General features: G+C 32.3%; 1 protein-coding gene across 1 annotated transcript; it reads right to left on the reverse strand.

Annotated features, from left to right (window-relative positions):
- Positions 1–8,261: 8,261 nt before the first annotated feature.
- On the reverse strand, positions 8,262–46,848 carry LOC129219786 (deoxynucleoside triphosphate triphosphohydrolase SAMHD1-like). Its single transcript, XM_054854089.1, has 11 exons — positions 46,816–46,848; positions 39,166–39,326; positions 33,668–33,863; positions 31,175–31,303; positions 31,032–31,064; positions 22,859–23,023; positions 20,316–20,407; positions 19,385–19,435; positions 16,851–17,097; positions 8,713–8,841; positions 8,262–8,519 (listed from the first exon to the last, which is right to left on the reverse strand). Exons 1-11 carry the CDS (start codon positions 46,846–46,848, stop codon positions 8,262–8,264), a joined length of 1,494 nt encoding a protein of 497 aa, XP_054710064.1.
- Between the last annotated feature and the right edge of the window lie 25,241 nt (positions 46,849–72,089).

Below are 72,089 nucleotides of genomic sequence, written 5' to 3' on the forward strand. Positions count from 1 at the left end.
CTTAATTTTCCGAGTGAAGTTCCCATTTTATCGAATGATAAAATATGAGCATTCACGCATATCATACATAACATCTAATGAGAAGGAACACTAGGCATAATTTAAAAACTATTTTCAAAAATTAAAAAAAAAGAATCTCAATGTTGTAACATTATTTTCTAATATTGCAACATTGATATTCTTTTATTTGCCGTAGTGTGGACAAAATTTGCCAAATAAGGAATTTTATGGGAGGTCATACAGACCTCTCATGACCTTCCATCACAACATCCCTGAATACAATGCAGTAATAACCTGAAAATTGCCATTTTTGGACTTAAATTAGTCTGACCCTGAGGTACATATATATTATAATCTGATGATTGGCTTGTAAATTCATAAATTTTATATATATATATATATATATATATATATATATATATATATATATATATATATATATATATATATATATATATATATATATAAGGGAGTTTTTCTTTAAAAATCTAATCCACTTTGAGAAGCCTAATTAAATAATAAATAACTTACAATAACTCCTGCTTCTAAATAATTGTTTTTTATACATTTATCTTATGTTTTTGCCATACTAAAATTGTGCAAAAACCTTTAGTTGTTAAAAAGTTTCTTTCAATAACAGAAATAGATTTGCAATATTGCTTTGGTGTTTCTTTGTGCGCTTCACAAGCCACCAATTTTTCAACATGCATTCTTAAGAAATAAATATTGAGTATTTGGTTTTGGGAACATAACTTGACTTCTGAAACACAAATAAAATGAGAAAGAAAGAAAAAAATCTCAATAAGTAAAAGCAGAAAAAGGAGCTGTTTGCTAAATGCTAAAACAAATAAAATATTACATGGTTAAAAAAATAATAAATAAATAAATAAATTTTGATCTTGACTAACATATATAACATTAAAGGACAGTATAGAAAGACAAATTGCAAACATCCCAGCGTAATCACAAACATTAAATAAGCAAACTGTACATACCAATCCAAATGCTTTATAGACCTTAGCAAAGGCACATTCCAACTTCAAACAAACTGTGATTTCGAAAAGGTGTTAGCATGATTAAAATGAGCATTCAATAATGAAGTTACAAGTATAAATGTTCTTAATAAATTATACCAAGAACAATATATTTAAGAATTATTATACGCTTGAAAGATTGACATTTAAGTGATTCCTAACTATCTCACATGTCTGTATAGGAAAAAAAAAATCTTATGATTACTAGAAAATACCAGAACTACAAGAAAAATTGCTTAAAATTTAATACCTTCCAACTAATCCAATTTTTACTTAGTTTGACTGTTGTTCCATGTGAGAAAGGAAGAATTCTCAATAAATTAAGAAAGTTAACTACAGCAGAAAAGTAAGTTATATTAAAATTGAAAGTAAAAAAAATCATACAGAATCCTCCATTTAAACTGAAAAATTTAATTTCTAAATAATTTTGCATTTGAATTAACAGTTACATAGAATCAAAAATTCTTATGTTTCTTGCACAGGTATCATGAAAGAAATATTTGAAAAAAAAAAAAAAGGCTTAAAAAGTAAACTAGAAATTAGAAGCAATGCTATTGCAGGAAAAAACATTATTTGAGGAACTCTTATTTCTATTTAGTAGATTTCAGAATTGACAATTTTCGTTAGGTCATTAAAGGTCAGTTTATATTAATTAGCCAACTTTAATTGCAAATAGCAGTCATTTTGTTTTGAAACCAACTAATGTGATTTTTACAATGACAAACTACAATAGACCCTCATTTTACAGATTTGGTTAATCACAGTTTACCATTTGACGCCTTTTATTTTACACTAGTGGTACCCGTACAGCTTTGCCCATAGTAGAAAACTAAAAGGTGTTTTGGTTCGCCTGTATATTTACAAAAAATGTATGATGAATATCTCGCCAATTGGCTTGCCCATGTTACGGTTACACATTATAATAACTTAGTAATTTACTCGTCCATCTTATGACAATTTTGCTCGGGAAAATGTTCTTAAAATTGGAATAGAAAAAGAAGAAAATCGAATTTTCGAAAAATTGCTTCGAGGTGCACACTCCCATACTACTAACTAATTCTGCGCCAAATTTCATGAAAAACGGCCGACCGTCTAGGCGCGATGCGCGTCACAGAGATCCAGACATACAGACATCCTGACAGAGAGAAACTTTGAGCTTTATTATCTTTACAAATAATAAAGCTGAAAGTCTCTCTGTCTGGATCTCTGTAACGCGCATAGCCCCTAGACCGTTTGGCTACTTTTCTTGAAATTTGGCACAATGTTAGTTTGTAGCATGAGGGTGTGCACCTCAAAGCGATTTTTTGAAAATTCGATTTTTTTCTTTTTCTATTCCAATTTTAAGAACATTTCCCTGAGCAAAATTGTCATAAGATGGACCAGTAAACTACCAAGTTATTATAACGTGGAACCGTCACATGGGCAAGCCAACTGGCAAGACATTCATCATACATTATTTGTAAATATACAGGCGAACCCAAAAGACCTTTTAATTTTCTTCTATGGGCAAAGTCGTGTGGGTACCACTAGTTGGTAAAAATAAAGATGTATGAGTTTTTGTTATGTGCAGAAGTGCAATAGCAAACAAAAAATGATTCCTCCTTCAAATTTTAAGCTCCTCTGATTGCTGATAACAAAGAATGAACTGCATTTTGGCATGCTAATAAGTAAGCTTGGATCACTGGAGACATTTTCTATAATTGGTTCCAGAATTCTCTTTCCAGAAGTTAAGTTTATTTTGCTGGCAATTCAGAGCTCATCGAAGAAAAGCTTTTAGATGTGATAAAGGGAATGAAGACACAGACATCAATGACATAACCAAAAATTTTCACACTGAAAATTCCTTGACCACTGAGACATTCCTTGAATATGGCAAATGATTTTTCTGAATCGTTAGTGAAGGAAGCTCTTGCCATGGAAAGGACGGGAGAAATCATGAATGCCTTAATGCCCTACAAAGAACTACAGAGAAAAATAATTAATGACTGCCAACAGAGTCCCATAACATAACAGACTATCGCTATCAGATCATTTTTTATGTTTTCTTAATACACGCTGTGCATAAGTGCCGAAATAACTACACATTAAGTTTCTTATACATTTATCTATTTCTCTGTCACTAAAATGAAATATAATTTTATCTGTAGAACCTAACCCCTATTTTAACACCATCATTTAGTCTTAATTTATATGGCATTTCGTAGAACGTAATCCTTGTATAAAATGAGGATCTACCGCAGTTATTTCAGGAAACAGCATCAGATCTCAAAAAATACTAATTAAACATATTTTTAAAATCACAGGCTTACATAATTGAAACCATTTGATACAGACGTATTTAAATTCATGAATTTCAATCAAGATGTTATTATCCATGAAAGAAACGTTTGGGTAAATTATTATCACAAACTTTTATTGCAAGAAAATCTTTTATATCTTAGCATCAATATTAAATGCAGATCCAAGAAAGAATTTAATCATTCCACATTTAAAATATCCATTTAATTCAAGAACATCAAGGGGTATAGCACAAATCTAGAATCTGTTTTACAATACTCCTTCAGTTGGTTTTCTTTCATAACCTCAAGAATGTAAATAACAAATCAATAACAATAATTGATTTGAAAAAGAAAATAAATAAAAATAAATAAAACTAAAAAGAATTCATGAAGATTAAAAACAATTCTTGTATTGAAAAAAGAATCGTCTATGAACAAGCTCTTTTTTGACATTGTTTTCAAAATACAGTAAACTCTTGATTACTCGCGGAATAGGGTAGCAGGGTTATTGCCACTGTGTGTAGAGGGCGCTCAACTAGCTCCTACCAAAAAAGAACTCTCGTAACCAGAGACTTAGCGAACTATAAACAAAACCGAACTGTGAGCGTCGGACGAAGTGTATATGTATATGTTTTGTAAATATATGTGTATGTTTTGAAATATTTTTGTAGAAAGGTGTACATAGTTATGTGTGTGTGGTCATTAAAATAAATGTGCTGTCTAGATAGGAGTATTTCTGTTCGTCCATGTAATTCAACACTCACAGAATTTAGTTATTTTACTGCGAAGAACACCAGCAAACGAGCCTAGATGGGTAAGCAACTTATTCTTACCTAGTTTCAAATTAGAATTGTTTTAACAATATGTTTAGAAGAAGGTTGTGTTTGCTGAAATGGTAACTGCATATAAGCAAATACAGAATAGATAAAAAACGATACTACTACAAAGCTTTAAAAAATCAATAACACTTGCATGCATTTAAACTACAGCTGAAAACGATAACGGTGCATATAAAAAATGTATGTATACAGTCAAGGGCACCCATATGCAAAATTTTAAGGGGGGGGCTCAAAAATTTTCCCCAAGGTTTAGCAGAATATTTTCCCTATGGAAACCAATTTTAGTACAGATTAGAAATATTAAAATTTGATATTTTTAATAACTTATTCATTAATGGGTGGAAAAGAAATTTTTATACATTTTTGCAATGAAAAAAGCATTAAAAGCAAGGAAATTCTCATTTCAAAGGGGGGGGGGGGCTTGAACTCCCTTTCCCCCCTGAATGGGCGCACTTGTATACAATTAAACAAGGGTTGTTTATTATTGCAACGGATTGCACACAGCCCGCAAATACTGCAAACAGATGAACTAATACACATTAAGGTAGATTATACCAAAAAGGGGGACGGTTTTTGTTAGAACACAACTGGCTTGATCACTCATTTTGCATGTAAGGGGCCATTCATTACTTATGTAAGGGTCCAGAGGGGGAGGGGGTTGGAAAAATCTCTACATACCCTTACTTCGGGGGAGGGGTGTCAAACCCATTCTTAAGTAATACTTTCCAAGTCGATATTTTACATTGGAAAGAGTGTAATCAAGTGGTTTGACACAGGAATCATATTTCATTTACGTCTGGAAGGTAATACACGTATTAGGGTGAGCAGTTTTTTTATTTGTAAAGAATGAATCGAGTAAAATACAGTGAAATCCCATTACAACAAACTTCAATGGACCGCAAATTTTATTCATTGTAACGGGAATTTTGTTGTAATGTAATTCAAATAATGCAATGGCAATTATATAGGGAGTGAAAATGTATTTCGTTAAAACGGAAAGTTTGTTGTATTGGTATTCGTTGTAACAGAATTTCACTGTGTAGTAAAAGAATCGCACTATGTATGGCAAATTTTATTAACACTCTTTTATTAGCTTCACCTGTATGTATGTATGTATGTATCTTGTAACGGAATTTTGCAGCTCAAATTTCGCCCACTTCCTTCGATCGAATTCTTTTGAAATTTGGCACGCGACCTCAGACCCGATGACAATGCAATATTCTACATTCAAATTAATTAATTAACTGTTTTAATTGTTAGTTTCCTCCAATTTCAACCAATATTTTGGCATAAGTCCAAAAATCTGAAAATGGAAAAATTTTAAAAAATACATTAAAAAAATTTCGCAAAAATTATTTAAAAAATCTACAAAAACCTTTAACTTTTCTGCATCAGACAAAATTTGTTCCAATGTTCCAAGGTAATTAGAACATGAAATATAATTGTTTTTAACTAATTTCATGCCGAAATTTAGGTGAGCCTTCAATTGGAAATTCCTTGCTGATCAGACCATTGTTGAACAAAACTTTTATTCAAATGCATCTCAAATTTTCAAAGTTATGAAGATATGATTTCCGTACACATACATCGATGATTGAGATGGATTAGCTTTTTTGGGCAAATTTTATGAACATAAAAGATTTTGAACAATGTTGAAATGAATATTTTTTCGTAAAACAAGTTAAACTAAAAAACAGAAAAATAAAATAATAGTTTAAAAAACTAAAAAAACACGCTTTCGTAGCAAAATGAACTAAAAATTGAAAAATAATCTTTGGATGATAGCAGTTGACCAATCACTTAATTTTAATGTAATATAAAAAAGCGTGGGGGGCTTCTTATCAGTTGTCTTGAATTTCTTCCATTTGTTGTCCAAGCAAAAATGTAAATAGACAGCACCCCACGCTTTTTTGTATTATATTAAAATTAAGTGATGTTCAACTACTATCTTCCAAAGATTATTTTTCACTTTTTAGTTCATTTTGCTACGAAAGCGTGTTTTTTTAGTTTTTTAAACTATTATTTTATAATTTTTAATTAGTATTGTATTATATACAAAAAAACTGTCGAAAAATCATTCAGCCTAGATTCCAATTTTTTAGTGAATATTTTTATAACACAAAATGTTAAATTTATTAATAGTGAATTTAATTTCGATTCGAATGATGTAAGATTCGTTATTTTATTATTTTGAGCAATCATGATTGCTTTTTGCTTTCATTTGACTGTTTTGAATTCCTATGATTTTATTTTCTCACCAACACCCTCTGCCGCACCACCGTCGGCTGGTAGCCTTACGATGCTGCTCCTCTAGCAAAAACCGTCTCCAGGTTGCCCCAGTATCCTACACTTACACGCATACATACACGTACGTACACACAAACACATACACCTACACACACAAACACATACACATTCAAACAAATACACACAACTACCCACACACTCATACCTGCACATAGACACAAACACACATGCCTACACACATATATACATAACATACCCCCCTACAAACAAACACACATACTCCCCACACACACACATAAACACACACGCCTACTGTCTGACCACGGATTGTATGGAAAGACAAACATCCGTTTTACAGCCAGAAATGCACAAATCTATTATTTTTCAGCAACGCCAGTTTTTACAGAAAGAGTCTCTTTCAAATGAGCGGAATACCGGCATCAAATTTTTACTTTCCCCCCTCATTCAGATAGATTCGTCTTATCTGGACGTTTGAAAATTCCATACAATCCGTGGTCGGACAGTACATACACACACACACACACACTCGTGATTGGGAAAAACATAAATTGAATTCAAGAGGACAAAATTCAAATTTTTTTTTTTTTTTTTTTTTTTGAAAGTGTGAAGCACTGCAGAGAAGTCGCTAGCGGATAATCAAGAGTTTACTGTACTAATATATTTTTTAATACACTTCTATTTATTTTGGCTACTGTTCAAAAATAATGCTCAATTATTCATCATCAAATATTTGCTATAAGGATTTTATATATTACCAAAAAATATTACTAAGTATTAACAAAGCAAGTATAGTATTTTAACAACGTATAAGAACATAAATATGTATCAAATGCGCAACAAATGCAATAACTAAAGAAATAATTTTCAACAAAACAAAAGCATTAAAACTTACTTCAAAGGTACAAAACAAAATAAACTTTTAAAACCAAAATTTGGAACTAATTGTAATAAATCAACAAAAAATACACATATGAATTTACAATAAATAAGGACGCACACACCCAAATATTATAATCTTTTTCATAAATAAATATATCTATTCTGCCCTTATAAAAAAGAAAGCCCTATCTCCAAACACAAAATCTTCATGAAAAATTTAAATAATAATAATAACTAATAATAAATAAATAAATTTATATATATATATATATATATATATATATATATATATATATATATATATATATATATATATATATATATATATATATATATATATATATATATATATATTGCTAACATAAAAACTGTCACTTAAAACTCTTCTATACATTAAATGGAAATAATTTTATGTACAGGTCTACCACGTACAACACGGTACTTCTGCAACACGGTTTCGATATTACATAATATGAAACTCGAATTTAATACTACAAGGTTTTAATATATCTCGAATGTTAGATTTATAAAAGATGGAATTTCATTTTTTTCTCAATACATTCTGCTAATGGTTGATAACTCTAAGAAGTTTTACTTTGTTTATATGAAACTTGGTTTCGATATATTACGGTACACATCTCTTGATTTACGTCTAGTATAACACGGTTTCGATATAACACCGAACACGGTTTTAATATAACACAATAAATCTTAACCTGATTTTTCTCATGCACATACATAATTAGTTTTAAAAATAAGTAAAATTGTTATTGTTAAAAAAGTCTCGTATAACACGGTTTCGATACTACACGGAACAAATTAACCGTGTTATACAAGGCACGCCTGTAGATAATTTTAATTTCTGTAGTAGTATTTTAGAATGACAAATCAGAGAAACTGCAAAAATAAATAACAATAAAATTTGGAGTTAAGGCTTTTTAGATTTATGATGGCAGATCGTTCTATTCAAGCTCATAAGTATTTGAATTGACTGGTTGCTGCCAGAACATTTCAAAGCACTTTTTTGTAACTTCTGCAGCATATAAATCACTACGAAAACACATCACATGAACTTGTACTTCTTCAAAAGATTTAGGCAACATTACGGGAACTTCCTTCACATCTTTCAATGGGCTATCATTCATCGCAGGACATTTTGAATAAAAATGCACAAAATCAACAGGATTAAGAGGTCCTTTACCCCAATTTATTGATAATACCTGAAATGAAATTTTGAAAAAAGAAAAATAATATGGCATAAAAATTGCATCTATGTTATGAAAAAATATTCACATACATATTTTCAATGAAAATGCGAATTTTCATAGCAAAAGTTTTGAGAAACGTATTTACGATTAGAGAATGTAAAAAACAACAAAATTATATGTAAGAAAACATGAGTGTTATACTTACATGGACATAAATGTCATCTATTGTCACTGGCTTAAATGTTTTTTCATCAGATTTATCATTCGTTTTAGAAATTGCTACGACTTTATTGGCCACTGGCAAAAACTTGTTCAAACCAATCAAAATTTCATTCTAAAACAAGAATATAAAACAGATACACTGAATAATATCAAATAGAATAAATTAAATTCTTTAGATTAAAAAGAGTTGAATCATGCATTTCATTTCAAAAATGAGTAAATGGCATTTTATTAATGCATTAGAGGTACCTAAAAACTTTTAATAATGTAAACTTTTACCAAGTTTAAAGATGTGGTTGTTAAGCAGAATTCATTGAAATGTTGACAGAACTACATGTTGTTGTTGTTGTGTCTGATGACATGCAGAGTGAGAAAGGTTTAGATGTCTCCAAAAGTCTTGATAACAAGATCTGCTAATTCTGGTGCCCGATGGCTGCACTATTCATCAGAAAGGGGGTGCCATTGCCTCCGAAGAGGTTGGACTTCTGCCTGTTTGGACCGCAGGAGGCAAGGCCAGATTTAGGGGAGGGCAGGCGGGGCTACTGCCCCGGGGCCTCCACAACAAAGGGCCCCCACAATAAAAATTTTACAAAATATCCTAACTTTCACGGATTAGCAAATGTTACGTTTTTTTCTCCCCTATAAATAATAATAATATAAAAAAATAAATAGTAGTAATTTCAGGATGTATTATTTACTATTAAAGTGCTGATCGAAAATATCGGATATATACAAATATATCAAAATATTGGGATATAGATCAAAGTATCGGATATTTTCGAAAATATGATGATCTTTTCGAACCCTGATTGGAGGCCCCCACTCCTTCGTTGCCCCGGGACCTCCACACTTCCAAATCTGGCCCTGGCGGGAGGTATTTTACAGAACTACATGAAAAACATTATAAGTAAAAATGTAAGAACTAAGGCTTTCACGGCCGGCGTCAATGATGTTGAGAGATTCCGGGCTGTTGTGCCGGGGTTTCAGTGTTGTTACCCCAAACGTTTTAACTGCATCTGCGGCGGTCATCATCGCATTACACTTCGAAATCTGCATCAGTTGCTAGGAAGTCGCTTCCCTGGAAGCTTTGACCATGTAAACACTGAAGATGACCTCCACAGATGTGGTAGAAAGGTTCGTGGTTACAACAACACTCAGACCACGGCACAACAGCACGGAATCTCTCAACATCATTAGGGGTCATTCATTAATTACGTAAGGATGATTTTGGCAATATTTGATCCCCCTTTCTCATGTAAGGGTAAGTAAGATTTTTCAGCCCCCCCCCCCTACGTAAGATTTCATCTTGTTTTTCAAAATAATAAAATAACGAATTTTACATCACTGGAATTGTAAAAAAAAAATTCCCCATTATTAATATTTTTAAAAACCTTTAAGTGGAAAGAAATATTTACTAAAACAAATCCAGACTGAATGTTTCTTCGACAAGTATTTTTTTGTTTTTGATGAGATACTAAATAAAAATAAGACATTCTATACACAGTGCGATTCCTTTCTTATATTTTACACAATTCATTCTTAGAAAAACAAGCAAAAAACAGCTCATCTAAAAAGTTTTTTATCTTCCAGAAGCAAATGCAATATTATCTCTGCCAAACCATTTGTCCGCGCGATTTCTGATGTAAAATATCGACTTGGAAAACATTACATAAGATTGGGTCTGACCCCCCCTCAAATCAGGGTATGTAGAGATTTTTCCAACTCACCTCCCCCTTGAGACCCTTACATAATTAATGAATGGCCCCTTATTAGTAATAAAAAGTCCCAGATATAGCAGTTGCAGTAAACTCCTGATTATCAGCGGCGCGGCCTTTCACACTTCCAAAGAAAAAAAAATTCGGCGAACTGAATGTAGATAAATGAACCAACCCATTTTAACTAAACAATTGAAATATCTTTTCTTAGACATTCATATTTATTTATTCCCCTTCCCTTGCAATGACATCAAATCTTCCAAAGTCACCAAAAGCTTATTTTTAGATCCACACTAATAACTGATTTTGAAATCTACACTACTAGTCGAAATCTGATTTTCAATTGTGCACAACTTACTACTTTAGATCTGCGTTATTTATTGAAATTTAGATCTACACCACCTACTTATGTAAACAAATGGCCAGACTTATGGCACAACCTAGCTTGATCCTTTTTCAGTTAATCTGTTTGAACAATTTGCTCGTGTATGTGTGTAATCTCTTTGCAGTACCAAATAATCCTTTCTTTAGCATTCACATACATTTTTCGCATACACCATTATCGTTTGCTGCAAAATTTTAAATGTATGTAAATGTTATTAAGTTTTAAAAGCTATCACATGCACTTTGTAATGTTTTTTTTACCTATTTTGTGGATTATCAGCAAATTTGCTTACAGACTGTTACAATTTTATAACTTTGTGATCTCAAAACTCTTTCAACAAAAATTGCTAATGGCAAAAAAAAAAAAAAAAAAAAAAAAAAAAAAAAAAAAAAAAAAAAAAATTGAATTCTTATAATATAGCATCATAACATAAATCTTAAAACAATTTACTAAATGCCTTTATTAGGTCACATTAATACATATATAGTAAGGTTTTGGTTACAATGACAAGCCGGTAATGACTTCAAGAACTTTAGTCCAAGCAATCGTAAAGTCATTGACTTCATTATTGAAAGCTTACAGCAAAATTTAAAAATAGTAACAAAAAAAAAATATTGACTTAAGTACACAAGTTAACTCTATTTAAATTTATTTCAGTATGTAACGAAAAAAATCTTAGATTGCTTTTGTAACAAACAACTTTGAAATGCAAGAAAAAAAAGCAATTAGTTAATTTCAAAACATATAAAAGAATACAACTTGGTTATAAAATTAAAGAATCACTTAAGTCTGAAGAAAAGAAAACCTTTATATTCTGCGGTGACAACAAATAGTATGATGGTAAAAAACAAAGTTTTTTTAATTCAAAGTTCAATTTTAACAATTAAATTGAAAATGCAAAGTGATAACTTTTAAGTTTTTATAGTATTAATTGAAAAACCAAAGATTTTTTCTTGAGATCGCGATTACAGTACGCTAATTACTTCAAGACAATGGAATAAAGGCAAAGAAGCTAATGCATTAATGAAGGCTTCCTCTTTGCATGTATGGTTGTTTATTTTACGTAGCATTGAAAGCGTAAAAGGAAATTTCAAGCTAGGGAAAATAAACCTAACAGACACAGAACCAATCTTAGGAAGTCCATCCTGTGGTTAATAAGTAAGATTCAATACTTTGACGTTGAGGAAAAAAGATGCACAAATAATGCGGCAGTGTATAATCACACGTCATTAATTTTACTTTTTTTTTTTTGAACAGATAATTGGCGGAAAATGCGTAGGGAATTAGAGTACTTAATTTTGTAAAGCAAAAAAAAAAATTTTTTTTCTTCATAAAATAAATTTTCCCTGATTTTTTGTTATTTTTTCAAAATTCCCTGACTTTTCCCTGATTAATAAAGTTCCCTGACTTTTCCCTGATCTCCCTGATTTCCCTAATCTGTCGCCACCCTGATATTCTTCTGTTAGAAAAAAAATACAAATGGATAAGAGAGGTTATGGAGAAAATTCAAAATGGAACTAAAACTTTAAATAAAAAAGAAAAAAAAAAGACCAGATTTGAAAAAATGGATTTAAAGGAACTTATAAAGAAAAAAGGAACTAGTTTAGAGCAAATGCCAAATTTCAATATAATATTAGAGGCAAATGTTTTCTGCATCATATTATCATAAATCGATCAGTAAGCGAGCACCCAGTTGGCGAAAGGGCTAGAGCACTGGACTGGGAATCTGAAGATTGTGGGTTCAGGCCTCAGGTGTGCTTTCTCCTTCATTCCTCTTTTACTTTCTTTCCTTTCTCTAAGTTTGTAGAAATATGTAAATACATGTAAATAGCCTTAATTTGCATTGTTCTTGAATGTTCTTACGTTTCTGTATATAAACCTTCTCTCAAGCTGAGAGTTGGTAGTTGCGACCTTGTAGCCTGATAGCTCGCTTGTTTAGAATAAACCAGCTTTCACCTCTACAGTGTAGTGTGTACTCAATCTACGTGACAATATTTCATCAATTTTGCTATTAATTTATTACTTAAAAGCTGTCTGTTTTCCAGGGCCAGATTTAAGAGAGGGCAGGCGGGGCTTAGCCCCGAAGCCTCCACAACAAAGGGGCCCCCCACAATAAAATTTTTACAAAATATCCTAACTTTCAAAGGATCGGATATATACATAATCAAAATATTTGGATATATATCAAAGTATCGGATATTTTCAAAAATATGATGATCTTTTCGAACCCTGATTAGGGCCTCCATACTTCCAAATCTGGCCCTGCTGGTTTCATCAAATGTAAACAAAAATTTACACATATAGGCACAAAAGAATCTCGCAAAAAATATTGGATACATTACTCAATCAATACAGCCATGGAAATGTTAAGCACAATATCTGCTTCTTTTTGCAATTTTATAATCTATTGCACGTTAGCTGTATTGTACCAGCTTATTTGGCTTCCGCTGAAAATAAAACACCCAAAAAAAGGTGAAATTTCAACATTTCATTATTTTAGTATGGAATCCAAAATGCGTTTCTTCAAATATGTCTAAAACTCATTTTTTTAGAGGTTTATGACGAGATAATTAACCTTCCAAGCGGCGGCCATTTTTTTCTAGAATTTCTGATTCGTGTCACCACCGAAATACCAGGTGAACCCATAAAGAGTCAGTCTTTTCTCAAACGAATTTTACCCCCCTCGTAATCCGCAGTGGGTGGGGAGTTCCTTCTGCTTCATTAGGGACGCGTGACACTGAGCGACAGCCTACCTGCTCATCAAAGCTAGTACAAAAGAGAATCTGTGGAATGTAGTTTCCTGCCTAGTTGCAACTTAAAACCTGTTAGTTCAACAAAAAAGGGGACATAATATGGATCGTATTTGAAAGCATAAGGATAATTCGTTTTTCTTCTAAATTAGAAAGTATATCTCCTAAATAATGAGACAAGGGTTTTGACGCAACATTTTATTGAACTGATCGTTCATATATTTATGTATTGAGAACAAATTCAAACATGACTTTAATTTCTGTCCATTAGGTTTATTTATACGATATAAGTGACTTTTTTTTAACTTTAATATCTTTAACTAGACTTAAACTGGCTTAAATTAAAAACATTTGATGACTAACTTCTCTGAAATACCTCAAACAATTGACAAAAGAATAATATTCAATAGTTATTTTTAATAAATCAAGGTTTTTTTTTTTTTTTTTTTTTTTTTTTTGTTCCATTTAGAAAGTTTCCAATTTTCGACTGTTTTGAGTAACTTTTTGTCTAATAGTCTCTTTGAAAAGATCAGAAATGTCTTTTTATACTGTCCTGTCCTGGATAATACTCTTATCTTAATACCGGCACTCTTTTAACTTTATTCCATACACTTCACTAGTATCTTCAAAATGATCAGAAAATTGGTCTAAAAAATTGTGTGAGGAACCACACTACATACTCACATAATATGTAATGTCTCGGCAGCTTTGTTATGAGCTAGCGCGATTAATTTTTAAGGCCTTCAAATGCCTTTTTACACCATACGTTTTTAAAAACTTAATTTTGACAACAAAAAATAAATAAAATGTAAAAAAGGGTACGTAACCTTATATATATATATATATATATATATATATATATATATATAGTCTTAATATATAAGCTTAATTCAAACGTTGTGAAACTTCGTTTTTTTTACGCAGCTAGAAGTTTTTAGAAAAATATTCATGTTAGTTTTCAATCGTAAACAAGCTAAATTGCAGAAAACAAAAACCATCACATTATAAACAAAATGTTTTCATTCGGGCGATAAGTGAAATAATATTGCGATAAGTGATGTTAAAAATGAAAAAATAGTAATAAGAGCAGCAGGCACGTGTTTCGGCATTCTAAAGAGCCTATTCTTTAATCAAGTAAACAGAGCCAGAGACCGAATAATGCGTATGAAAATTTTAGTGCTTTATAATCAAACATCGGTTCAATGACATATAAAGGATAATTGTTTGATTTTGTTTTCTAAGTATGGTTTCTTCCAAGCATGCCTTCTTTCTACACATAGAATGTCTTCATTCAATACTTTAGTTAGACCATTTCAAATTTAAATGAATGCTTCTGCTACAATGAAATGGATGCTTGGGGAAAGTTGTTCCCTATCAAATTATTGTAAGCAAATCAATAAGTGACAGAGCAGGTCCTTGCGATTCTTTTAAATGCACCAGAATACAGGAAAAAATTGACAGGAAACGGGGCATTGTGATCAGTTCAATAGAAAATGTGCATGTGGTTCAGGCTTACAACTTGAGTGCTGATAAGTTACTATTGATGGATTAGGTTCTATGCATCTACTTTTGTCATGGGTTGTAGAAACATTCAACTGATAACAAACTATGCATTCGGGTAACTATAAGTAGGAGAGGAGGCAAGATTTAATTTCGTTCACCGATTATCAGCGTTGACTAAGTTTCTTTCTGCCTATTCTTCTGTGATATGTTTCGATATTTTTTCAAAAAAAAAAAAAAAGTCTTTTTCAAGATTAAGTGCTTCTTAATTGCACTTTATTAGTGGAATACACTGCTAATAATATTCCACTCTGCTGGTTTGAGCAAACAACTCTGCTGCTATCGAAATTCGTGATTACGAAAAATGTCTCGTGCATTCAAGACACCAAAATTCAAATGAATGTTGGATGCTGTGTGGTTTTGAATATTTTATTATTAACGTCGCTCATTCTTTACTGCATATAAATAATTTATTTCTTGATGCTAATAATAATATGGTGCAACATTTTACGATTCAATAGTGTTCTTTTCATGAATAAATGGAAATTCGAAAAACATAGATTGAAATGTTTATAAAAGTATAATTTCTCAAACGCAGAATTTTTCAAACGCCCTCACTTCAATCATTGATTAGGAAAATATTACTTTATCAGAAACCAGTTTTAGTTCATTTTTAGCTCTCTTTTTTTTTTTTTTTTTTTGTCTTTAAAATTGATACTTGACATGTAAAGTAATATACGCCTCTTGTAAACATTTCGATTTTTAAGTCAGTAACATTTTAAATTTTTTTCTAAACATCATTTTTTTCACGTCTGACCCATGCTGTTGAAAAAAAAAAAAAAATAAACTGACTCGCATCGAAAAGAAATGATTAGTCTTTAGGTACCAATTAGGTCCAGAAATCATTCTAAAATGATTAAGAAAAATTCCATCGAATCTTTAACTATATGATGTTTTCAATATATGCATAAGATATGTATCTTTCGTATATTTAAGGCCTTTGTTTTTAATCTGCTTAAATTTCCAGTTTTAGTTTTTCATTATTATTAATATTGTTATTATTTCAGAACTACTAGTTATAGAATTAGATTCTAATTATAGACTGAAAATGTAAGTTGTTTATCGCAAAATGATACATAGCCAAGCCCAGTTACCCCCAAAACTTCGGTTAAAGAAATAAACTGAGAGAATATTATATGTGACGGAAGAGTTGTACCTGACACCTAAGATTGTATAATTGTGTATGTATATATATTCCTCTCCCCTCCCCCACCCTCTTTAATACACATTCAAGTTTTATGATGCCTATTTTCCTAATTGAATAACGTTTTATTTAAACACACTTGCGTATGTTTCAAATAAAATAACAAAATAACGTTAAAAATACTTAAAAGAGTCATTCATTGTAGTGATATTTTGATAGAAGCTACATTGGGTCCCATCAACGCCAGACAGCAACACGCCTCCCATTCAAATTGAAGGAGAGTCTACCACACCTCCTATTACACGGTAGAGTGACTTAAGGGGGAAGCGAAAAATGCCGCTACGAATATATTCGTAGCTTGCCGTTTTCAGTACGAAAATGTTTCCGAACATATTCGTAGCCTGCCGCTTTTAATATAAAAATAATTCCGAATATATTCGGGCTCGCCGCCAGGAGGGTTAAAGATTGCATCTGGGCATGAACTGTTAATTGAATAAATAAAATTCATCCTTTAGGTACATAAAATAGTAAATGTTAAGAATGCAATGAGAAATAATTAAAACTTACTTCATCACAAGAATGTGAATGTAGTTTCAAACTAATGTGTCGATAAAAACTGCTATTTTCACAAGATCTCCTCTCTATACCCTTAATCAAGGCGGATGAACGCTGAAGATCTGGATTGGATGTAAACTTCAAACATGTATAAACAATAGCATCTGTCAACATACAGTACTTTTCTAAAGCAGCCTCAAGATCCTTTCCTGTCTTAAACGCTGCATCCATACTCCAGTTCCAATATTGAAGAACCTCTCTAGAAAAAAGCAAAAGTTTCTTATTAACTGTGCTTTCCTTATGTCTATTATAACTGCTCTTTTTTTTAAGGGATTTATTTAATACAAACAAAAAATCAACAATGAACAACAGGTTCTTGGCATGACTAAAGCTGCTCCTAGTTATGGAGTCAAAGCAGAGAAATGTATTCTGACGTAGTTAGGTCAAAATACAAAAATAAGTTTATGAGATATTTAAAGAAACACATTTCTGATTCCCCACAAACATTAGCAAACTGTTGGAATTTGACATTCGTCTAGCATTGTTTTCAGAGGAAAACAAATAAACAGGTTCATATATTAAATAAAGTCAAAATAAAATAGATGACAGAAGTGTAAAAAAATTATAAGCGAAAAATTTGAAGATATTACTTTTGCCTGCCTACGGCAGAATTGTGTTCCACTATTCTTTTCTTTTTTTTTTTTTTTTTTTGGAGAAATCAAGACTTGATTGAGCTCAAAACCTTTATTAAACATTATTCATGGAGAATAATTATGTGTGTAAAAGCATTATGCAAATAGTGCTAATAAAATCAAAATTTGCCATAAGGGAAGTCCACCCATTCGGACGACATGTCTCTTCAAATCTTCAGAGATAACATCCATTTATTCTCAGTTATGAAGTTCAATAGCAACTATTCTGAATTTTGCAGAAAAATAATGTATAAAGTAAGGTAGAGAGATCTTGCAGAAGAGATAAAATATCCTTTTATCAGTCTTGAAGTAAAAAAAGGTAGTTTATATATCAGTCTTGGAGAAGAGAAAAATATCAAGGTACAATTTTTGGAGCAACTTTTTTTTTTCTTTTGGAGCAAGTATTTTTTTTAAATAGCTCATTATAAAAATTCTTGTATCTTGAGACATAAGGGCAAGGAGCAGTTAGAGCAAGGGGCACAGCCTTAAAAAAATTATCATTATTACACAATGTAACTGGAAAAACAACACAGTTCTGTTATCTTAAGACACAATTGGATCAAGTATTCTTCATGGTTAAACAGTGTTGCATAATTGAAGCGGGCTGAAAAAAGCCATTCATTTAAAACCATAAGTGTCATTAAACTTTTTTTTAAAGGCTCCTTATTACAACTCATTAATCAGCACAGTTCGAAAGATTTTAAATATTTTAAACATCAGGATTTTTTTTTTTTTTAATGTGAAAAGTTTTTTGAATTTTTTGAGCCAGAATCCAATTTGACTTTCAATCAGCGTGACAACAGTAAGAGTAAATTTTGATTAAATAAAATCGAATTTTAATGCTTTATCAAATACAAATACAAAAGTGACGACCAGCAACAGGCTCTGAGCTAAGCTAGGCTATTTGTGGCCAATTTATCAATCCCCAATGGAGATCAAGAGCTTTCGTAAAACTATTCACCCCATTGCAAGTAAAAGCTGCTTCTAATAAATTACTCCAAATGCCTATAATTCTGTTCAAGTAGTAATTTCTTCTGATTTAAAAGTATATGGATGGGACAAGCTCATTAAAAATATTCATTCTAAAACTACTGTGTTAATGCTTTATTTTTGAAATAAATTCAATTAGTACATTAATAAAAAATGCTTTTAAATTTGAACCATAAATACACACTGATATTTTTATAAGTTTTAATACCAAATTTCAAAATTGAAATAGTTAATTTTCACAGCTTTTTAGAAAGAAAACTCAAGAAATATATTTTACAGCTCCAGCTCTACAAAATATATATATCATTAGATGTTAAAGAGTTCAATGGTGGGAAATAGCCCATCTTTATTTACCAACAATATATAATTACATTTTTCGAAAATTGTACACAATATTCACAATTTTCAATTCCAAAAGAAATTCTAATTTACAAATCTGAAATGTAGTGTTTTCTGAAAATACCTTAAAAGCTTCTACTATAACAGAAAACTGGCTGTTGAAAGAATTATATTTAAAAAAAAACATATAATGTAATCATCTATAATCATAGAAATTTTCTTTCAAAATAAAACCAATTCAATTAAAAACAAATCAGGGGAGGTTAAAGCTTTAATTGAGAACCATTTTCAATACTTTTATTTTATTTGATTTTTATTGTTGATCTTCATTCACACAAAAAAACTTTCTATTTCTTCAAAAATATTACAAAACACGTTCGTTCATTCACAAAAGAATCGAGGTTTAAAAGTTTTGTTTCGGGACTTATTTAAAATTTACTGTAATCGTTCCTATTTTTGATCTGGTAAGAGTATAGAAATAGGCAAGAGTCTAGTATAATTGGCAAGAGTAGAAATGTGACTTACCCATTTAACCCTGTAAGCTTCCCCTCTGCTAATAGCAAAGCATCCACAAACCTAATAAATAAATAAATAAAAACATAAAACATTTTAAAATTTTATTTCAAGCATGCAAAGTTATTGTGATATTTTAAAAATTGTTTTTTTGTAGGAGCAAAATTGTGCAGTTGTTTCCTTTCCTTCGACTTTTGTAGAACGACCGTGTAAAACTTTTACAAAACTTTCAGGAAGAACCATAAAAGAAAAAGAGTACACCAAACGATTTGTAACCATAATGACAAAAATTAACCTCCCTAAATAAATATTAAAAACAACGAGCTACTTATTATCATCATCATGGTAATCTGAAAAATCAAAGGAACATCAAAGAGGTCAAGTGAGGATAAATAACAATTTGTCAATTCGTCATTGCTCAAAAAAAAACTGACATACTGGAATTTTAAAAGTAATTTGAATCATAACAATCATTTTCCACTTAAAAAAAACATTGAAAGAATTATAACATTTCTATGAAGCAAAATTTTCAACTTTTCACCAAATAAAGTTACAGCAAATGATATTTTATCAAAGACCTAACTTAAAAATAATACACAGATGTAGCATATTCAGAGACTCTTAATTCAGTACTTGTCAAAGTGACTGTATGAAGATATGCATGCAACAGTAAGATTCTATTCTTTCTATGGTGTTGCTTTAGAATTAACTGTATACTTACAACTACACAATTGATTCACCAAATGCAACAGCAAAAAGTTTTGAAATATATATTCAGACTTTGACAATATTTCCACTTCAATTTATTTCAAACTTTTTTTTTTTTTTGAACGCCTGCATATTTTTAACGAAACATAATTTATGTGAAAAATGAAAAACAGTTAACACTTCCTTATACTTTGATAAAATTTAGTTTCAATACTAAATTACAAATGTCACTTACATTGAGTCAGTGATAATGACAACTTTGTGCTGATAAGCCAATCGATGCAAATTACTTCGAGTACGGAAAACATTATAAACAGAATCCAAAACCTAGGAAGAAAGAGGCAAATAAATATATGTTGAAGCATGGAAGAAATAACATATATAGGTTAAAAATAGGAACTTAGAATAATAAATACAATTACAAAGAAAATGGTTAAAAAACACATCCATAGGCATAATCAAGCTATAAATAAATGTTAATTAATTAGTTATATAATGACATCAAATTTCAATTAGTAGTTCATTCTCAATTTTAATTTATCATTTCACAAATTTTAGTTCAACTACATAGAAGAGAGGTTAAATAACATTAACTCACAAAGAGGATAAATTGCTTTCTTTCCACTTCAATTGTTTTCTAAATTTAATACTTACAATAATAAAATAATAATAATTACATCTATTAACTTCTAATCTATTTATAACTGATGAACTACTAACTAATATTATCCTTAACAGAAGTTAAAACAATAAGCAATCACAAAAATTTTACAAAAAATGTAATGAACAACACATTTTAAATGATGGTAAATTGCATTGAACAAATATGTATGGGTTACTATTATTAGAAGGCCTTGAGGTCGTTCAGGGTGTCGACAGGAACTGTGAAAAAAAGTTCCCTGACTTTTCCCTGATTTCCCTGATTAAGTTCACCAAATTTCCCTGATTTACGTTACCAATGATAATGGTTTTCTTTCTTTGCTCTACTTGAAATTCATTGTATATTTGTATAAAATGCAGTATTTTTAACGTTTTAAGTTGTGTAAAGTTGTTGAACTAAAGATATATTTTCAAAAGATGTTACTTTTTTAATAAAATGGTTAAAAAAAATGTATCAAGTCAATTTTGGGGGGGGGGGGGCTACAAAACAGTATATTAAATTTTTCTAAAATGGAAAGATTATAGAAAATTAAAAAAAAAATTACTTCACTTCCAGAAACCACTTAGCATAAGAATTTTAAGAAACTATTAAAATTACTCTTAAAAACATATGTGTATTTAAGAACTAAAAAGTAATTAAAATTATTTTGAACTAAGTTTTCAAACAGTATAATAATTGTTGTAAGAATCACAAGTAATAGTAAAACAATAGAAGTAATGTAGTTATTCTTATATAAGTAATTAACACATTTATGCAAAACAGATGAAACCATTTGACATCCATTCATAGGGAGCTTTTCTTTAATCAAGAACATAGGTTTTAATGAATGAATACAGCATTTTAACAAAAAAAAAAATATTTACTTAAGTACACAAGTTAACTCTATTTAAAATTATTTCAGTATGTAACAAAAAAAAAATCTTAGATTGCTTTTGTAACAAACAGCTTTGAAATGCAAGAAAAAAAAGCAATTAGTTAATTTCAAAACATATAAAAGAATACAACTTTGTTATAGAATTAAAGAATCACTTAAGTCTGAAGAAAAGAAAACCTTTATATTCTGCGGTGACAGCAAATAGTATGATGGCAAAAAACAAAGTTTTTTTAATTCAAAGTTCAATTTTAGCAATTAAATTGAAAATGCAAAGAAGTGATAACTTTTAAGCTTTTATAGTATTAATTGAAAAACCAAAGATTTCTTCTTGAGATCGTGATTACAGTACGCTAATTACTTCAAGACAATGGAATAAAGGCAAAGAAGCTAATGCATTAATGAAGGCTTCCTCTTTGCATGTATGGTTGTTTATTTTACGTAGCATTGAAAGCGTAAAAGGAAATTTCAAGCTAGGAAAAATTAACCTAACAGACACAGAACCAATCTTAGGAAGTCCATCCTGTGGTTAATAAGTAAGATTCAATACTTTGACGTTGAGGAAAAAAGATGCACAAATAATGCGACAGTGTATAATCACACGTCATTAATTTTACTTTTTTTTTTGAACAGATAATTGGCGGAAAATGCGTAGGGAATTAGAGTACTTAATTTTGTAAAGCAAAAAAAAAAAAAAAAATTTTTTTCTTCATAAAATAAATTTTTCCTGATTTTTTGTTATTTTTTCAAAATTCCCTGATATTTCCCTGACTTTTCCCTGATTAATAAAGTTCCCTGACTTTTCCCTGATCTCCCTGATCTGTCGCCACCCTGTCGTTTTCAACAATTAAATCTATAAAATATTTATTTACAAAGAATAAACATTGTTATACAATAGACAGTAAATAAAAGACCAATTCTAAACTTACCACCAAAAAATGTTACATACACATAAAAAGATTGTACAGAACCAAAAGAGTATTTTCATTTTCTTCTTTCCTTGATTTTTTCAAAAGATTTTTTTTTTTTTTTTTACTTCACATTCGTAAAAAGTATTCCTTAAAATAAAACAATTTGCTACATTGTTAAACAATGGACAAGAACTTTTTTTTTTCAACAGAGGCTACTTTCATAAAAATTACTAACAAATTTATTAAAACTGAAATCATCAAAAATATCACTTTGAATTCTGCAGTAGAGACAATACACATCTAATTAAATATTTAAAACAAAATCTCCGGCTTACTTTATCACGAAAGCAAATTTGCAGTCGTCCATCCACCTTTAAAACTTTAGCAAACTGCATTATTCGTTCATATTCGAAGTTGCAGGGCAAGCCTAAGTACAAGGAATCTCGCAGGAAATAATCCCACTTGTCAACATCTAAGCCCGAGTCATCATTGTTCACAATCTAGCAAACATTCATACTGAAATTACATTTTAAACATCCAAATAAAAATTATTTAAAAGTATGTTATTATTTAATTATGATGTTACGCATTTAACAAATTATTCTTTAAAATTAAAAGTAAATCAGACCTATTACATTTTATACAAATTTAGCACTATCAGCAGAATGTAAAAAGGAAAAAAAAATCAACAAAATGCGATGACATAACAAGTAGACCTCCAATACATAAAAAAAGTCTTTAAATTCTTTGCACTTAATAAGAAGTCCACTAATATGGAAAAAAAAATTTAACAATATGAAGTGCTAAATCTATTTGTTACTTCCTTGGGTACAACAAAAATAAATATAAAAGAATATCATATATCTCCACATAAGTTTACCTTTATCAACATATGAAAACATGCTGGTTTTTGTCATACATGTGAGCTACTGTGTTATTGCTACTATATTTGGTAGCAGTTATCTGTTTCAACCTCATTGAAGTTGAAGTAATTTTAATTGAATATGCAAATAGAACCAACAAATGATTAAGCTCATTTTTGAGGGTTTATCAGAGTGAAAAATAATTGTGGGTAGGACTCGGCCGATGCATCGGCGCTGATGGTTCAACAATTTAGCCATCGGCATCGGCAGCCGATGCTAACTTGCAAGAAACATCGGCTTATCGGCCTTAAAAACATCGAAAAGCCGATGGAATTGGCCGATGTTTTCGACAAAAAAAAAGACCTTTTGCTGTTTTACTTGTTAATGCAAAGTAAATGGAGTTATTGTTTTCATATAAAATTGTTTACTTAAACTTCAGTATGAATTTCTATTTTAGTCACCTATGAAAGAGTTTTTAATACTGCATTTAGGTACGAAACAAGTTAATTATTGCATTGTTTCTTGAGGCTGGATGTACGTATGTATCTCTCATAAGTCATAACTCAAAAATGGTAAGCTGTAAAAGGTTAAAATTTCGCATGTGGGGTGTGCGTACGTTCCAGTTGTGCACTTTCTTTTTGTTTTCGATCGGGTGTTCTAAAAAACCTATTTAATCTTTTTTTTTTTGTGGCTATTAATTACTTATTTCAATACAAAACTAATATAGCATCTCAGACTGATGATCATTTGATGATACACTCTATAACAAAAAAAAATCGATGCACCAAGAAGGAGTGATCCGATTGAGACGAAAATTGGTGGATAGGAAGACAATGCACAGAATAGTAAATGATTAAATTCTTAGAACAATCGAATAATTTATGTCAGAGTTACAGTAACAAGTTAAATAAGGTATTGACCCGCCTCTAGCCTAGATACAAGCTGAAGCACGACGTGGGAAACACCGATAAAGCTCCCGGAAGTTGTCCTGCGGTATTTCTGGCTAAATTCGCTACAATTGCCGGACGAGGTTATCAATATTCCATCCCATCATATCCCAGACATGCTCGATGGGAGAGAGATCTGAAAATCTGGCAGGCCACGGAAGAGTTTGACAAGCTTGCAGACAGTTCATAGCAACATGTGCCGTAAGGTTATCGGGCATTGTCCTGCTGAAAACCAGCTTAGGGTACTGAAAAAGGAACGGCAACAAAGCAGGTCTTAGGCTGTCGTCGACGTACCACTGTGCAGTAAGTGTACCTGTAATTACGACCAAAGGCGTCCAGTTATCAATGGAAATATCACCCCAGACCATAATGCCTTGTTGAGGGCCAGTGTGGCATGCAAAAGTGAAACCAGGATCCCTCCTCCGCCCTGGGTGTCTCCAAACACGTCTTCGATGATCGTCATGACACAGTTGGAAGCAGGATTCATCGCTAAAGACTATACATCCCCAGTCGGCACCATTCCAACCTAATCGAGCCATGCACCACTGTAATCTGGCTCTGCAGTGTGTAGGCATCAGTGACAGATGGCGTAACGGTCGGCGCGAGCGTAGATTTCGTTGTCCCAACCGTCTGTAAATGGTCATGATGGACACTGGTGTTTGGGTTGAACGTCTGATGGTTCATAGAGCTGAAGAAAGCGCTGTGACAGCTGATCGGACAATACCTCTGTCATCATGATCTATTGTGACCCTAGGTCGACTGCTAACATCCTGACGCTGAATTCTGCCATTTTCCACCCATCCTTGCCAGCATCTTCGAACCGCCGCATCCCTTTCTCTCAAACGACGAGTGATTCTCCGATTTGACAAACCGGCCTTGTTCAATCCAATAATATGACCTCGTTTAAACTCTGACAGTTGCTCGTAATGAGCACGAACCATGCGACGAGGCATTTTAAAGTTGTTGAAAGGTAATCTTAATAGCAAACAAACCGAAAGTTTTAACAACTATTGAAGAATTGCTCTTTATATACATCTGCTGGATGCGCAGTTTCGATGCGCTGGAGATCAAATTATCAATTCATCGGACTCCAAATTTTAATCATTTGCACATCTGGTCAAAACAATTATGCATACAAAATTTCAAATCAGTTGGATGATTGCTTCTTGATGCGTCGAGTTTTTTTTTTTTTGTTAGAGTGTATATTGCCGAATTGGAGACCATGGAAACAAATAAGAGATGGCGAAGCCGGTTTTTGTGTCATTTTGTTAGATTCCCGTTGAATCGGCGGTAATTTTTAGAACACTTGCGTGCCCCCCCCCCCATCCCCCTGCCTGTATTTCTTATATTAAACTCTAGTTGCATTTCCGAGTTGTTTAAAACTAACACCATTCATAAAATTGGAGATTGTTTTTTCAAACGTAATCTATTGTTTAGGAAGAATTTAGAGCATTAATGTAAGAAATTGATTAAAGACGTTTTGAATGATGACATAATTCGGAAATAAAAGAGACTTTTGAATTTTTTCTTCGGAAGTGCTGAAGTCTACTCAGAAACTCTTCCGAGGCATTGGTGGTAGCGGTTCTGTACTAAACAAATGAGGCCGAAGTTGGGAACGAAGTTTAATGTTGTGAGTTACTCCAAAATCAGCAGGTGACCCCCCCCCCCTCCCTCGTTGTTTCAAACATTTCTTAAATATTTAGCGATTATTTATTTTGCTCAAGAAATGTCATTTTACGTATTTTTCATTCTTGTTTCATCTTTATTTCATAATGCGCCATCTTTTTTGCATCATTCATAGCGATCGATTTTTTCTATTGTAAGTAACTATTTTCATGTATTTTCATAAAATCAATGAACGAGTTATTTTCGTTTTCATCATATTTTTAATAATATGGTATAGAAAAGTTTCAAGGATTTTCTATTAAGCAATTATTTAAATTTCAGCAAATTATTGTTAAATTGAAATATTTAATTTAAACTTGTTTGTAGTACTTCATAAAAGATTTTAAACAATCAAATTGTTCAATATTATGTGTGCAAACATCAGATCAAGTAGTATGTATATTCAGTTATTATTAACTTGGAGTAAATATCGAGTTTGTTTATTGTAGCTGCGTTTTAAGAACCTCACTCTTTTCATGGCTATTTTTTTTTTCAGAAATATTTATGTCACTGTTATAGCTTTTATGAAAAATGCAAATTTTTTAATTCATAACTTTCAAATAGGTATAAAAATATTCCTATTACGATTTAATATTGTAATTTATCTGTTTCCTTTTTTGTTTAATTTCATGACTAAAAATGTCTACGTGCAATCTTTACACTTTAATTGCGTAACTTGTTGACGGTTTCATATTTTTACTCTTAAAATTTTTTAAATGATTAAACAACATAATTTAAAGTTTTTTAACTATGTATAGTGTACATAATCCATACATTATTACAATATTGCTGAAATCTTAGTTATATATTCCATTAAAAAAAAAAATCAGTTGGTTATTAAACAGTGTCTTTGTTTTTCTTCACTTTTTTTTTTTTTGGCTGTTCTTTCTCTATTATCATACAACAGCCAAAAAAGAGAAGCATAACTACATCCTATATAGATTGTACGTAGTACGATCCAAAATTTCGGGGACAAGCTGCATAAAACTTTACTCAGAATAGTTCACATTACCGAAGCACATCCCCTTCAAAGGGTCACCTTGAGGGACTATGTACTTCTGCCAGTGTTCATATAACTTTCGGAATCACTCCTAGAAGCCTTTTTCGCAACCTACTATGATGCAGCTTTATCTTCTCCTGACGGAAGAAAGCGGCGTCCATGCAAATGCTTTTTACTGGGAACAGGTAAGAGTCACACGGAGCTAAATCCGACGAAATATTATGTTATTTGTTTGTCGTAACAGAGCATTGATCAATCAAAACGTGCATCCTCAACATGAAAGTCGTTTTCTTCCCCATGATGAAGTTAAAGCAACAGCGCAAGAGGCTTTACAGGAGGTTGCGAAAAATGGCTGCCAGGGGTGCTTCTAAGAGCTATACTAACGTTGACAGAAGTGCATAGTCGTTCAGTGGTTATTTTGTAGATAGATCTGCTTCGGTAATGTGAACTACTCAGGGTAAGGTTTTATACTGCTTGTCCTCGAACTTTTAGATCATACTACGTACGTATGAGTTTTCAACTTACTATTTCATAACGTTTTTGAGTGACGCAAGTTTACGCGTATAAAAAAATCACAAGAGAACTTGCGATAATTAACTGAGGAGGTGTTCAAAATGAATATTTTGGCCATCTATATGTTCTTTGGTACATATGCGTGTACAGATGTGCCGAAAAAACTTGTGAAGTTTAAATTGGGTGATCGTAAAATAGAAATTAGGTTGAAATTTGATTTTTTTTTTTTTTGATTAGAAGTCCTTATTCGTAGAAAGGAAGTAAAGTGAAATGATTGAATGATCCTTTAAATCCTTGGCAATCTTATCACTTTATTTCCGTTAGATTTTTTTTTTTTTTTGCCATCGGCCAACAGCATCGGCCATCGGCCATTTGGAGGAAAACCATCGGCAATCGGCCATCGGCCATCTTTGAACAATTGGCCAACAATCGGCATCGGACCATCGGCCAAAAAATGTCATTGGTCGAGCCCTAATTGTGGGACTATAAAATTAATTTCCTTTGAAAAACAAAAGATATACATAATGAATAAAATTAAACTTACTTAAGAATTTGAAGTAAAAAGTAGAAATAATTAACAAAATTTCAAACACACGTTTGAATTACAGGTGATTCCCTACGTAATACTTATCTTTAGAAGGACAATCATCTTGGAAGCTCATAATTTTATGTACTGATCAAGAAAGGAGTTTCATGTAGCCCAAAACATGTGTCCACAATTCCACAGCTTATTTGTGTGTTTTATTATATCAACTGTCAATTGCATTTCCAAAATAACTTATCTCGCCTATATACTAACAAATCGGCCATATCAGTACTTTGTTGTCGCATGGTACAGCAGTATAACAAAAAACTCTCACTTTGCCTAAATATTTTAACTATTTCCACATCAATGTTTATTGCCATGACAAGGTGCATGCAATATTGCAAAATTTATGCACCTCGACTAAATACAAACAAAGAATTGCCAAATCAGTGTTTTACTTTTATGACAAAGTGCGGGCAATAATGCAAAAATAACTTTTCTTGTTGAAATATTTATATTAGACATCCATATCAATGTTTGGCTGATATGACAAGGTGCATGCAACAGTTTAAAATCAGCCTAAGTTGATATATTTGCCTTATCTTCTGCATACACAATGACAATCATTCCTGTGGCAGCTTTCTGAGAGTAACGAGAATAACACAACAAAGTTGGGACAGTATACTGCGGCTCTGGCTAGTTGAGCTTACAGGGTTCGCCGATATATATCAGTCGATATATATTATGATATATATCACTATATATATCCGATATTTATTTTGAATATATCATATTTATTTTTTCAGCTACCGTGTTTTCAATATAAAATGTTAAATAATCATAGTAATATTGTTCATTTATTATTAAAACTAACTAAAAAGTTATGTACTATATTTTTATGATGTATTAATATATCATTAGTATAACAAAGCAATATAATATTCTTTTTTTACTTGTATTTTATATTCATAAAATTATTAGTAATGTAACAATTTTAATTCATATTAAAAGTGCCTAAGAAAATATTGAACACTGCTCAGAAAAAAAGAAAATGTCTTAAGACTTGTTCACCGGCATCGACTACTGAATATTATTTATTTCTGAATCAAATAACCGTAAAAGTAGCTAAGAAAAGAAAAATGAGTAAAACGGCTAATGCTAAATGAACTCCATTAAAATTGATAGAAATGTAATATGAAATATTAAATATAAACAATGAATGAAACCTTAATTTTAAGTCAATATATTATAATTATAATATGAGAAAATAAAGAGTGATTTGAGGATGCATTTTACTATTTTGAAGACTCAAGTTTGTGTTAATTGAAAATATCAGATATATATCAAAATATCGGATATTTTCGACCCCTGTGAGCTATGACCTAGGCAATATTTGCCTAATTTTAGGAAGTTCATTGAAAAAGAAATGTGTTATTGTCACGGATTTGAGTTGCAATATTTTTGCTAAAATATTTCGAAAGTAACCTGACTCAACCCAGTCTTAATTACTGTTCCCTAAAACCAAAAACAGAGATAAACTTTGTCAAAGTCCTAGCTCAACTAACCGGAGCCACACTATACTTATACCAATGCTCATTGCTGATGTGTACACATACAAATGGTGTTAGAGTATATTTTGCAAACTCAACTCTTTTCATACAAATTATTCATTCAGCTGCTGTATTAGAGCGGCATGATGTTGTTTCTCATAATTTTGAAATAATTTTTTTAATCTTATTTATTAATATTTTTTGCTCAATTGTGCATTGATTGTTAAAAATCCATAAATGGGTATAAAATATTTAAAAGCATAGGATTATAAAGTGTTGACAACAATTAAAAGTCATTTTTAAAGAATTCAGCAGAAAAGAATAAATGAATGCAAAAAAATAATAATAATAATAAAGATGCAATAATCTTTACTAATAATAAAGCAGAAAGTCTCTCTGTCCGGAGGATGTCTGTAGGATGTCTGTGACGCGCATAGCGCCTAAACCGTTCGGCTGATTTTCATGAAATTTGGCACAAAGTTAGTATGTAGCATGGGGATGTGCACCTCGAAGCGATTTTTCGAAAATTCGATGTGGTTTTTTTTTATTCAAATTTTAAGAAAAAAAAACTATCATAAATTACGAAATTATCATAACGTGGAATCGTACCATGGGCGCAAGCCAATGGGTGAGATACGAAATTATCATAACGTGGAACTGTAACGTCGGTACAAGCCAATTGTCGAGAAAATTCACCATACATTATTTGTAAATATATACAAGCGAACCAAAAGACCTTTAATTTTTCTATTACGGGCAAAGCCGTGCGGGTGCCACTAGTAGGGAATAAATAAAAATTATTTTGGCTTTTTAAACGTAATTAGTTTTCTAGCCAACTGTGAAAAAGTCAAAAATCTGGTACATATGTCAAAAAGAATTACACAGACATTGCACCAATACAACTTTTTACTTTTTCTACAGTTTTCAGTGATTCACATTTTAATAGCAATTTTCTCAATACTATCCAAAAGGGGTGCATAAAATTTTTCCAGCTTAAAATTTCCCCACAACACAAAATTTTTGCCCAAAAATTGCCTTGTGATCAAAAAGTTATTGCTTGTGGAAACATAGCAAGCTTGTATATTGCTTGTATAAATATATTTGATACGCATAATCAATGTCAGGTGACAAAATTTCTGACATAAAATAAAAATCTGTAACAAAAATTTTTTTTAATTTTTAAACCCATTTTATAAGTTCTTATTTTCTTCAAAATTAAGTGAAATGTCCCTGTATAACCTCAAAATATTTAATTAAAAAATCACTTTATTTATTTAGTTTTTTTTTTTTTTACGAAAACTTTCCCGAAAGTACAAAAATTTCCTGCAAACCTAGCTCATGCTTTCAGACACATTTTCCACCCCTGCTATCCAGAAAAGACTTTAAATTTTAAAAAGGAAGCAAATAAGGAAACAAACAAAAAAAGCATGCAATTTATGCTTACTTGATTCAGAAAAGTTTTTGTGTCGTCGACCGGCTGAAAAACAAAAAACAAAAATTTAAATCATCACTTAATACAGTTATAAGAATTCATTTTGACAAATTACAGTTGAATACATAACATGGAATAGCATCTGGTATAATTACCTGTGTTCCACAAATGTAATCCTTGACACGTTTTATTTCTGCTGGTCCAATTCCGTAGCTACACAAGAAAGGTCCGAGGCAGTTGTCCTTGATAATATAATCGATCATATGTGCAGAAATAACTTCATGCTGCGAATGTTTTTAAAAGATAAAAGTAATATAATATACAACAAAAGGAAAGTGTACAGATATATAGTAAACTCTCATCAATCCAGACCCTATTAAATAGGAATTTGTTTAATGGGGATAGCCATTTAGATTTATCTCTACATAGTATAAAATGAAGTCTCCAAAAAGCGTCTGTGTGTTTGAATTCGCAAAACTCGAGAACTACCCGGCCGACGTCGCTCAAATTTTCACAATTTGTTCTTTTAAACTCTGAAAAGATTTGCAGGCCAGTTTGAAAAAAATTCGATGAATAGTTATTTTTATATTCCAATGTTGACCCAATTTTCACGTAAATTCTCGATTATGGGAGTGAAAAATTACTTGCATATTTTAATATTACATATTGTTGGAAAGAGAAGAATTTCCCGCATTCTATGCAATTCGTTTCAATGCTCTAAATTACTTATGGCGGGAGTTATTTGCTTTTTTAGCTCAAATTTGTTTAGGCTTAGCTGAAATTTAGGCACTACTTTCTTCATTAAATCGATCAATAAAAAGCGAAGGAATTGTCCCACAGTTTTCTTTTTGACACCATTCGAAAGAGCTGCTTTTTTTACTCCAGATCTAACTCGACCTATGGTCGAAAGTTTAATCCTCTATCTCCATTAGAAAAAAAGTTACAATCGAATTAAATTAAGTTCAAAAATCTGTTGTCTATTCAAGTTTTTATCCATTTTATTTTGCGTTTTCACGGTAACGCTTTTTGAATCCATTGTTCATTTCCATCTTTCTCATTTTCAATTCTTAAACTTATTTTATTTTGTGTTTCCATGGTTACACTTTTTAAATCCATCTTTTAATATCTGTCATCATTGTTTGGAGGGGGAAATTTTGCATGATGTTTTTTTTTTCTTTCATTTTTGCCTGATTGTTGAATATACGTCACTTGACACACAAGAGAACATATCGCACACCCAGTACAACACTGCCACATCTGCAAAAACTACTTTTTGAGAAAAATCAATTTAAATGTAATGCGCCTTAGCTTAAATTTCAGTAACGCACTGACACATCTCAAAAATAAGGTTTTTTTTTGTGTGTGTGTGGCTGTCCTGCATTTTAATAGAACTAATAAAAATGGACCAGGACATGTATATAACTCAAAATAGACAATTTTTGACTTGTGGCGAAGTATTAGGTGTGCGAAATAACTTTGCACATGAGGATAAAAAAATTTTGTTGCAAGAAAAAGTTGCTTTTTTACTACGAATAAATAAAAAAATGTCCTTTCAAGCGAAATTATCTTCCATGCTCATAATCCAGTTTTGGAGATTGATTGCCTAGATCAGGGGTTCCCAAATTGGGTGTCCCGAGACTCTGGGGTACAATAGGAGGAGGTGAGGTGTCCATGATAGCAATATTTGTGAATGCAACAGAGATAAATTAGGATGCGGCGAGAAAATTTTAATTTTCCAAAGAGTGCCTTGAATAGGAAAAACTTGGGAATCCCGGATCTAGATCATAAAAAATTACTTGCAACCAGGGTTCGCCGATATATATCAATCAAAATATATCATGATACATATCACGATATATATCCGATATTTATTTAAAAATATCTCGATATTTTGATATGTATTTTTTCAACTATGGTATTTTCAATATAAAAATTATACTAATAATAAGAAAATAATTTAGTAATATCATAGTAATGCATTTATTCATAAAAACCACCAAAAAGTTATGTGCTATATTTTTATGATGTACTAATACACCATTAATACAAGGAAGTAATGTAATATTCTTTTTTATTTTAAGTTCACAAAATTATTAGTAATGTAACAATTTTAATTCATAGTGAAAGTTCCTAATTAAATTTTAAAAGTTGGTCAGAAAAAAAGAAAATGTCTTACAACTGAGACTGTGCACCAACAAATGTATAATTTTTATTTCCGAATCATACAACTATGTAAAAGTAGCTAACAGAAGAAAAGTGGAAAACAACTGATGCTAAATTAACTCCATTAAAAGTGAGAAAAATTTCAAATGAAATATCATACAAATAATAGAAGGAACCTTCATTTTAAGTCTACGTTTGGTAATAATAATATAAGAAAATAGAGTGATTTGAGAATGCATTTACTATTTTGAAGACTTTAAACTGGTTGAAAATATCGGATATACATCAAAATATCCGATTTATATCAAAATATCCGATATTTTTGACATTTTCCAACCCTGCTTGTAACATTACAGCAGTGAGAAACTGAATAATAAATTTTCCTTAAATTTCTTCATGATTAAATACAATAGAATTTAAATGTTTACTACATTTTTATTTTCTTTTATCAACAGAATAATTAAGTAAGAGGAACAGACAACTACCTTCCATTTTAAATTCAAGTGTTTCTTCTTAATTGAAGCCTGCATGTATCTTTCCCATGTATGAGAAAAAGGACCATGACCCAAGTCATGACATAAGCCAGCTAGTTCTACACATAGTATATCAATGTTAGATATTTCTAATTCAGGTTGTCGTTCTCTCAGGTCACGAAGAAACCTGCCAGCAAGATGGCAAACTCTAGAAAACAAATGAAACAAGCTTTTATCAGTCTGTTACTTCTGCATTATAATAGCATTACAGTTTTGTGCCAATGAACTTTGAACTGTGCAGATTTCTCCACAGTATGAACTTGAATTTTCTATGTTTTACCCAAAAACTTCAAAATCAGTATCCAATATAACTCAAAAGGTAAAATAAAATGTCATTTACAAAGTTAAACTCGGCAATTCATTTAATGAAAGATGTAAAAAGACAAAGTTACTATTTGTACATAAAACTATGTTACATATCATGTTTTGTGTTGCTATGTAAAGTATCAGAAAAGTTGGTATACATTAGCAGCCAGGATGGCTAGATTAGCTGTCTAAGGCAGCTCATTGGTGTGTAATTTATGTACAAGTGTTGTACCGTACGTAACTCATGTTTAGGATTGTAACAATACATTTTTTTAAACTACAATTTTTATTTTGTTAATTTATTATAATCTTTGAAGCATAACTCTCTTCAAAATGGAGCATAAGATATTACAGTATTTTTAAACATGACTGAAATTTTTGATCATTTAAGTTACAGCAATCTCTCATTAATGAACCTTGACTGTATATTCATAAAAATGTGCATTCATTATTTCAATTAATTTGCCCTACTTCAAGCACTGAAATTTTTGAGAGCACATTTGATTTGAAGCAGAGATTACATCATAATAACAAACACTCTGCAGTTCAAATCGTAGAACATTTGGTCAAATTCAGGGCCGCACAGTGGGGTGAAAACACCAAAAAGCATTGACAAATGTTTTTTTTTCTATATTAAACCAACTGAGGATTAATAAATTTGCACAGGCCTACCTCTTAGGCAAACAGAACTGGAATTTTAGAGCCTTTCGTCCACAACAAAGCTGAAGGGAGCCTTTAGAAAGTGGAAGAACCATGAGTGCGGGAATTTACAAAAATGGCATTTAAGCAGTGTATTTTTTTTTTTCTTATTAAAGACGGGTATATTTAATTTCTCTCATGTCCTAAGATAGTAATAGGACGAAAAACAGGAATAATTGAATTCTCAAATCGAAAATCGGTTTTGATCAGCACCGAAAACTTGGGAATTCAAGGTTATGTTTTTCAAAATACTCTACAAAAAAATGCCCTCTAATGTCCTCTTAGAAATTAATATTAATTAGTCATACATGTCTGTAGAAAGACCATGAAAAGGAATTAGCTGCATAAACGTGCGAACTTTGGACCCTGAGCCCAAATAAATTGAAAAAACTCCACAATAACATGCCTGTGTAATAGGGTGGGCCGAAAAAACTTTTTTTGGAAATCTGGTTTTGGATAGTGCGGAAAAGTTGTTATATGGGCCCGTTATTACCCATAAAAAATTTCGCTAAATTTGTTTAATATTTAGCCGGCGCTATTTGACCTTGAAAAACTGAAAAAAAAGGGCAAAAATGCACTTTTTTCAAAAAAAAAAAAAAAAAAAAAAGAAAATGGGGGGAGGGGGGTTAAAAATAAAAACTTGAAGCTAGTTTCAGCAAACATTAGAAGTATCTGTCAGTGAATTAGTTGAAATCCTCAAAGACTTTTATACATTTCGTAGAATATTTAGCTACGCTCCTTTAAGACTGACACATGGGAAAAATGAAAAAAAAAAATTTTTTTTTAAAGTAGTTTCAAAATAAGTAATTACTGAAATGTTCCGTAATACGTCACTTAGGAAAAACAGTGAAAATTCAATCAATTTTATGCGACATTTGTTCGCCAATTTTAAAAAATGCATACACTTAAATAAAAAATAGTTACATAAGATGCTAATTTTTTAATCTTCGGTTCCAATTGTTTCTCCTGGATAATAAACAGCGCTCAACTGCTTCCATTATTGCTAAGATTATGTTATAACTATTTTATATATGTTTGACAAATAGAGCCCTTGAATATTAAAAAAATGTGAATCCTCGGAAGTCTTTTAAACGGGAGCCTGACATTTCGAATGTCATTGCATTATTATCTTTGTTTTGGTATACAACACGACTGTTATGTAGAAACGCGCGAAAAAGAAAGTATTGCGAGCAAGCACAAGTAGTCTTCTATTTGGACCTGGAAGAGATTTGTCTCCTCCCGATGCTTTATTTCTTCCAACATATGAGGACATTATCAGATGTTATCAAATCACTAAGATGCAAATAAAGGGAGAAGGAAGTAAGCAACCATCTTCAGCAAGTGTGGCCGCTGTAGTTGCAAAAAAAGTTATTGATATTTGGGGGCGTGCTTCCCTTCCCCTTGTTTCGATAAGAAGAGTGATTGCCATGATTTTATCTTATTATTCTAAATATAATAGCGCAACAAAAAATGCTAAAAATATAAAGACGCAACTTTTACAATCAAAGCTAGGCAAATTTAAAGCAGAGGAAACGACTTTGTTTGACATTTGTGCCTGCAAATGCGCAGATTTATATTCGTGTAATTGCAGAAAAAAAGCAAAAGTCCCTGATAGAGAAAAACAATTTCTAATTGATCAAAGGACAGTTAGAAAAATGGCTATTGGAAAAGTGGATAAGGTAACAAATAATGCATATTTTGCTCATCCTGAACAGCTACTGTTGACAATGTTGTTTGACTCAAGAAAATGCATTCGGGAATTAACTGTTAGGTGCATTTTGAACTCTAGAAATAAGAAGACGAAGAGCTCGGATGGTTACGATTTTTTAAGCGTCCTAAACTCAATTTTGAAGTCATTGATTATGCTGATTTAGTCCATTGGGCAAACTGTGTTGCAGCAGAACCACCTCTTACAATGCATCTAAAAGACCAACAATTGAAAGAAATGTACAAAGAACAGCCTACAGCTGTTTCGAGAAATTTCCCTGTCACACGGAAGCTGTGAAACGTTGTGTGAAACTAATAAACGAAGCTGCAATATAAGTTCGTGGTGAAACTGCACAAGATGGATACATTCCTGCCAAACTTCAAGCTAGGAAAGAGCTTCCATCATTTGATAACAAGAGACAATATTATTCCAAAAAATAATATTCATTATGCATGAGGTATTATAAATCAAATTTGGATATTTCTTTTTCAAAATTTTACTATCTTTATATGTAATTCTAGGAAATGTATGATATTATTGCGTGATAATAATTACTATGATTAATAGTGCTATTTAATTAATTAGTCTATGATTTAATTTTGAAAAATAATTTTCACAATGGTTTTTAAAAAAATTCAATATTTTTTCATTTTTCTCATATTTTTTGATGTCCGAAAGGAGCGGTTAAATGCTCATTAAAATTAATGAAACATTTTATGGGCTCGAACTGGCTCATTATATAACATTTTCGGTGCATTCCATCAAAATATTTGGAATTTAGTTTTTTTAAAAAAATTTCGACAAAAATGCATTTTTCTCTTTTTTTTCGGTTTTTTAGTGTCGAATAGCGCCGGCTAGATATTTTTTAATATCCAAGAAATTTTTTGTGAGTGCTAACTAGCTCATCACGCAACTTTTGCGCACTATCCAAAAATTGATTTCGAAAAAAAAAATTTTCGGCTTATTTCGGCCCACCCTACTGTGTAAGCAAACAAGCGAGAGAGGTTTCAAAACTTTTTTAAGCGCTTTTTGGTGTTTTCGTCTCACTGTGGGTCTATGTGTGAGGTCGTTCAGCACACAACAGCATCTGAGTCAATAATGCGCCTGGCTCTACCAATCAAAAATGTTCAAAATGGGAGAAATCTCTCCAACCAAAAAATAAATAAAATTGAACTTAGCATTATATATCCAGGGCCTGATCAAGTCAAAGTGATGCCCATGCACTGGAAAAATTTGGTGCCCCTCTGACATCAAAATCTGAACATTTGCTTGTGGAAGTTTTCAAAAAAGGGGGGGAAATAAAGAAATTCACCCCATTTGGGTGACCCTAAAACTGCGGTGCCCAGGTCCCTGAATCTGCCAGACTGTGCGTTCATCAGGCCCTGATTATGTCTAATGGTGGCGGTGAAATTACACTGCTCATTTTGAAACAAGCAATCCTCTGGCTGCCTATCCAAAAGAAAAAACGATTGCCTTGTTGGGTCTAAACATACTATTCAAAAGCAAAATCTTTTACAATAAAAACATGTGATGCTAATTAATGCATAAACTAGCATTTTTCTCCATAATGTGAAGCCATGAATGCTGTTTCAGTATGTCTAAAGTACACAAGACTGAGGAGCATAAGAGGCACAAGAAATTTTCTATTCCTATTTTGGATCTTGAGGTGAATTTTTTGCATTATAATTTGTTCAATACATCGTTTTGTGATTTTTAAGTACTGTTCGAGTTAATCCGACTATTTCATGTTATCATACATAAAAAATAATGTAAGCCCATTTGTGTACGCTTTATTCGTGTGTAATATTTTGATATTGTAGACAATAATTTGGGTTAATTTTTTAGTTTCATAAAGTTACAAGGATATTCTCTATATCCTTCAATTTAAAAATACAATGAGCCCCTGCTGCCATGTTTTAAGGGGCATTAAAAGTTTGATTAGTTATTCAACAATTAAGAGATTAGACAGATATTTAGAGCAGTGTTAACTTTGATACGTAAATAACTTCTTTTTCCAAAACACATTAGCGTATCAGAGGAGCTAGGTAACTCCAAATAACTACGAGATATGAAGTAAAAACATACACCGTAATCCAAAATAAAATATATGTTTTTACCAATTTTTTTTAATTAAATGCCAAACTTATTTTTCTCTTGGTCACACTTGTCTACAAAACCTAATTTCAGGTGTTAACCATATTTTTGCCAAACGCCAACTGCATAAAGGCACTCAAAAGGCATTTGCATGACAGTGACAATTAGGCTTGGCATGGGCCTGGTGGAATGTTATTGAAATCCTTATCATGGTCATAATATGATTTTCCTTGTGGGAAAGAACATATCAACTACACAAAATAAAATCAGTTTTAGACAAGAACTTTTAATAAATAATTTACATTATTTTGTTTTCTGTATGTTTATAATATGCAAACATTTTTAAAGTTTTAATACAGTTTCTCCCACCAAAAAGGGGGCAAGATATTTTCAGATAAAAGAGCACTAAATAATGTAATATTTTTAATAATAATTAATTAAAAGCTTTTTAATGTAAAATTTAAAGAATTATGTTAAAAACTTCAAAAAACTCAGATTTACATTCAAATGAAATTCAGATTTAACATTAGAGCAGTAGGTTTCAGTGCCTTCCTAAAAATGCCGAGGGGAAACAATATTTTAATACGGTAAAAAAACAAATACATTGAACACCAATTAATGGCTTAAAACAACCATTTATTACCCAAGACTGTGACCAAATCTGTTATGGGTTGCTCCCGGATAAACATTTTCCAAGAAACCACATTGCTTGATGAATCTTAATCTTTGAAATTGTGGAGTATCAACAAATGCAACACAAACAGGGTGTAGTGAAATCTGCCCATGGACTGGATCACGGAATATCTAAAAGAAAACAGCAATTTCAATGGAAAATATTTTTACTACACAAATTTGCAGCTTCAATGAGATGATATCTGCCTCCAGCTTGGTTATTCACTATTCCTGACTAATAAGAACAAAATTGCAGTCTCAGGATGTGATAATCGGGCTGTCTGGTATATTACATGTAATACTAATGTATTTTAAACTTCTATTATTTATTCAAATGCCGTTTATGATTCTCTAAAATACTCAATCAAGTAAGTAAAAAGCAAAAACAAAATTAAGTTTTGGAAACTATGTAAGTGTTTGTACAGGGTTTGGATCAAGAAGGAGAAATTTAAACATGCTTCACGAAATGGAGGATTACCCATCAGTTTTGGTTCTTTTGTAAACATCCATCTTTAAAAAACGTCAACAGAAATCTCAGGAAAGATGTTTTTGTATTGGAAAGGGTTCAAAGAAGGGTTACTAGACTAGCAAGGGAACTTTCAGATTTAGATTATGGTAGCAGACTTAATATGTATAGCATGGAGCAAAGGAGAGTCAGAGGGGACAAGATTCAGAGTTGTTTAAATTTATCAGGATAAAAGAAGTTAACAGGCTACATTTTTGTACCAAAAGCAGGACTACTGGTCCTTGTTTTAAGCTATTCAAATCACAGGCTAACCTGGAAATTAGGTAAAATTAATACTTTAGTAGGGTCATGGGCACTTGGAACAGCCTACCGAAAGAGGTGGTAATGAGCAAGGGGGTGGATAGCTTTAAGAGGGCCATTGATAGCCTGTTGCCAGAGCCTGTTGCTAGTCAGTATTTGTATTTGTATTAAATTATTGAACAAAGCTTTATCCACAATATTCAGTGGAATAAATTCTGAGTATTAGTGACAAAGTGACTCTAACCAAATAAAGAAAAGATCGCTATTGTATTAGATGGTCATTTTGAAGTTAAATGCATCAAATGGCACTGGAAAGGGAAACACCTTCTTTCCATGCAGAAAATCATTTTTGTTGGTTCAACCCCTCTGATCACTTTCGAAAAAACAGGAGGAATGTTTTACAGTCAGTTGTTTGAAGAATGATGTGTTAAAGATAGACCATCTCATATTTTGAAATATTTGCTTGGTAAGGTTTCAAAACAAGGAAAAGGTTGTTGGAACTCAAGAATTATAAAGCAAAAAATAAATAAAGAAAAGAAATGCAAAAAAAAAAAAAACAGCTAAAGAGTTACATTATCCTTTCATCTTTTTCTACTTTGTGCTTTATAAACTCAATATCTAAACATACGATGGCAACTATATATTCTTAATTTTGTATAAATCTCCATTATACATGAATTTAAAACATTGTACACAATACTTTCTAATAACAAGCAATACAATAAAACACTCAATAAAATTTCGGTAGCTAAATGAGGAGTGGGGCAGTTCTCAAAAGGAGGGAACAAAAAAGTTAACTTTGAGCAATTTCAAATATTTTCAAATTTGACATCAATTTTGCTTTTATTCTATAGTATGCATACCTAGAACACAATATATGAACATGAAAAGACAGCAGGCATTTGTAAAAATTGTTAATTAGCAAATTAAATCAGCAGTCTGTAGGTAACAGATTTTGGACATCATCTTAATGTAAGTTTCACCATTTTTGACAATTGTTAATCTGATTTTTAACTTTTCCAATGAAAATTTTATTTACTACTTTTTGAATTTTGCAATTTAATAATAAAGAGGACATTAATCAAGTACTTGAATGGCTATAAATACTGCTCTTTACATACAAGAAAGTTTTGGAATGATTTTGAAAAAGTTGATGAAAGGTAAAAAAAAAAACTTCAAATTAAAAATAATACAAATGTAAAAAGTGACATCAGTTTTAAAAATGAATATTTTTTTTAATGTCATAAAAATTAAAACGATGTTTAAAAATAATTATTGAAAAAAGAAATTCATATTTCTATTTGGAGATTGTTAAATTATGTTTCGAAAAGAAAGAGAAAAAATAAATTCTAAAATAATAAAAGCGGGGGGAAAAAAATTGCTAGCGCAGGTGATAAAGTCGCCAAAACTGGTGCAGCTGACGAAAAACTACATTTGTCAAACTGGAATTCCCCTCTGGTAACCTTTAGCTTATCGTATACTGTGTTGTCGCTAACGGAGTTTGCTTGGCGATTTTAGCGCAAAATGGCTTTCGTTCGATCATAACCAGCCATGTTTCTACTGTAATTTATGTATTGTTCAATGTGTAACGTATTAATTATGCAAAATACCAATGGATTAAAGAAGATAACATTATAATAACCTTTTTACTTTCTTCTATATCTAATATATAGAAGAAAGTATTAGATTCGTGCAAATTTTCGAATTTCGAATTTTGACAGATTCGAGCGTTTTTAGGTGTGCTGAGTCCATTTTGACTATTTTTGGAAAATGTCTGTCTGTCTGTGTGTGTGTATGTGTGTGTATGTGTGACGTCTGTGTGTGACCAGTTTTTTGTGGCCGCTCTACAGCAAAAACTACTGCATGAAATCAAACGAAATTTGGTACACATATGTGCCCCTATGTGAACTTGTGCCTATTGGTTTTTGGCGCGAATTCCTCCAAGGGGGGTGGAGCAATGGGACGTTTTTTGAGTTACGCGTGAATGCTATTCCTCAGGAAGTAACTGGTGGAATCAAACAAAATTTGGTCCATATGTTGCCAGTAACAGGAACAGGTGCTGATTCAATTTTGGTGTCAATAACTCAAACGGGGGTTGAGCTATAGAACGTTTTTGTCGTCAATTGTGACGGCTGTATCTCAAGAAATAATGAACGGAATGAAAGAAAAATTTATCGGCAAGTAGCCCTTAAAGGGTATAAAAGCTGATTTTATTTTGGTGTCAATAGCTAAAAAGGGGGTAGCGCAATCGCCCGTTCTTTTTTTCCATTTTGAGTGCCCTATCTCAAGAAGTAATGCTACGTTGTGGTTGAAATTTGGAATATATGTGAATCCATATGTAAACAGGCTTTCTTTCCATTTTGACACCAATCGCTCCAAGGTGTTTTTTTTTTGCGAATAAAAATAGCTTTATTAATGCAACAATAAGAAAGATAAATCGTAATAGATTGTCGTCTGCGCATTTCTCGTAATTTTATTTGTATGGAAATGATCGGAAATATTATCTCAATGATTTAAAATTTTTAACTGTTGCCATCTTATGTTTGTTAACAAATAAAATATTTGTAATTAATTCAAGCAAGGCTTTTAAAATAACTTTCAGTTTTTGCATGTGTAATTTTGTTTTTGTTGGGAATATTGCTTCCTCGTCAAGCATGGGGAAGGATCAGAAAAAAAAGAAAAATATAGAAGAAAGTTTCGTGATGGCCACAACATACTAGTTTATCGAGGTTAGAAGACAGTGGATGATCAAAAATTATGAATAAATGGACAGAATTATCGGCGTCAAGATTGTAACGCCATTTGGACATGTCACATGTATGTTTAAGAAAAATTATTTTTCTTCTAAGATACTGCATAAAAGCTTATGAAAACACTTTTAAACAATTAAAAATTGATTCTCAGGATCGATAAATGCCTTTAAAACGAAAACATCATATATTTAGTTCTCAAATAATAGCATTGTAAAGATCGTAACTTTTGGACATACATCAAATTTCAAACTTACTTTTTTCTAAAATCGTTTACAAAGTAAATAATCTGTCTTTACTTTTGTTATTTGTGTAAAATATTAACAAAAAATTATTCAGTGTAAGATTCATACCTTTAATTTTTTTTTTTTTTTTGAAACGTATGGAAATAATTTTTAAAAAAATATTTTTTAATGGTACATTTGCTCAGTTAACGTTTTGGTATGTCCAAAATTGTGCCTTTTAGCAAAGAAAATATTTTTTAAGGGCATTTGAAGAGCAATTTTTCCATAATTTATGTCAATTCTTGTCTCTATACAGTATTATAATTTAACTCAAAAATTTTTGAGGTAATTAAAATGAAAGTTATTTGGTGTTGAAGCTTCAAAGTTGAGGTCTGTGTTTGCTCCCACCTTTTGAGAACTGCCCAGTGATGCTATAGAGTGTAGCAAAAAGTAGCACCTTTTGTAAACTGTTCATACACCAGTAGTTTTCCAGAAAATGGGCTAATACATGTTAATTATGCCAGAAACATCAAACAACCCAACTTTTGCATATTAATTACTAAAAAATATTAATAAGCTACAAAATATCCGTACGTATGTATTGAATAGAAATTGAGATTTAATACCTTTCATATTTCCTTAAGTTTGACTAATCAATATTATTTTAAAACCTACTAATGATCATATCATAGTAAAGCTTTAACACAGGTTTTACCAGTAAGATCTTGTTTAAGAGCAGATTTTGACACTAGAGGTTCCTTGATGGTTTTGATTTAAAACAAGTCATGTACTAGTCATGCCAAAACAATTTCTTGATGTCTAAAAAAAATTTAATCCTTTTTTGTCATTATTATTCAAAGCAACGTTTGTCGAAGTGAGCACATGGCCCATGCATAAGGAAAGCTAGGAGCCTTAGCTTATTAAGGGCCCAGTATGAAAAATAATGGCAAAACTTATATTTTTAAACCTTGGTGAAAATGTAAGGGCTTGTTGCATTTTCTGGCAGGGTGACCCCGGAATGAATGTGAGGCCATGCATGAGCTACAAGAAGCAGACTGAGAAATTTTCAGCATACGTACTGTGATTGTACTCGTGCAGTTGGTATGCAGTTCACACTGTATGAGGCTTTTATACAAATTGACTTCTCTCTACCCTTTTTGGGACATTTGAACTTGTTTGTCACCATTGTTAGCTAATTTTTCATAATGTTTTATTATCCACAGTTAATAGTGGAAACAGGAGAAACCATTTCAAAAAGATTTTATTGCCAAATTTAAAAGAAAATGAAAAGATTATAGTTAGGATTGCCAGACGTGCCAGTTTGACCGGGACAGTCCCGGTTTTGAGGCAAAGTCCCGGTCGGTTTACTTCAGGTTCCGGAAAAAGTCTAATTTGATTAGATGACCCCCGAAAAAGTCTAAAAATAATTAACTATGAAGGGATATTTTAGATAATTACTTTTTCATTTGAAACATGGACTTGTAAAATTAATATTGAATCACCTTGTGAGGGTTTTTACAACAACATTAAAATCAAAAGACTTGTAAAAAAAGTATTAGCTAATGAAAAATACATGTAAATATTGTTTAAGTTTTTATTCCTTGTTAAAAGCAATTTATTAACATGACAAAAGTAATTTATTAACATAAAAGAAATCAAATGTTTAAATAAATCTGCGTGTATTACCCCTACTTTAGGCTCATGATTAGTATTTTTTGTAGCATTGAGAATGAACTACCCTCTAAAACATGCTAAAAATCAGCCAGGGGTGTGTTCCCTTAAGGGGTGTTTGTGATCCAAAATTTCGAAAAATTTTGGGCTGACAACACATTTTAAAGCTGAAAAATTGTCTAAAAAAAACTTAAAAAATTTTCTTTTCAATAACTTTTGTTTCCTTGCATAAGTCTAGTTTGTTAACGGGATGGGGGGCAGGGGGAGTTTCTCATAGTTTCTGAAAATTTCAATGTTTCCAAAAATTTACTTGAGTCCACTGTCATGCCTGGTTCCTTTTTGAATTCTCATGAAGGGGGAAGGGGGGTATTCCGGTTGAACATTCCAGAAATCTGGTAAGCCTAGTTATAATAAGTAGCCAGCTTAGACTTTTGGTATAATAACTAGATAACATTTGAAATTTGTTTTGCAAATGTGTGTGAGTTTTTGTTTTTAATAGCTACCTAACAGTAGGATTTGAAAACAATCAGATTGCTCAGTGGTTCCCTAAATTAAGCAGTCCCCATTAAAGTGGACAGTGCCTATAACTCTCAATTTATTAATTAAACTGATTTTCAGCCCTGTGTAAGAAATAAAGTCATTAGTCACATATTCAGACAAAAGTTTTTGATTCTATGCCTAGATTTTCATATCTAGGGTCCCAAATTTGGCACCTGAAATTTCAGATATCATCAAAACTGTTCCTTCCTCACACATCTTGATTAAAACTCTCAATTAAAGTAAAGAATGAATTTATAAATTCATTTTAAGCTAAAATCAATTTGTCAAAGTAAAAAAAGTATTTCTCTATACATATAAAATATATATTATGTTACAGGCAATCAGCATTTCCTATTTTAACCAAATATTTTTTAGTTTTCAGCAACAGATAATAAAAAAAAATTTTGAGAAAACAACAATTTTTCAAACAACAACAGGTGAATGATTGCAATTCAAAATTGATGAACTCTAAGGAAAACTCTGTAGAGTAATTAAACAGTACTCTGCAAATTTTGATCTTTTTTGGGCAATCACAATTGCTTATTGCTTTCATTTGACTGTTTTGATGTGCTATCATTTTATTTTCCCGCCAGCACCCTCTGCAGCATCACCGTCGACCGGATCCTCACCATGCTGCACCTGCAGGGTTGGCTTTTTGCCGGTAGAAACTGGTTTTTGCCCTGCCAGTGGCAGAAACTGGTTATAACCGGTAAAAACCGGCAGAAACTGGTAGAAACTGGCAAAAATTAGAAAACGTTTTTAATAGCTCTAGTAATTACTTAATGACAGGTTATTAAGTAAAATAAAAATATAACTCCATTTCGTCATTGCAAAAACTTAATATAATAGTTATTTAATAATTAGTGTAAAAATATGTTAATTAACAAAACTGACATTTCCAAAGCAAAGTAAAATTTATCATAGTTGAAATTGCTATGCGTTAGAAATTTTAGCCTTGTAATGTTGTAAGTAACAAATTTTTCAGTTTCTTAATATAATTGAACAAAGCTATTCTAAAAGAGCTTAATCAAGCAGTTACTGATAATCATTTATTCGCCTATATGCTCCATCCAAAGTATTTGGGAGTAAATTTATCATGTAATCAAGAAGAAAGTGCCCGCACTTTACTCACAAATATTAACCCTGATTATGTACCTTATACCATTGCTTTACAAAACAAATCAGCCCCTTTTCCCAAAACCTATTTTTCCAATCACGTGGTAACAACTACTCCAAATACCGCATGGTGGTGCAGTTTGAAAAAATGTGCTATAGATGAAAGTTATGTGAATCTTGCTTGTTCTTTGAGGATAATGCCAGCTAGTTCTGCTGGGATTGAAAGAATCTTCTCAAATTTCTCCTTTGTGCACAACAAATTGGGAAATTGGTTAGGTTTAGAAACAGCGTCAAAACTTTTATTTTGTTAGAGGCTGCTGCAGTGGGGAAACAATGTAAAATTTGATTTTGAATGTGGTAGTGTTGTAAATAAATTGTATTTGGGTTAATATTTAATTATTTTTCTTATACATTTTCTATTGTATGTCAGGAGTTGCATTTATGTCATTTTTTGAGTTTCTGCCAGTTTCTGCCATAAATGTGGCAGAAAGGGGTTTTTGCCATGCCGGTTTTAACCGGTTTCTACCAGTGGTTTTTACCGCCTCGGCAGAAACCTGCCAACCCTGTGCACCTGTAGCGAAAGCCATCTCCAGGTTGCGTCAATATCCTACATTTACACGCATACATACACGCACAAACACATACACACGCATACATACAGACACTTACACATACAAACACACATACATACAAACGGACACCTACACATACACGCACACAACTACCCACATATTCATGCATGCACACAGACACACATGCCTACACACACATATACATACTCCCTACAACACATACCCCCCCCCCCCCCACACACACACAAGCACACACGCCTACATACACACACTTGTGATTGCGAAAAACCTAATTTGAATTCAAGATGTCAAAATTCAAATTAATTTTTTTATATTTATTTAACAACAGTACATTCTATTAAAAGTAAGAAACTTATTCGTATTTACCTTATTCGAGCTGGCAGTTCTTTTGGGACTAATTGAACGAGTACTTTCTGAAAATCCATTTTCGGAACCTAAAATTTATCAGAAAAGCAACTTATTTGTAATGGAACAAATGATAATTTTAGGGATATTTCGATAATTGGGAATCTGGCGCGGTCGCCTCATTTTTGGTGTAAATAATTTTATTTTGATAACCCTGTTGGTTTATAGTAACCTATGTGAATAGATGTTTCGGTTCTCTTTGTTTAGATTTGCAACGAAAACTACCTCTCGCGCAGGCACTGGAGCCAGAAATTGACGCCAAGGAAGAAAAATCGCTAGATTTCCAATTATCGAAATATCCCCATAATTTTTGTTAGAAGTGTGAACTGTGAAACATACCATTCACATGGTTAAACGAATCCATTGGTAAGCACTACTCAAGGTTTTACAAAATGACAACATTTAAGATCCTCTTCAGTACACTTTACAAAGAGAAAAAAGCAAGTCAACAATTCTTCTGGTGATAATTACGAGACAAAAACTGAAAATAGACCCGTCACTTAACAGCTATAACTCTAGAATGAAAATCACTACACAAGAACACAAGCAGAAAAACCATGAGAACTACAAACAAAAACCAATGCAGAATGAAACGACCGTTGCCAAATTTTCTCCCTAAATTAAGCTCTATTACATCATTTCACTTCACTTTGGGCTAGGAAGTGGTTAAAATGCCTTCTCGCCAAGCACCGAATTTGAACTGAAGGTTGGTAATTTGGCGTGATTTCGGTCGAAGGTTCGAAATATTGTAGGTTTGCTGTATGAAACGAAGCACGTTGTTGCATTCTGGCATGTGTGAATAAAAATGTACATTTTGTAGTGGTAAATATTAGTGTTTTTATGTAATTAAATTGAATGCATGTGTCTATGTGCAAAGGGCAAAAGATTTATTCTTCTCTGAACTACCGGAGGAAGCATAAAATAATATTCTAAGAAGTTGGAAGTTTATTTGTATAGCAGTAAGTGGTTTTCTTATGCATTATTAAAAGTGTTATTCAGGGTTTACTTGCTTATGAATTATGAAAATACTGAATCAGTTCATGAAATTCTGTGTGTTTAATTTACATCTGATGTTTCTTTTTCTACTATTTTGCTAAATGTTCTTAGTAATAATGCTAAATGAACTCGAGAAACATGCAATCCTTACACGTTTATTGAATCCACATTGGGTCTAAAACTCATGCAGAATGTCAGAACCACACACTGAAACTAATCTGCGACGGACTCTCACGAATTTCATCAAATTGCATTCTGAATCTGTGAAAGATACCATTTGTACTGTGATATTAATGCCATTCTGCTTATTCAATTTAGAATATTTACTTTCATTGTCACAAAAAAATGAAGAATTTGAGAAAGTTGAGAAAAAAAAACCCAACATGATATGTAAAATGTAAATATTCTACGAGTTGGAAGTTTAGGATTGTCCCACATTTTTTTTTTTTTTTTTTTTTTTTGTAGCATCTTTGATATTGTGGATTTGAGAAGCCAGAGTCATTTTTGTTGATTTCTGCTGGTTGAATCTGTGTGCATTCAAATGCTTGTGTGCTTAGCATTATTTGTAAAAAGTATTCTATATGAGTAAACAGTATGAAAAGAGAACTGCCACGAAATATTCACCGACTGCTAAATATGGATTGAGAGATGATTTGCATCTCATAACTTGATACGTAAAACTGACATTGATTAACCACAAAGAACGTATAAACATGCCTTTAGAAACACCCGATAGGACTAAAAAAAAAGAATTTTCACAAATTGACACTGCACAAGTCGTATATTCAATAACTTAAACCTTACAAGTAACCGATAATGTCTCATGCGACAGATATACAAGCACATATAGATGTAATGACAAAACTTATAGAAATGGATTTGGGAACTGTCAAAATGCAGGCTTGTTAACATACACATTTGCATACATAAATACATACACAGAATTTTCTTTTTTTTTTTCGAAATTCGTTTAAAGGTAATTAAAAGAAATTTATTCTGAAATTTTAGTGATAATATTTTTTGTGAAGACAATGGTTTCTCTTTACATGAGGAAGTAAAAGTGCTCCTTACGACATCAAAAAGTCTGAAATTTTAATCTGGAAATATTTCTGGATAATCCGAGGTGGTGTTAGCCCCAATTACCTCAAATTTTCGAGATTCTACTATATTTATAGTTTTTTGGTATGATTATCTGTGTGCACGAATGTTTGCTTGCTTACTAGGATATGTATATAATTTTAATACAAATATGTATTTTATACAACTAATGACAACATTTTTTCTTTTCTTTATGTTTGTTTTAGGACCGTGCTTCGCAATCACTTGTTGTTGGTGCAATTTCTCAGAAGAAGGTTTGAAGAATTGCTGTTTCTTCTGCATGTGTTAATACCGAATGGTTTCATGACAGTGAGATTTGGTGTGTTGTATTTCATCAATTCTTCTGTTGTGGCTTTTCAGTGGACACATAGTAGTTGTGTAGAGCTGCTTCTTTTATTTGGTTTGATGTTGTATTTTCACTTACCTCTGCATTAGATGACATTCCTTCTATAAGCATTTCGTAAGTATATTAGGGTAGTATAGTTGACTCGATAACTTAAAGCTCAGGGACCTTGAACAAGAGTTTGATTTTTTTGTAGTTCTTCTAATTTACAACAGATGTATGTATTAAGCTGTCCATTGTTTCTTGCAAGAGAGTCTCTCTGTATGCAGGTATAATTGCTTACTTATAAAATGTATCTGAACATTATTTCAATACAAGTATGTATTTTAAACAAATAATGACTGCATTTTTTTCTTTTCTTGATGTTTGTTTTAGGACCGTGCTGTTGGTGCAATTTCTCAGAAGAAGACTTGAAGAATTGCTGATTCTTCTGCATGTGTTAATACCGAATGGTTTCATGACAGTGAGATTTGGTGTGTTGTACTCCATCAATTCCTCTGTTGTGGCTTTTGAGTGGACACATATTAGTTGTTTAGAGCTGCTTCTTTTGTTTGGTTTGCTTACCACTACATTAGATAAACTTGCTTTTGTATGCATATTCACAAGTGTATAAGATTACCACAGTCTACTCTTGATAATTCAAAACTAGGGAAATTGAAAGAAAATTTGAACTATTTGGAGTTTGTTTTATTTGTAGCTCTTAATTCTAAGATATGTAAATATTATTAAGCTATTTATTATTTTTTGCAAGACAGCCTCTTTGTTTGCTTACTAATAAAATGTATTTTTGCATAATTTTGATAAAAATACATGTTTTATGTGCAACTAATTTCTATATTTTTTCTTTTCCTGATGTCCATTTTAGGATTGATTAGCAATCAATTGCTGTTGGTGCGATTTTGCAGAAGAAACCTTGAAGAATTGCTGTTTTTTTTACATGTTTTAATACCGAATTGTTATACAATCGAGAGATTTGTACTTGTGTGTGCTCCATCAATTCCTCTGTTGTAGCTTTTCTGTGGACATACTTATTACTTTGTTTAGTATTGCTTCTTTTGTTTGATTTGTTGTTTTATATTACCTTTTACTACTAATTAGATGAACTTCCTTTTTTATTTTTATGTACACATGTTGACTTTCAATATGTGAACTTCTGCCAATGGCAAGTAGGAGAAATTAGTCTTATAATTATCGTATGGTTTTCAATTTTCATTTAAAAGTTATCAACAATGAAAGAGTAAAAAAAAAAAAGAATCAGTTAGTATAATACTTGTTTACAATTCGATAAAATGTATAACAATATTAATAACATCAAGAATTTTGAAGAAATGTTTATTTTTCTTTAAAAATGTTTAGCTTTGTGCAAACATTATTGTATTACTTGTGTTTTTTATAGTACCTAATAGGACCATATTTTGTTAATAAACATATAGTATTTTAAATGAAATCTTTTTTGTTGTTTTTAATGGTATTTTTTGTGTGCTGGGACAGCAATTGCAAATAGGCAGATAAATAATGATAAACTAAAAATGTATTCACGCAATTTTACTTTCTTTCAAAGTATCATATTATTTTACATAATACATATTATTCCCTGAAATTTCAGAATATATTTTGCTTCTTTTATTAAATTGTCTATGACACGCAATTGGGAATAAATTGTCCTTGATGTGTGTGGTAATGCTGTCTGTTTTGTGCTTGTAGCCTCCTATATGTCTCTAAATTTTTTGCACTGGTAGAATTTTTATTCTTTACTTTCATTTTATCCCTTATGGGTCGTCTACAAATGATGTCATGCTTTGAGAGGAAAGAGGGGTTTTAATTCTGAATATTTGACAAGGCGAAAGGAGGGGGTAACATACAAGAAGAGTCATTGCATATCATGGTTTGAAATAAAGGTATTTTTGTTATGTAGTGTGACACTGGAGAGGGGATCAAATATTTATAAAAAAAAATGACATCATTTATGGACAGCCTTTTGTATTTATGTAGCATATCTGGAGTCAAGAAATTGAATTAAGTAACTAAAACTGAAACTATAATCCTGCATCTAATAAATGCTTTGTTAGAGTTTATAACCTAAGTTGCAATAAAAAAAGTATGCAAGTATACACTAAAAACTAATGCTCTTAAAAATAGAAACTAAATAAGAATTTAAAACAAAATTCAGATTTTAATGTATTGTGAAAGCATAACTTAGTTAAAACAATAAAGTTATAGCTTTTTCAAAATTGAGGAAGAATGGCACTTCCATTTAAAAATTGCACAGAAAAAAAAAAAAAAAAACTTGTTACTTCTGAAGAACATTGTTTAAACTATTCAGTTTCACTCTACATGTTCTCAACATTAAAACACATTTTAGAAGACAAAATATTCTTAACTGCTTTAGCAATGTTAAGTAGAACATTTCAGCAAATATTAAATAGCAATGGTCTTGAAAGTATTAATTACAAATTCATTTGAATTAACATTTAACAAATTAGTATTCTTTAATAAAAATTCTTAGGGTTATTAAGGATTTAACCATGTTCTCATTGCCAAATAAACAACCCTTCTTATTTTGTTACCTATTGTTCAAAATTTGATAAAAAGAACTAAATAACATTACCTAATTCATCAAACAAACTGACAGTTTTATCAAATACTTAAAATAATTACTTTCTGGTGAAACTGCCCTTCGAAAAGGGATTGTAATTACAAAACAATAGTGTTGGCCCAACTGATGAAAAACTTTTTTTTAATTTAACTATTCATATTTCTTGAAGGAATGTCATTGCAATTTGTGCACATCATAACAATGTTACTATTTTTTGGAAGATAATTAAAGGGCTATTATTGCATTCAATAAAATCATGTTTACATTATATAAGATGAAAAAAAAAAGGAGGGTGGTGGTGTTTCTCAAACCATAGAAGCCTTGAAACGTTAATTAAACGTTGTTATTTTGCAGAGAGGATTGATTTTTGTACCATGGACGTTATTTAGTTTTCAAGTAACCCCATTTATAATTTTTTTTTTTTTTTTTTGTTTACTCTTTTATACTTGGGTCAGCATTTACATTAAATTGAGCATTGGCAGAGCCGAAAGCCAGAACTCCAGAGGATTTTTAATCAACCAATAAAAGGGAAAAAAACTGTTTAAATTTTTTCAAATGAGATAGATTTTAACAAAATAGTTGATTGCTTACTGGGAAGCAATCGCAAGTTTCCAATTCTGAAACGGAAAAGTTATGTTTCTTGATGGGAACCCCTACTGATGGTGTAAGAGGGCTAAAATGGGCTTAATAAAAAGTCAAAGAGGATCATGGTCACTCAGCACTTTAAGTGCTTCACTATTTTTTTTTTTTTTTTTTTGGAAACCAGGTTATGTGTGTGTTTTCTGAGTCTGAATTGCATCTTGGCTGGTTTTAAATGGTTATTTAAATAAAATAAAAGTTCTTCTCTCTAAGGTTTATAATTCTTTTCTTGAATTCAGAATATCCATATAGTGATTTTTAAAGAATGATTAAATGACTTCTTATGAATAGTCATAATAGACCAGGAGTGAGTGCCCACCTAGTCTGTCATTGCGCAGAATGCGCCATTTAAATGGGGGGAGGAGCTGTTTTGAGGGGTATTTTTCTCATTTGGGAAGGGGGGCGATCTTTGTGATAATTTAGGGGATGGGAACCACTGTAAAGACATTGACACAGTGATGGCGCGCATCGGCTCAGGTGCGCACCCTCCTTCTACAAGATTTATAAGTGTGCCTTATCTCAGATTTACCACAATTTTTTTAAAAATTATAATGTAAAAAAACCTTGGTGAAGGAAGACATAATTGGGCATTTATAATCAGTTTTATTTTAATTTTAGATAATTACAATCACAATTGTGGTAAAAATGCGGGATTTAGAAAAGCAAACGAAATTCTTCCGCCGATCCACGATTTTTTTTTTTTTTTTTTGTCATTTTTCACTTTCCCTCGATTTTTTTCATCTTTTTTTGAGAACGTTGATAAATTTGCAAATCCTGCCCTACAAATAGGCTGATGTTGGAAGAGGGTTTTAATAAATGGGATACAGAAATTGTGTAAAACTCAGAAAAATGGACTTCAAATTGCCAAAATTTTAGAGCAGAGCGCATTACGCTCGTCTAAAAATACCTGGGGGAATCGGTAAATGCAGGCACATATGAGAGAGAGGGGGGGGGGCTTCGCTGCTTCTGCTTCTCTCCACAGCAACACGACTGGATTTGGGAAAATATTTAGCGAAAAATTATACATATATTTATACATTTTCATTGCAACTACAAAACCCCTCCCGTCTTGGAAACTTTCCAAAATTGGAAATTTTAAAACTAAATTTTAGGTTGTCTTTGGTCATAACCGAGGAGGGGATGTGACATGTTTAAAATGCTATACACAGACCCGTCATTTAGGTGATTGGAGGGCATGGGCGCCCAAATGCAAAATTGTAAGGGGGCTCAGATATTTTAACCATGGTTTAGCATGATATTTTCCCCATAGAAGCGGATTTCAGGACAGATTAGAGTCATTAAAATTTGACATTTTTAATTACTTATTCATTAATGGCTGGAGAAGAAATGTTTTTACATTTTTGCAAAGAAAAAATATTAAAAACAAGGAAGTTCTAATTTCTAAGGGGAGGGGGGCTCGAGCTCCCTATATGGGCGCCCTTGTTCGAGACGTGTCTAGATTTTAGAAACATCATAAAATTAGGCATTTTTATAAGTATTTTGTTTTTCCCCTATGAAACGTATTGAACACAAACCCTTTGCCCCCCCCCCTCCCATGAAGACTTCGAAATGACGAGCTTGATCATACACAAATTTGAATTAAAAATTATCTATTTCTCAAGGGGGGGGGAATAGATATTAGATCACACATTTTGAACTAAAATTTTCGGAAGCCGGAACATTCTCATTTTGCTGAATGAAATTTCAGTTTTATCGAATGATAAAATACGAATATGAGAATCGTCATAAAATAATTCCGAAAATGATTGCTGGGTCTCCGTTAAAACTTATAAAATTTACATTGCTTTGATTCTCAGACGGGCCCCCTCAATGGACGGAACCCTAGTTTTTGGGGTTTCTAGCTGACGTGGCCTTGACTGATGGGAATCTAATCCACGTCCTCCTGCCCCACACACAGGAAAGCACGATCACTTGGCTTTTGGCCCTGATTAAAACTTAGCAAGTACATTTTAAGGAAGAAATAACGTTAGTACATGTATTAATTTCCATTTGCACACGCATATAAACGAAATGAGAGTTTGTATTTGTAAATCTAGCTTTGCCTTTACAGTTCATAAGAATTTACCTTATTTGAAAATATTTTGGCAACGGCAGTTCAGAAGAAAATTTTTCATTTTTCAGAGAAACAATTTAGTTGCCAAGTGCGCGATAAACCACGCCAAATAGAGACCTGGCGAGATATCTTTCTATTGTTCGTGAAGGCAGTTTAACAACGTCCTAAAAGCTAAGATGGTTATAGCAGTATCTGTTTCTGTGTTTAAATTTCTAAATCAAATAAATACATTTTTAAAAAGAAAAATCCCGCCCAAAGCACCCAGAAGGGTCACAACTTAGCATGTCCTCTCAGTGATTAACTATAGAGTCCCTATGTGAAAAAGGGACTCTCTGGTCTTTTTCTCCACACCAACAAATTGTCATGATACTATACACCATCCCAATTTTTTAAGAATTCGTCATACAGTACACCCTCGTTTTCCGTGGATTTGTGTTATGCGCTGTTTAAGATTTGATGCATTTATTTTATTTAACGCGAATGAGTCACACAGAAAGGTTAGGGATCAGAAATTCAAAGCTCTCCCATACAAATTTCACTACATAACAAGGAAGAAAAAAATAAATTTTGCACAAAACCAATAAAAAAGAATTTATTTAATTCATGTTTAAAGTCTACTTCTCGACCGTAGAGCTCAATTTAGCGTGGAGGTGATCGGTCCGAATATGTCTTCTATCGAAAAGAACGGAATAGAATCATCGGGTATCACAAAGTACATAATTCAATATTGTAATTGAATTTTATACAAAGTTCAAATATAATATAACTTTGTATTATTGTACATAATCAAAATTGTAATTGATACACGTCAATTGTACGTACAATTGTAATTGATGCACTTTGTCACGTGCATTCGTCACGGTGACGCGTGTCATATCGTCGGAGCAGATGGGAGTTGGAAAATGCGTTCGGGGGTGTTAGATAATTATAGTAGCAGGAATATATGATCGATCATATATTCCTGCTACTAGGGATGCACCGATAAGCAAATTGGCCGATTACTGATTAATCATCTGTTCATAATCGGCTCTGACTGATTAATGATCATAATGATTATTTTTAATACTAACAATTCCTCCGTCAGTTTTTTCTTTTCTTTTTCTTTCTTTCTTTCTTTCTTTCTTTTATTTATTTATTTATTTTTTAACGTTAGAAATAGGTAGCAGTTTACATGAGAGACGATTTTTCTCCTCTTTTCTAATTTTCGAAAAATAATTTCAAAATTTCATGCAATTTCTTTCAGCCAATTTTCATATTAATGATAATAAAATCTCATAATGATAACTAGACATGAAAATTTAAAAATGTTAGGGGCAGCCTGTCGTCAGCAGGCAAATTTAAGAGCATTTTTAATTTAAATTTATTTTAAAATTATTAGTAGCCATTTAATCCAAGCTTTTTCCCAGTAAGCAAAATATATTGCCTCAGTATTGCATAAAGGTTGACATGCAAGAAAAATCATCTTGCATTAATGCTGCCTCAATATTGTTATGTTACTCCATTTATGCTGTCAGCAGGCTGCCACAATATTGACTGACAAGGTGTATGTAGCATAATATCAGGAAAATATCAAGGTAGGCTGCTTTTGTAATATTGCATACGTATTGATATGTCAGGATAATATCAAGATGTTATCATGACAGCATGAAATCAAGGTCTAGGCAAAATGATCTTGCTTTTGTAATCTTGCATACGTATTGATATGACAGGATAATATCAAGATGTTGTCATGACAGCATGAAATCAAGGTCTAGGCAAGATGATCTTGCTTTTGTAACATTGCATACGTATTGATATGACAGGAAAATATCAGGATACATTGGCATGGCAGTATGAAATCAGCACGTTTGCAAGGTGTTTTATCCATTTATTTATTTGTATTAATTTCACTTTAAATTCGAGAATTAAATTTCATTCTTTAATTATTTTTGTTATTCTTCAAGATAGTTTTCTAGCCTAAGAATATTTTCAAAGCTGACATCTGATCGGAAATTCATATAAAGGTAATAATATTACTCACAATTTAATTTAAAAAATGAATGTTTCTTCGTTTTGCGTAATACTTGACTTATTTTTTAAATTCATTGTTCCAGTTGTATTATAAAGACATAAAATGCCTAGTTAGGAATAATTGCCGAAGTTTTTATAGCACATTTAAGAGTAAAGATAGCAAAATAATAAATAAATAAATATAATAAAGTACATTTTCAAATGGATGTCAGCATTGAAAATATCCCATGGACAAAACATATGAATTTATCTTAAAGAATAACATAAATAATCATTGAATAAAATTAATCTTACGTGAGATTGAAGTGATAATACGAAATTCTGGGCTTCATGTCCTTTGTTTCAAAGTCTAGGGACGAAAAAAGTTATTTTCGGCCATTTCTAACATTGATCGCACATCGTCTGCGATATGACTTGTTTAGTACTATATTAATAAACAAATGCAGTTATCCGTCATTCATAAGTTTTTCCTAAAACAATACTATTCCAATACTAATAACTAAGCAACCAACTTAACGAAGCCTAAAAGAATGCAAGGCCACGTGCAGCTGAACCGACTGAATCGCAGGTCGAAGCAGGAAGATGTGCTAGCAATGCGAGGGACGCTGGGTAGAAAGAACTGTGCGCATGCGCAAGTATCAACGAAGGTCCAACTGTTCTATTGTGTACTAATTACCTTGACGGCGACAGCATAAAATCAATATCATCTTGACGGCGTCAACATGTATGCAATGTTGTTATTTTAAGGTAATATCAATATTGATATTTTAAGATGAATGCAATGTTGCATACGTGTTGTTATTGTAATATTGCTTTTTAATCTTTATGCAAACTTTATGCAGCATGAAACACGTCAATATTGACGCCGTCAGTATAATATCAAGATCTGTCAAGGTTGATGCAAGAAATTTTGCTAGTTGAGTTTATTAGTTATAAAAAAATATAAGATTATCTAAAAGCACTATTCTAAATGGGAAAAGTATTGACTCATGAAAAATGATGCAAATTGTATATATGTGGAAGTGCATATTTATTCAAATAAAAAAAATTAATAAAAATTGTATTACTTCATCCATCAGCTTGTGAAAAGATTTAAAAAAGTAAAATATGTACACATTTTTACTTCCTTTTACAAACGAGTTGATGTGTGCATCACATAACTTCCTTTTACTCCAATTTAATGTCATTTTCTCATTATTCGCAGTTTTAATATGATTCAATTGTTTACTCTCTAAATATCACCAACAGTGGCCAAATTGAAACCAGGTGTCTGTACGTTCGTAGGCATATATCCACGTGTGGTCGAGTTGAAAAATAAACTTAACATTCATTCGGGGGTGAGCAAAATGGAAATTAAGGCCGATTTTAGAATGAAATTTTTTTCGCAAATACAATACTTTCTTTTTTTAAAAGGAAGCAAAAAGGAAGTAGTATTTTACTCGTGAAAAAATTTTCACTCAAAAAACGACCTTAATTTCCATTTTACTCACCTCCGAATGAATATTGAGTTATTTTTTCGACCCGACAACACGTGGATCTATGCCTAAAAACGCATAGACACGTGAAATATCCATTTTGACGATTCCCGAGTTAATTACGAGTTTTCTCGTGACGTCTGTATGTACGTATGTATGTATGTGCGTATGTATGTCGCATAACTCAAGAACGGTATGTCCTAGAAATTTGAAATTTGTCTACCTAGACTCCTAGTGGGGTTTAGTTGTGCACCTCTCCTTTTGATTGCATTCGGGTGTTTCTAAAGGGGTCTTTTGCCCCTTTTTGGGGTGAAATCATTGTTAACTTCGATGTAAACTCAAGTGGTGTTATCATTTGGCGGACACTTGGCAATATATCACCAGTCTTTTGATCGCCAAGTTATTGACAAATTGGGCGGGTATTTTTTTTCTAATCTGATTTCAATTTGGCCATTGTTGATGATTTTTAGTAAACTATTGAATCACACTAAAATCGCCAGTAATGGGGAAATGACATTAAGTTGGATTAAAAATATGTCATGTGATGCACACATCAGCTCGTTTTCCTATCAAATACATTAAATTCGAAATCATTTGCCCCTCCTCTCTGAAAGCTTTGAAATGACGGACCTGTATGATTCTCAATTAGGCCCATGATGACCGACTTAGGGGCTCCTTACATCCAGGGGTCCTGAAAATTAGACTATACAGAAAATTAATGCAAAATATGGCCGCTGACTGATTTTTGACATGCAAGTAACCATAAAAACAATTCCTACCTTAGTTTCTGAGCAATTACGATTGTTTGCTCTTTTTCGAAACCGTAACCGGCGTTTGCTTCTTTTTCTAAACTATCCTTTAAAATTTAAATAATGCATCCTTGAGTTATATTTTCTCGAGAACAGCCGGAAGTTATGGGTTAAATCAGGGTATATATAAAATTCAAAATGCTCCAATGAACTCATTTAGACCAGTCTCATCTTCACAGTACTGATGTAGTTGTCAGAGATACAATTGAAAATACATTTAACATTCATCTCGAATTCGGTTATGAAAACTAGCCTTCCCGTTCGAAACTGATACTAATCGAAAGAGTGAATTTTTCTGAGTAAGATAGAATGCGTTTGGAGCGTCAAAAATATTTAGAACAGGAGTTATTAGTGTCCTAGCTCGGATTCGAAAGGTTTCCCAACTTTTCGCGTCCTATTAAGTTTTTTTTTTCTTTTTTTTTAAATGAGCAATCACGATTGCTAATTGTTTTCATTTGACAATCCGTGATGTTTGGTTCTTTTTTCAATCCCACCGTCCTCTGCAGGCGCGACTACTCCCGGTAGCCGCTTCTCCTGGTCGGTGGCGTCCATGTTCTACACACACGCACGCTCATACACATACACACACGTCAACGTGCATACACACAGGTCTACGCACACACACAAACCTACACATACACAACTATACACAGGTAACCGCCCAAGAGGAGGGGCAGGCTTGGAGTAACAGGAGCCATTTCTAGAAACAAGTGAGTGGGGTAGTAACCAATGAGTAGGATCCTGTTGCAACTCGTGATTGCGAAAAACATAGTTTGAATTCAAAATTTCAGAATTCAAATTAATTTTGAAAATTCAAAAGGTTATTTTTATTTATTTATTTTATTTATTTATTTATTTATTTATTTATTATTATTATTATTATTTTTTTTTTTTTTTTGCAAACATGTTTTGCTTGAGTTTTGTTGAAATTTGCAGAGGATTCGTAAAAAGCTCTATTTGAAATTACTCAGAAGTGCTTTTATATTTTTATATCTTTCAACTTTTTCTTAATTTAACAATTCTTCACATTTCTTATCACATTGATAATTTATTTTTTGACGGGTGATTTACGTATAAAAGTAAAAATATATCTTTTAAATTATTTTCTTTTTCTGTGATATTTAATGTTAATGAAAATTTTGAAAAGATAGCCGGAAATTAACGCAAAACTAACTTTTAAAAGAATGGAGTAATTCAAATATACCATTACAAAGCATAAATATTTGAAATCAGAAAAAAAAATATAAATAATTTTTTAAAATGCTTTAAAGCTGTAATTCTTGAGTGTGAAATCTTGAGTTAGTCAGAAACAAATTCAAACTTTTTTAAAATTTATTTACTTTTTTAATCAGTCATTTGATCATTTTTGTCATGTTCTATCATAATCAAAATCTGACACTTCAAAATTTTAAGCAATATTTGTGCTACTTTTAATGCGATAAACGACAGAAAAGCAATACTTTTTTTTTTTCAGGGTTTAAAATGCCTTTGGACTGTTCTAACCATCAAGGCGTTTCACTGCAGAGCAACTAAAAATAATTAAAATAGTCATTCAAATTAAAACTAATCTAGAAACTTCTTTAGAGATTGTCTGTTTATTTTGACACAATGTTGCAATGCTACCCTTATAGCAGTGCCCTTGACATATGATTACAACAGATGTATTCATATTTCGATAGAAGTATAATAGTATAAAAACTTAATCTACATCAACAAGGAAGTCGACTTCCTCAAAATACGCATTGGCATGCTCCTATCTATATTTTCACTTTCGCTTTGCCTTTGGCTGTTCTGACTTCGCCTTCTCTTTTCTTGCCCTGAACCTAATACTTTATGCGTAGACGTAATTAGTCCGTTGATGGAACTGATTAAATTATAACGGAGGGATTTGTGTCAAGGTAATCAATATTCTAAGACTCAGTTTCTGAAATAATGCCAAAGCGGAAGTGCGAAAATATTCTTTTGCATTTTATGTCATGTGTGTGAAGAAAGAAAAACCCAGCTAAATAAGAAAAAGTTAGACATTTTTTCCTAGAAAAAGATACAAATCAACTCTTTTTTCAGTGACAACAAGAAAAACAAAGTAATAAATGCATCACTTTACATCCAAAAGCTGACATGTTTCTGTGTTTTTCGAAACCTCGACACTCGTGTCTACAATTAGTTGCAAATTTGTGCATTTATTACGACGTTTTTCTTATTTTTAATTTCAGCATTAGTTTTTATACATTGCTCTTACTTTGATCTCAACATGAAATGATATCCCCCTTTTCCCGGTACTTTTGAAATGAGGGACACAGAGCAAGATACGAAGGTACTATGGCCCTCTAGTAATATTAAAGTAAATTTTACCGGATCCAATTTTTGTTAACAGCATTTTAATTTGAGATAACTGTTAGATGTCTACTGATTGATCAAAACTCAAGCAATAGTTATTTTCATAATAACAGCACACATGTAAACAAACAGCACGAAAGTCACATTCAAATGTATATGCAAAAATTTTGTTTTTGTTTACATCAAAAAATTAATTAATAATGTAATTTCTCCAACTGCATTTTTATGTTATGCACTTCTTCGAATGTAATTATTACCAAGCCACCAAGCCGGCTTGAAATAGAATCACCCTTTTTTCCCCGCAAAGAATAAAATAAAATCGCATCGAGCATTGGAGATTTCATATGTTGAATTAAATTTTCAAGTAACTTTTATTGATTACGTGAGTGGCAGTTTAGAGTATGTGACTTGAATAAACCTCTTTCGAAATGGTGAATTTTTTATCCCAAAAGCAATAAACCACGAATATTATAGAGAATCCTGAATATTAAACGGCCACTAAAATGATGGTCCTCACAAACGTAGTTTTTCCTGCTCAGAAATTACTTCTACTTTCTCCATAAAAAAAAAAAGTTGAAAGAAAGAGATAAAAGTAAAAGTAACTAAAGATAAAAGCATGAGAATTCAGTACTTAGTTTTAAAAAAAAAAAAAGAAGAAGAAGAAATTCTAAAAAGAAGAACAAGAAAATAAAATTATTTCATTCAATAAAATCCTTAATAACTGTCGAAGGAATACTAGACTGATTCAAACAAATCATTTCTGTACAAAATATCTTGGCTAGGACTTTAACTATGTGGCCACGACACGTCATTTTTTATACTTCATTTCTTGATTTGAACAAATTTTTGTTTAATTTTCAACAGTTCTGTAAATAATTTAACATTAGGCTTCATAGAGAAACTTGAATTTTTCCTGATTCAACCAATAGGCAGATTTGCTTTACAGAACTTTATTGAGAATTTCGATTTCGATTTCGTTTTTGTTTTGAGATAATTGCCTCAATCGTTTAAAGCATATTTGAAATATTTAAGAAATTAAGTTGAAGTAGAAAGAGAAAAAAACTGATATGCTCACTACATTTGCGCGTGTGTGGCATTGTTACGCATATTTTTGTGCTTTATTCTCAGAATCTTAAATTTTGGTCTTTAATTTTTATATTCTTGTATATAAGGAGCCATTACGTATCATAATATAAAGCGGTGGTTCTCACCCTGGGGGCGATTTGAATTCTCAAAGGGGTGATAAATCTGAAAAGGCGATAAGAGGACGATGAGTATTTAAAAGACAAAATAGTAAAGTAATACCAAAACAAGCCTGCGAATATCGAAATTAAAAACTTACGAGAAACTGATTTTGAGCGATCAGAATCACAAGTCAAAAAAGAAGCAAATTAAAATTCAGGGGCTTCTACTGTCTGACCACGGATTGTATGGAAAGACAAACATCCGTTTTACAGCCGGAAATGGACGAATCTATTATTTTTTAGCGATACCAGCTTTTGCAGAAGTAGAGTATCGTTCAAATGAGTGGAATACAAGCATCAAATTTTTACTTTTCCCCCTCTGAGATAGATTCGTCTTATCTGGGCGTTTGAAAATTCCATACAATCCGTGGTTGGACAGTATCTCACACCTTAGGATGCATAGGATGCAGGGCGAATAGAGTTCTTTTTTGAATGTTAGGTAAAAAAAAAAACCCTAGTACAAGACAGGGTCGTAAAATTTACTGTTAATATTTGCATGACAGAGGCAACAATACTTTGCAGTATTTTTTTTTTTTTAACCTCTCAAATAATTAAAAATAAATAAATATAAAAAATAAAAATCTGTTATTGACCCCATACGACTACTTCCTTTTACACATGGCATACCGTGTTTGATTTATGCGAGATACATCTACGTACATACATCCGTCCATACATACACACATGAGTAGACACATATATACGCACACATACATATGCGTACATTAAATACATACGCATATAGAGATGTCACGAGAAAACTCGTGATGATTTCGTTGTTCGTAATTGTTCCTTAAAATGGATATTTCGGCCGTCCACACGCTCTGAGGTACATACACAAGTGCGGACGGGCCGAAAAAAGTCACTCAACATTTATTCGGGGGTGAGCAAAATAGAGATTTGGGCCGAAATTCGACTGAAAAATGTTTTGCGATTAAAATACTTCTTTGCTAAATAAAAGGCAGAGACCGACACTGAGCACGAAATTTATTTGGTGCCCCTCCCCCCTCCCTTGCTTATTCTATATAGTTAAGATATTTTGATACTTGCGCTAACAGTCACGCTAAACTTGGAGGTGATGGTACCTTGTGCTGCATTATAAAAAGTTGAACAAAGCTAGCATAAGGAAATTATACATTACAATTCTACAAGATGTTGTCAAGCTTTGCCCTTTGCTGTAAGCCGCAAATATCAAAATTATTTATGATATTCCTTTTAACAGTGTAAATATAGATTAAGCTTAGAGCGGATTTGGGATTTGCAAAAGAGATTAAATTTTCACAAGGGGGGAGGGAGGTTCTGGATTTAATAGTTAGATCTAGCCCTAGTGCGACAGACATGAAATGAGTTCAACTAAAACTTTACCTACAGAATAGGTGTCTCCTAAATGTTGGTGCCCTGGGCTCATGCCCCATATGCCCATGCCTTAATCTGGCCCTGGTAAAAGGAAGCAAAAAGGAAGAAAGAAAGGAAAAAAAAAATGCGAGAGATAAAGATCAGACACAATTCATTGGCAGCTATTGAAGAATAAAGCCATAAAATATATTTTCAATCATTTAATAGCATTGTGTTTGCAATTTTCATAATGTAAAATGTAGAGTAAGCCAGTAAAAAATATATAAAAACTGTTCTGAAATCAATGACCTCATCACCCTTGAGCTCAATTTTTTTTTTTTTTTTTTTTTGAAGCGCTCTTTCTTCTCCATTATTCATTAGAGTTCCGAGCAATATATTATCTGGATTATCTGGGGTGCCTTTTATATAGTTTTCTTGGCTTGGACGAAGATTTCTTCCGCATTCTATTCACCAAGAAATCATTTTTCACATTGCCTCTGTCGTTCCGGGCCTTGAATTTCATGCAGAGAGAATTTGAAAGTGGAGCGTTTTCATTCCAGTCTTGCGCGGGAAAAAGTGGCTCTACAGAAACAGAACTGACAGCTGATGTAGAGCTGAGAGAGGTGAAGTGAAGTAAGTGACCGAAGGAAAGTGAAAAGAGCTCAGAGCTTAATAAATCACGCGTATTAAACTTTCATTGGAAAGCTTTCGTTATCGTAGCCACACTTGTAAGTGCTATTTATTGCTAACGTTTCTTTGCCATTAAACACATTGGTGTTTTTACAGTCATTTTCATTTGTCATCTGTGTCTGAATTTTAATTTTTACCACTTACACCACTTTACTTCTAAAGTCCTGAATGGAAGTGGGATGTTTTTCCCGTTTCTGAGCGAATAAATCTATTTTCAAGAAACGGGGGGGGGGGGGGGGGGCGATATTATTAGGATGCTTCTGAGAAGAATCATTTATTACGACAGAGTGACCACAAATAGAAGGAAATTTGATAGAAAAAGCTTTCGTTCTTTTTTTAAAGGGGAATATTCATGCAAGAAAGGGAAACATTTCAATTTCTCTTTAGTATTACTAAATATCTTTATGGTTTGGCAAAATAATTCTTTCAGATGCAAACTCACGGCAAGTGACAAAAGAAGAAAAAAAATTTTTCTGTACCAATGGTTTTTTTTTTTTTTTTTTTGAAATTTACATAATAAACATATTTAAAAGATTACGACATCTTGAAGTATTGCAAATTAACTGAAAACAAAATAAATGCCGTAAACAGTAATGGTGAGCTTGAGCTCTGTACTAACATGAAGTGACATGTGAGCAAAATGTCACTCCTGATAAAGAGGGAGAGGACCCTCACTTCAGAGGGGGGAGGGGGGAATAGACTTCCACTGAAATCATGAACCTTGTTGGAATACAGCCAGCAATAACAATTGAATTTTTAAAACTTACATTTGAATTTAAAAAAAAAAATTAGAAAAAAATTTACAGTTCGAAACAGTTAAAAACATTCATATATGAGGCAGTGAGAAGCAAAGGGATGTAAATGGCAAAATTAAAAAATTTGGAGATAACCAGTACACATGGTAGGTGAACCCCTCCTCCTGTCTTGGGGCAAGAGATGGTACTAGTTGCCCTGGTAGTTGCTGCTATACAGTATAATTTATAAAGACATTTCAATGAAAGCCAACTGTACCGTTTTTACCTCTCGTGTAAAGGTAACAAGAGAATACATGGTCTTTTAGAGACGTTTTAATACGATCAATATTTACAGCTATATTACAAATTACAGATTGTTTAATGTTATAAAGATATTTTTGAACTACGAGAGCCAAAATCCGTGACTCCCCAGCTCTTTGCTCTACGAGTGTCTCTCCTTTTGACCTATTTATTTTCTCTTATATACGGGGATTCGTTTGGCGGGGAATGCACCCCTGTTTACAACAGTCAGACGACGTTGACAAAAATGCGTAAAGATCTTTTCCTTCTGCTGTCTGAGGTTTCAACTGCGTTGACAGGGTGGTTGAAAAATGTTCCCTATAGTGTCACAAACATCATATCACACCAAACGGAGAAATTTTATATTCACAACAAATGTCCAGCTCCGGATAAAATTCAGCTATTTTGAAGATCTCCTTTCGAACATTTCTCAGAAAAGGGGAGCAAAGGTCGTATTTACGTGTGGTCTTATATTTATCCAGCTCCCATTCTGGTGACAGATATAAAACACCAGCGTAACATATTTTTCTCACGATAAGTGTGGTCTGGGAAAGAATTTATAGATCGACCCCACACACTGAATCGAAATAGCAAACAACTGGAGGAATCGCATCGGTATACTACCTAGGATGTTATCTTTAAACGCGTTTTACTCAAAACTTGAAAGTGTCCACTTACATTCCTTTGCTTCTCACTGCCTCATATATAGTATACTAGTGATACCCGCACGGCTTTGCCCGTAATAGTAAAATCAAAAGGTCTTTTGGTTCGCCTGTATATTTACAAATAATGTATGGTGAATTTTCTCGCCAGTTGGCTTGTACCCATCTTACGGTTCCACGTTGTGATAATTTCGTATCTCGCCAATTGGCTTGTGCCCATGTTACGGTTCCACGTTATGATAATTTCGTAATTTACTCGTCCATCTTATGATATTTTTTTTTCTTAAAATTGGAATAGAAAAAGAACCACATCGAATTTTCGAAAAATCGCTTCGAGGTGCACACTCCCATGCTACATACTAACTTTGTGCCAAATTTCATGAAAATCGGCCGAGCGGTTTAGGCGATATGCGCGTCACAGACATCCTACAGATATCCTACAAACATCCTACAGACATCCAGACATCCTCCGGACAGAGAGACTTTCAGCTTTATTATTAGTAAATATTAAAAAAAAAGTTTATAGGGAAAGAGAAAGAGCCCTCCAAGCTAGTAGTCCCCTGAGCCGGGTTTCACGGGCTTACATTTAAATCAGGCCCTGCAGATATAAACATTATGCGAGCGCTAAAAATTAAACAAATAAATAAGACGCTAAAAAATATGCCACAGTGAGAGTAAAATATGGGATAACAAATAAAGGATAATTTTGAAAAATAAGAAAGAAAACTACAAGGTAGGAAATATTGTTTTGAAATACAATACAATTGTGGTGAACTTTTAGTTCCAGCTCAGTTGAACCGAAATATTGTATGAAACAATTTTTCAGGCAAACTATATGAAAGTAACAATCAAAAGTAAACAAAAAGGATACAGAACAGATTTTTGCAGCAACACCAATAATAAAAAAATATTGAATTCGTTTAGTAGCTCGTATTCAACATAATCTATAACAATTTATAATTGCTCTCATCACATCAATAAAATGAAATTAAAATGATTATTGCGTTAATTCTTTGTCAAAAAATTTACCGTAGACATTTTGTTACGAAGTACAAGGTCGAGAGGTACACCAGTTTTTTTTTCTTTATTTCTGTCTCTCTTCTTTTGCAACAAAAGAAGGTTGCTATAAAAAAGATATGAAACTAGTGGTCTAGACATTTATTTATTTTATTTATTTACTAGTTGTACCCGCACGGCTTTGCCCGTAGTAGAAAAATTAAAAGGTCATTTGGTTCGCCTGTATATTTACAAATAATGGATGATGAATTTCTCGCCAATTTGCTATGTTAAATGGCTCGCCCATGTCACGGTTCAACGTCATGATAACTTGGTAATTTACTCGTCCACGTTATGATAATTTGCTCGGTAAAATTTTCTTAAAATTGGAATAAAAAGAGAACAAAATCGAATTTTCGAAAAATCGCTTCGAGGTGCACACCCTCATGCTACAAATAAATTTTGTGCCAAATTTCATGAAAATTGGCCGAACGGTCTAGGCGCTATGCGCGTCACAGACATCCAGACAGACATTCAGCTTTATTATTAGTAAAGATATCAGAAGCTAAACATCTTCACATACATAGAGGACTGTGTGCCAAACGCCTTGCCTCTGGACACACCAGGAAAAATTCACAACACAAATGAAGGAAATAACACCCAGGGCACCGGCGGGAATTGAACCCCGAACGACGAAGATTAGAAGACAAAGCTTCTACCACAGAGCCATGGAGCCCCCTGGTCTACACATCTTTATCTTTATCTTTACTAATAATAAAGCTGAAAATCTCTCTGTCCGGAGGATGTCTGGCTCTCTGTGACGCGCATAGCGCCTAGACCGTTCGGCCGATTTTCATGAAATTTGGCACAAAGTTATTTTGTAGCATGGGGGAGTGCACCTCGAAGCGATTTTTCGAAAATTCGATGTGGTTCTTTTTCTATTTCAATTTTAAGAACAAAAATATCATAAGATGGACCAGTAAATTACGAAATTATCATAACGTGGAACCGTAACATGAGCAGAAGCCAATTGGCGAGATACGAAATGATCATAACGTGGAACCGTAACATGGATACAAGCCAATTGGCGAGAAAATTTACCATACATTATTTGTAAGTATACAGGCGAACCAAAGATCTTTTAATTTTTCTGTTACGGGCAAAGCCGTGCGGGTACCACTAGTAAAAAATATTTCATAAAGAGCTTAGCAGTTTGCAATAGCATTTGTTCTTCTTCATGTTTATCCATGACGCGTCCAGAAAAGCACCTTTCTGCTAACATCATCTTTTGGAATAATCCCAAATGCTTTAGCGTCAGACACAGAAAATCCCTTTAAGTACTTGAGATAATTATTAGTTTCTTGCGTTGCTGTCATTGTAAGTGGTATTTAGTGGCTTTAAGAAGCTTAAAAGAGGCAAAACTTACCGGAGCCATTGACCGGACATTGGCCAACGCCAGTGTGAGGGTCGGGAGCTCCTCGGCCTTTACGCAGGTGAAAATTTTTTAAATACGGCAAAGTTTTTAAGTCTCAGATTTGAGCAGATTTTTTCCACATAAGAAAACTAACTATGAGGATACAATGAGGTCGTTTCCAATATTTTGAAAGTATTTTTTTTTTCTAAAAGAACATGCTTAAAAACGTAGGATCTAACCATTTTTTAAATAATTTGTTTAAGTTTAATATTTTTAAAAAAAATTACTTAAATCGGTATGTTTTCATAGTTTATACTTCTGCCGATGACATCAGAAGTGATGAAATGCCAATCTGTGTTGCTATTCACAGAACAAAATATTTAATTCGCATCTTTACTCACGTGTATTGGCAACGATATGATTGATAGCAAGCGTAGAGAGCAATTTTAATTCGCTTCTTGATTATCATAACGTGGAAACACGGTTCAAAGATGCGCCAAAAAGCATCATTTGTGGCGTCATCTAAACCACGCGTTGTTTGAAAAATCGGACATTTTAAAAAAAAAATCAATTAAAAAATAACTGTTGGGAAAATGAAAGAATTTTCTGGGTTCATGTTATTTTTTTTTTTTTGCTTATACTATCAATTTTAGTGACTAAAAGTACTACGTTTGACTGCAGGAAACAACCCCTTTAAAATAAAAATAATGACAACCTTATGGGGGAGGGGGGTAAAAAATGTCTGTATGTCTGCTACCGCAAAACTCGAGTCGATGGCTATACTTGAAATTTTTACACTACATTTATTTTGGGAAGAGCAGGGTCCTTTAAAGTTTTCTGTACTCGAAATTCTAAGCATTTTGGAAACATTAATTACTAGCGGTACCCGCACGGCTTTGCCCGTAGTAGAAAATTAAAATTCGCCTATGTATTTACAAATAATGTATGATGAATTTATCGCCAATTTGTAACGTTCATTTGATCGCCCATGTCACGGTTCAACGTTATGATAACTTGGTAATTTACTCGTCCACGTCATGATAATTTGGTCGGTAAAATGTTCTTAAAATTAGAATCAAAAAAGAACAAAATCGAATTTTTGAAAAAACACTTTGAGGTGCTCACTAATTCAAACTAATTCTGTGCCAAATTTCATGAAAATCGGCCGAACGGTCTATGTGCTATGCGCGTCACAGAGATCCAGACATCCAGACAGAGAGAATTTCAGCTTTATTATCCTCTTATAAATAATAGCCAATGATCGAGTAACCCGCGAGTTTTAACAATGAAACTCGCGCCACGGCATGATTATTTGATAATATGTTTTGGGAATGCAGGGAAAGGCTTTATTGTGACAAGGCTGAACTCGATCCGGTAACTTAACTGTATTACTGGTAAGACTCATTTCAGGGGAATGAAGAAACGAAAAAAATGGTTGAATATTAACGCTATTCCCTAAAGTTTAGGGTTAATCCACTGGAGTTAGAGTTAAAATTTCAACTATCGAAATAGCACCAAACAGGAAATTGTTTTGTTTAAATGTAGAAGAGTAAAAGCAATTTTTACCCGTCATACCTTGACGGGCGACTTTCTAGTTAGTACAGAAGAACATTTATGTCTGACTAATGATTTTGATTTATATGTATTTTTTCCAACTGTTAAGCGAGGACTGAAGTAAATATTTAACCCGTTCGCAGGCGGCTGGTGCACCAGAAAAGTTCGGGGTCAAAAGAAGTGTAAGAGGCTATTTGCGGGAGCGCCATAAAATTATTTTTCCCTTTTTGCTTCTTGCTAAAATTGATTTATACAATTAGATTTTAACATTAAATTATATATGAGGCAGTGATAAGCAAAGGGATGTCAGTGGCAAAATTAAAAATTTGGAGATAACCAGTACAAATGGTAGGCGAACCTCTCCTCTGTCTTGGGGCAAGAGATGGTACTAGTAGCCCTGGTAGTTGCTGCTCTACAGCATGATTTAGAAGAAAAAAAATCAATGAAAGCCTACCTAGGATGTTATCTTTAAGCGCGTTTTACTCAAAACTTGAAAATGTCCACTTACATCCCTTTGCTTCTCACTGCCTCGTTTGACCTCTAAAAATAAAATTTGGAATAAAAATTCGGGACCGATGGCAGCTGTAGACTCATCCAATTCAAAGTTCTATTCTTATGAAATAATATGAGACTATTTATTTAAGACTATTTATTTTTTTATTTTTATTTTTGTGAAATAAATCAATTCACCTAGTAAAACTAATTTTTCAATCGATCATTAGTTTTTAAGTCACAAAAGTGAGAGGTAAAAATTCCTTCATTTTTGAAAGTGAGGGGGCAGTTGGCCCCCTTGCCCCATCGCACGAGCCGCCTATGAACCCGTTGTCAAAAGACGGTAAGAAATTCAGTTCTTTCACTCATCTTCTAAGATCTAAAAATGCTGCTTCCGATTTGATTTCTTCCAGGCTTTTATGAAAACAACTAGCAAAAATACCCGGCATTGCCTGGGTCAGTAATAATTATTAGAAAAAATCGTTACTTGCTTTTGTTTTCTGCTTTAAGTGAAAGAATTTAAAACACATCTTTTTGGCGTGATTAAAAATCGAGTTTCTTCCTTACCCATAAAACTAAAATAGCAATATAAAATCTATATATATAATTCTCTTACGTGCCGGCAAATGAAGGGGTGAATTTCTAAACCTCTGTTGGCAACACTTCGCCGATAAATCATGTAAACAAACTTCTACGTTGTTTTGAAATCTTGAATCACAGAATACTCAACGAACTTTTTTTTTTTTTTGAGATGAGTTTGAGTCGGGCTGTGGCCCATTTCAACCTTAATCAGCAAAGAAAAGCTCAAAGAAGGCAGGAAACCGTTCTTGAATCCAATTTAAGACGAGCCATTTCCAGAGTTGTATTCTCTGATTCGCTGCCGATAATTTTTAGCGGCTGGGGAATTTTCAGTCAGCAGTTCCTTCAACAGATCAGGTGCGTCACACAATGCCGGTAACCGCACCTTTCCGTCATGGCAACATTTAGTATATTTATTTGCAGTATTACGCTCTTTCTGCCAATAAAGAGCAC

Source organism: Uloborus diversus, chromosome 1 (genome assembly GCF_026930045.1).
Source record: "Uloborus diversus isolate 005 chromosome 1, Udiv.v.3.1, whole genome shotgun sequence".
NCBI classification, from domain to species: domain Eukaryota; kingdom Metazoa; phylum Arthropoda; class Arachnida; order Araneae; family Uloboridae; genus Uloborus; species Uloborus diversus.

What these genes read in the sequence shown, in the direction of transcription:
- LOC129219786 (XM_054854089.1), bottom strand. Translation starts at nt 46,848, where the DNA reads ATGGCTTTCGCTACAGGTGCACAGGGTTGGCAG. An exon ending in AAATTTGCTTTCGTGATAAA is followed by an intron (nt 20,408 to 22,858) that starts GTAAGCCGGAGA and finishes CTTTCTTCCTAG; the next exon opens with GTTTTGGATTCTGTTTATAA. An exon ending in TAGATGACATTTATGTCCAT is followed by an intron (nt 8,520 to 8,712) that starts GTAAGTATAACA and finishes ATTTCATTTCAG; the next exon opens with GTATTATCAATAAATTGGGG.